General features: G+C 44.3%; 2 protein-coding genes across 2 annotated transcripts; one reads left to right on the forward strand and one right to left on the reverse strand.

Annotated features, from left to right (window-relative positions):
- Positions 1-2,517: 2,517 nt before the first annotated feature.
- On the reverse strand, positions 2,518-31,117 carry shisa9a (shisa family member 9a; the record flags this gene model as incomplete). Its single annotated transcript, XM_080834079.1, has 4 exons — positions 2,518-3,554; positions 7,862-7,990; positions 28,913-29,019; positions 30,597-31,117. 4 exons carry the CDS (start codon positions 31,115-31,117, stop codon positions 2,518-2,520), a joined length of 1,794 nt encoding a protein of 597 aa, XP_080690205.1.
- Positions 31,118-35,197: 4,080 nt separating this feature from the next.
- On the forward strand, positions 35,198-58,037 carry cpped1 (calcineurin-like phosphoesterase domain containing 1). The gene is made up of 4 exons (XM_080834723.1): positions 35,198-35,346; positions 40,147-40,365; positions 48,201-48,623; positions 57,316-58,037. Exons 1-4 carry the CDS (start codon positions 35,283-35,285, stop codon positions 57,537-57,539), a joined length of 930 nt encoding a protein of 309 aa, XP_080690849.1. The 5' UTR covers positions 35,198-35,282; the 3' UTR covers positions 57,540-58,037.
- The last annotated feature ends 2,911 nt before the right edge of the window (positions 58,038-60,948 follow it).

The following is a 60,948-nucleotide window of genomic DNA, read 5'->3' on the forward strand; positions in this document are numbered from 1 at the left end:
GTCCAAACAGAATGACAAAGAGTTGTATTGTTTTAGGCCAGAGCAGTGTGATCCTGGCTAAAACGAAGAAAATCCAAGAAAATACGTCACTCTTAACATATGTTTAGTTAGTTATACTTAGTTAGGTTGAGGTTGAGCTGAGCAGCCCCAGTTGCAAATGAACACTCCCTTTAACAGAAAGCATCAGAGAGGGAGCGAGAGGGAAGGAGAATGAGTTTGATTCGGCTAATTAGGAGGCTTGCACCTTCACTCTCCATTTGCCTCCCTCTAGCTGAGAAGAAACTTTGATTTCTGGCTGCGCTCGAAGGCCTCTCCAGAAATGTGCCCACTAGAGTGCCAACCCATGCCTGGCACCTGGTTTGAGGTGAATGGGCGCCAGCTGGGGTACCACCGTAGCCAACTTCCATTTCCAAGCCCGGGTCTTAATCAATCAGCCACTCCTTACCATTTATTCAGCCAGAACTTCTGCACAATGGGAAATAAAAGAGCCTCCATTTGCAGTGTTTTTGAGCAATAATCTGCCTCAGATCCAAATTGGAGGGCTTAATTTGATTGGCACGAAGTCGTCTAAACAAAACAATTAAACTAAACCCAGGATTAATTACTTTAATCAAAGAATTGTGTGATTATTACAGAAAAATTGAACACTAACCCTTAATTATGTTTGGGAGGGTAAAATCAAGATCTCTTTGGCAATTTCGATCCAGGTGTACTCCATTTATGCATTTCATTTCAGAGTGGAGCTTCTCAGCTACATGCTGCAGCAATCTAAAAAACACACTTGCCACAGTAAACAAGTATGACAAGTATAAACTTCTGTGGCAGAATGTTGTCAGAGCCAAATTTGACAAAATGACAAATGGCAGTAACAGCGTTACATTGCACCTTCTCCGTGTTTTTGAAGGCTGCCTGTTTGGAATGCACCACAGACCGAGGAATGTGGTCGCTCACAGCATTGTCATGAAGGCGGGGATGTCTTGGGAACACACAACGAATCTCATCCCAGACGCGTGTAATTCCAATTCCTGACAGGTCGAGCATTCCAGATTTTGCACTTTGCTGGACGCAGATGATTAAACTCTATTACGCAGTCAGTGGATTGAGCCTGTCGGTGAGGAACAGGGACACCGTGACCTGTGTGTGTTTTTTTTATCAGTTATCACAGTGAGACTTCCATTTAGCATGTGGGATAGTATTGAATGCTTTTCAAAACATCAATACACATATGCACACAAAGAGACAGAAGTTAAACACTGAAATGCGACTAAACTTTTAGAATGTACACTTATCGACAGACAATCTCTTCTCAGGTTCCTTCATTACAGTGGGAGGCAGCCTCTTCAGTTTCTCTCTCATTTGAATGATTGACAGGCTGAACAGTTAAAAAGAGTTACAAAAAATATCAAAACGGAACACACCACTACAACACACCTCGAAGCATGATATTATACTGTGTTGTATGCATTGATGGACCTGCTTAATGTAATTCTAAAACTATCTGGTCAGGGGAACCCACAAACTTATTTGGAAAAAAAAGAAGATAATTTTCTGGCTTGATACTTTCGCCTCTGTGTCTCCAGAATAGCAGGTTCCTCTTTGCCTAAATTAGGTTTTCGCAGCTCGGTTCGAAATGCTAAATCGAGACCAAATGAAAAATGACCTCCTGCACTGACATTAATCAGCTTTCTGTTGGGTGGGTCTAACAAAATGAATCAAAAGGAGGTCCGTCAGGGCAAGCATGGGTTGGGGGGGGGGGGGGGGGGGGGGGGGGGTTGCATGGAGAGAGAGGGGCGGTAGACAGGAAGAGAAAAACAAATGGCAAGGCAAGCAACCACAGTTTAGCTATACATAACCAGTGTCACTGAGCTTCTGCAGTCTTGGTCTGTGATCGTCTGTTGGACAGCAACATGGTAGCTACGAGAGAGGGACAGCCCAAACGTCCAGAGAGTGGAGCCGTGTGGGTCTGAGCGGTTGTATGCAGACCTGAGGTCACTGATACATCCTGGGGCCAGAAACCGGCCTCAGCCATCCACCCTCTGTCCTGGGCTCCCACCAGCATTTCAGTGTGTCTAGAGGCAGTGAACATTGTTGTCCATGCAAAGATTTCAGAGGACGTTGCCTCTGTTTAAAGGATTACACACACAGAGCATAATATGAATACGTAGCCCCATAAAACTGGCGAGAGAGGGATGCTATAGGTTACATCGAGTTCCATGGTCTTTCCTTACAGTTGGGTATGATGTCACAGTCCTTTGAGTTTTGCCATTTTTGCCATTTGCTCTGAAATGGTCCTATGGATTTCTATGTATTGCTTGTGTAAATTCTCTCCATACAGTCAATGGCAATCCAACTGAATCCGCTAATAATTCCTTTTTTGTGTTAATTATAAACTGACACTGTGGAATTGGATTCTAGTCGAGGTTATCTCACAGACAGTCTATACCCTGGGCAGAGACAAATGGCCCCTGGGAAATGCTTCTGTTCTTCCCTGCGAAGAACCACAAAGGTGCTCCTCTTTCATACGGTCACTTCTGTCTTGCTGTTGGTGACAAAGTAGGGCTGGGTCGGCAGGTAGTGGTGGCTCCGGGCCGTGTGCAGCTCGTTCGCCTGGTCCACTTGGCCTGACTTGCGGGGGCCGTAAGTCTTACGCCGACCCACCGTCTCTGTGCCATCCCAACCCTTCAACATGCCAGGAGCAGCGATGGTGTGTGAGCTGTAGGTCAGCGTGTGCATCCCCGATGCCCCGCCAGACCTCTGTCCTGACCTCATTCCTGTTCCCATTCCTGACCCCATGCCTCCTCCCATCCCTGAACCCATTCCTGGCCCCAGAGTTCCTCCCATCGCTGCTCCAATTCCTGCTCCTGCTGCCATTGCTGCTCCCATACCAGTCCCCATTCCTGGTCCTAATGTTCCACTCATTCCTGGACCCATTCCTGGACCCATTCCTGGACCCATTCCTGGACCCATTCCTGAGCCCATTCCTGACCTCATTCCTTGTCCTAAAGTACCTCCCATCCCAGACCCCATTCCTGGTCCTAATGTTCCTCCCATCCCATGGCCCATAACTGACCCCATTCCTGACCCCATCCCATGTCCCATTCCTGACCCCATTCCTGACCCCATGCCTGGTCCTAACGTTCCTCCCATCCCAGCACCCATTCCTGACCCCATTCCTGGCCCTAGTGTTCCTCCCATTACTGAACCCATTACTGACCCCATGCCTGACCCCATGCCTGACCCCATGCCTGGTCCTAATGTTCCCCCCATTCCTTGGCCCATCCCTGATCCCATTCCTGGTCCTCCTCCAGCTCCCATACCTCCTCCCATGCCCATTCCAGGCCCTTGCCCATGATGTCCTTGTCCTGTGCCATGTCCATGCACTTTGCTGCTCTTGGGCTTCTGTCCGTTCTGCTTGGGGCAGGGTATCTCAGTGATGTACTTGGCCGTGGGCTCGTGGTGCTCCATTCTAATGGGGTGAAGAGGCAGGCTTCCCTTCGTTGCCAGTTCGGACAAATGCCGGCGTTTGTTGTAGTAGTCACCGTTGGCTTTCTCCGCTGTCAGAGAAAGAGAAGAAACGAAAGGACATAATGAGAAACAACAAGAAATAGTCTAACATGCAATGGCAGATCAGAGCTGTGATAAGCAAAAAATAGGCAAAACTGAATATTTAAAAAAATCTTCATAGAAGCCCTAAGATCATGAAATGTCACTGTCCATCTCATTACGGGACTGACAGTGTTTATCAGAATGCGCTGTGAATTGTCCTCCCTCCTGTTGGAGTCTGGTCTAGGAGGCTTCAGCTGTGTAGTCAATGGCTACTCATCTTTCATGCTCAATGATCTGGCAGTTTACATCCACACTGCTTTAACCTGACCATTCCCTCTAACACACCAGTGTGACCTACTGCCCCACTATTCCCGGTGACATTTGTTTACTAAAATGTCTTTCCCTGACCTTTACTCTGTCAAGCTGCTAGGTTGCAGTGGCGTATGGGTCTGCTCACCCCGCGTGAGAAACAATGGGACACCCAACTCTTGTCTACATCTCTGAGAGCCACTGCCATTTTAGAGTTTTAATATCTCAGCAGACAGTGGCACATACATAACTCTGCCTGACAAACTGCTGCTTTCGCCTCGAGTCGCGTAAATGAGAGACATGCACAGTGTTACATGTGCTGCCCCTGCTTCCCTCTCTCTCTTCTCGCTGTCTTTCTTTCTCTCTCTCTCAATCTGTGTTATCGGGGCCGTTCATCTCCTCGTTTAACTGTTCATTCATCTCCCACTGAGAGGGGGGCCCAGGCTGTCGCCTTGGCGGCTAGCCTGGGGAATGTATCGTTTTACCAGGTGATTCATGTTCACGGCAGAGTCATCACTCCTCCGCCCGCAGCTCCACAGCGTCCTGGCGTGACTTTGATGAGGCCGTGTTTGATGGTCTGTTGCTTTTTTGCCCTGTCCTTGAAGATAAACTTTACACGCTCGCAAACTTTGCACCTCCACACAGCGCTAAATCTTATTTATCACAAGCTCGGGTGGAGAGGGGAGGAGACGAACGTGAGTCAGGTCAGGGGGGATGTGGAGAGTGGGGGGGGTGTGTGTGTGTGTGGGGGGGGGGGTGGTTGGTTGGTGCTGACTGAGAGGTGATGTTATATGCAGACATGTTTTCCGTCAGGAAAGGATTCACTTGGCCGACAGGTGAATCAATCCCCGGCTTAATGGTGTGTTGGCACGCGCCGCTACCACACCAGAGCGCTCGCTTTTCCAACAGACAGAATTCATATATGAGGGGTGATTGATAAGTCTGTGGCCTAAGGTAGAAGAAGATGAGTTCTGCAGCTGTCATTACATGCGCTTGCTGTTCAAGTCTTTGAGTGATTATGCAGAAAGTCTGAACTTAATAGCTTTTGTGGTATTTCTGTTTCAGGTAATTGAAAATGGCAAGTCAGCACTGTCTGAGAAAATGGACAAAACCATGCTTTTAGAAGGGGCATTCTCCTCTAGTGTTGCCACCATGTCCACATGGACTTCCTTGGGTAATAAGCCTTTTAGACCGAGGTAGCGATGAAGGGCTAGAATAAATAAATGATCTGACACAGAAACACCACAAATGTAATTAACCTTCAATCTTTCTGCATAATCACTCAAAGAGTTGAACTGCTCGTTCATGTTATGACCACAAACTTATCAATCGCCACCCCCGTATAAATCAACGGCACGCTGCATCACTGAGCAAATGACTTCACACTGGGTCAAAGTGAGCCGTGTCCACACCTAATCAACTCAATCTGAGGCACTTGTTGGGTCTTTTTTTCTCCCTGTATTCAGGTCGATGACTTCAGAAATAATTGGTCTAGGTTTTGGCTTCTATTTAAAGAGTGGTATCCAAATATCTTGAAGGGGGTTTGACGTTTCTGCTGCACCCCTTTATTAGTGAGTTCCACTTCTTCGTGTCTGAGGGGAAATCCAATAGTGTGACCTTAGAGATGCATTTGGGGACAGGGGAGATAAGTATTGACTGGCAGAAGTGTGGCTTATCTGCACCCCAGCTGCAGACCCTATACCTTTGGGGATCTTTGGGGGAAAGGCAATTACATAAAAAGGAGATGAAATAAAAACCTAAAGCAGAGGACTGGAGTGGTTTTCCACCCAGTGATCTTTTTTAGTGACTCACACACAATGAGAGGAAATTACAGTCCTGTAGGTCCACTTCTCAAGATGTTAGTTGTGTGTGTGTGTGTGTCTGTATGTGTGTGGTGGGAGTGGTGTGTATGTACGAATGTTGTGTGTTTGTGCTGAAAGGGAACCAGATTTTGTGTGTGATGTGCTTCTGTGTGTATGGGAGCGCGTCCAGTTTGCCTACATATATCAAGGATGGGGATGAGTTTTATGCCAACATTAAAGAGAAAAACTAGTCACACTTCACTTAAAGCCTCTATCCATAATGCATAGCATGTGCTTTTAAATACATTCATTATGGATTATGGCCTTGGCAATGACAATTTACCACTATTCATGAACTGTAAATAATTAATTACTCATTCGTACAATAAACACACACTTTCTATTCAGTTTTGCCCATACTTTAATTTCTTATTAATATTTCTGTTCCTTAATAAATAATAAATCACAAAACCTGTACATCTGTGTAATTCATTCCTGGAGTGTAGCAGTAATTATCCAGTGTGGAATTTTGATGAAAAAAAAACAACATAAAATGAGTGACGATCGTTCCCCGAGTTTCCTCATCAGTCCCTTGAGAGAGCCTCAGAAAGTTTTGTCTTAAATCTTCCGAGGATAATAAAAATGATGAGGTGTTGTTTTGAAAACACCCGCAGGTGCTCCTGCAGATTCCTCCTCTCCTGCATGAAGTTGTCAAGATGCATGCATATTTAATGAGAAGGCGCCCGGTGCGTTCGCTATTCAAATCCAGTGAAGGCCACGGCCAAACAGCGGTACAGTGCATACTGCAGATTACAGGTTTTCTAAAAAGCAAGATATGGTTTCTGTGAAGTTTAATGAAATGCAAGGCCAACTCTGCCTCCGTGCTTGTGGGGTACTTTTTTTCTAAAACACAATATATTCCTTTCTAAAGACAGCTTGATTGCCTGCTGCATCCAAACTAAACCGCATCAAACTTAATAGATAAAAATATAAATAAATAAGCGCCTCTGAAAGTGGCAACTCGCTGAAACTTCACATTCTACTTCTGCCATCTCAAACAGACAGATCTGCAATCTTCAAGGCCATATGCTATCAGCCTCACAAAATGGGCACTGCGAAAGTTGTGAGGGGGCCAGACTGGTACATGCATAATGCAGAGCGGCTCTTCTTAAAAACGCATTGTCTCTCTGTCAGAATCGGCACATTAACCGACAGGCTCTGTAGAGCTGGTTTAAGCAGTAAAGAAACACATTTCTAAGAACCGGATGGAATAGAAGAGAGAGAGAAAAAAAAATCACATCTGACGGGGGGTGGCAGATGAATAGGCTTCTCTCAGCAAAGAGAATCTCACTCAGCATGTGCTAACGGAGGCCACTGGCTCAATGCCTGCCTGTGCCCAAAACTCCAGCCTAAAGAGAATAATGAGTGATTATGGCAGGAGATTGCAGAGAATTGCATGGGATTGTGTTAAGTCATTCAGTCTTCTCTGACACTATGACAGTGGCTACAGTTTCTTGGCAGAAGACAACAGATTGAGGGGAAAAAAAAAAAAAATGATTGGGCACAAATAGCTCAATCTATATGCGTATGTGAAACACCATAAGACCATGAGCAGAAATCCTATTAAGAAAGACTATGCATATAGAAAGAGCATGTATGTGTGTGTGTGGATGTCTCTGTGTGTCTTTCTGTGTTTATGTAGCGTGTGTGTACGTGTGTGTGTGAGTTTGTGTGTGTGCATGTGCATGTGCATATGCGTGTGCGTGTGCGTGTGCGTGTGCATGTGCATGTGTGTGTGTGTGTGTGTGTGCGTGTGTGTGTGCGTGAGCGTGAGCGTGAGCATGAGTGCGTGTGTGTGTGCACTAGTGTTTAAAAGTGTGCCACAAACTATGGGAGTGCAACTGGGGTGTGACTATCAAACTTGGTCTACAGAACACTGAAGCGCAAAATAACCATTTCCAATTGTCCTGGTTCACGGTGTGCCAATCCTACCTCAAAAATAGAAAAATCTGGACCACCGAGGGTGGCCGTCTAAATGCAGAGCACGTCCCACCATGAGCGGACTGCTATTGGACGCTCACTGGGCCGTGGTTGTTTACTGTTGAGTTGCCCACACACACACACACACAAACACACACACACACACACACACACACATACACACGTGCGGCTACAGAGCAAGTGAGGAGCTGCGTGGTCCTTACCGACAGCTTTGAGGGAGGCGTATTTGTTGAGCTCCTTGCCAGGCTGCTGCTGCTCATACATGGGTGCTATGTGGCTCAGAACAGGGTAAGGGTGCTGCTGGGTCATATTGTTGTTGATCTGCCCGCCTTCTGGAAGAGAGCACAGACACAGGAGAGAAACAGTTAGCACACTGATATTCACACGCCTTTTTTTAAGGGCCGATCTAGTTTTGTTTTTGTGTGTTTGTTTGTTTGTGATTTTTGTGTGTGTGTAGTATTTGAGAAGAATGCTATGCAGATGGCTTCTGTCATACATTTCCACTTTCCAATAGCCAGACAGCGCTCCTTTCCCCATGAGACAGATTTTCTTTATTTAAAAAAAAAATACAATGAAATAGTGTAGTCATGAGCATCCGCGTCTCCTCCACAAAACTACTTGATCATTTTCAAAGTTGAAATTAACTTTGAGTGATTTGAAAGGGCTTTGTGTCTCAGTGGCAAGATTTGCTGGAAAACTTCCCTCTGACACACTACGCGGGGCTACAGACGCGATGCCTTTGTTGCGTGGAGACAGGCTTGTCTCATTTATTCACAGCTGGGGTAAATGTCACCCAGAAAAAGCCTTCCATTCCCTCCTGTTTCGTCTAGGCAGAGGGACAGGTGCAACACACTCTGTGTGTGTGTGTGTACTTGTGTGTGTGTGTGCATCTGTGTAAGTGTTCATTATATGTGTGGGCATGTGTGTCTGTCTGTGCGCAAGCAGGCACATGCCTGTCTGTATATATGTGTTTTTGACCATGCACAAGTGTGTGTGTGTGTGTGTGTGAGTGTGTGTGTATGTGTGTGTGTGTGTGAGAGAGTCTGTGTGTGTGTGTGTGTGTGTGTGTGTTTGTGTGTGTGTGAGAGAGAGAGAGAGTGATAGATAGATAGATAGATAGATAGATAGATAGATAGATAGATAGATATAAAGACAGTGTAAGAATGTCAGTGTGTGAATCTGTGTGAAAGAGAATGTGCTACATTACCCGAGTGTGCAAGAGAGACTGTAGGAATGTTCATGGATGAGAGTGCATGTGTAGAGTCTGTGTGCCCGCCTGTGTGTGTGTGTGTGTGTGTGTGTGTAAGCTGCCCAATCGATCCCTCCTGTGCCCCCTCGCCCTCGTCTCATGATGATGGCTTGTCAGCACAGAGTGACGATGAAAGCCCCCTAACCTGTGTGTCGTGGCTGTCGGCATGCCACCGCTGTTGAAAGTAATTAATTGCTCCATACTGATGCAAGGGGGTCACTGACACGCATTCGACTACAGAGAGAGACTGGAATCACCGTGCCACACACACACACACACACACATTTACTCCTGTCAGATGCCCAGACATTTGCTTTGCTGCGGTGCATTCAAAGATGTATAAACTAGGCCGCGCAATTTCAAAGAACACCTGAGACAACGAAAGCGGATTATGTGACCAGTCATTTAATTTTAGGTTTAGCTCAGTATCTTCCAAATGTCACTACACAAGGACTGAGCAGCCGGCTTCCTTTGAAACAGGGCAATGTCAGACAGAGACTATTCAGTGACATGGTAGTCTATAGTTACACACACTAACAGCCTACCCTATCCTCAGAGGCCACTGGCCTTTAAATAGATTGAAGGTGATTGAATCGTACTCAGACATTTATCATGCAGTCATGTGGCTGATGTGTGCTGTGAACAGATAAGGGGAAATGATGAAAAAAATGGGGTCAAAAATGAACTAAATCTTTCAAAAGTGGCACAGCTGAATACAGAACGGAATGCAACAGGAGAACCTTGTCTTCGGTTACTGCCAAAAAGCCGTCTCGTCCTTGGATCAAACCCTTTGTCAAGTTAGCGTGCATGCTGTTCATTTTACACGCCACAGACTTTCTCCATCCTACTCCCTTGAAAAATTGACAAAAATGTTTCATGCAAGTAGGTGTGAGCTCATGGCTTGCCTCTATTCATCAGGGTATTTTCGTGTTTGTTTTTGTTTGTGCAAGTCGCTGACTCATCGCCGGTGGGAAAAACCTTCTCCCATGTATTCAGGTGGAAGTTGTCTTAAGAAGCTCTCACCATCTTGCGCCTATCGCTTTAATCGCCGCGCTCATGCTTTGTGTTTGCTTCTCGGCAAGTGCGCCACAAAGCCTCGGAGCGGCTGCGTTAGCGGTCTCCCACGTGAGCCCGAGCGAACAAGAGCATTCAAAGATCGATGAGCTCCATTTCCAGCCCTCCTGCACGCACTGATGAAAGACAACACCACCTCAGCTCCTCAGTTCAAAAGACTGTTCAGTCTGATTCTGGTTTGGAAGTGCTAGCCCTGTTTTCCTTGGTTTCAAGCAGAGGCTCTAGATATGTACGCTTTATGTGTTTTGCATGTTTTGTCTCCAGTATGTCAGTGGGTTTACTAATCTAGAAGAATAATTCAGTACAACAACAACAAATACGGTGACTTAATGGTTTTTGTCTTACTTTAACACCATGCTGAAGATTGTCCTGATTATGTTAATGTAATAACACTGTTGTAATTGTGTAACAACACCAGGCACACATGAAAAAATGAGAGTTGATGAGAACAAAACAGTTTAAACCGAGAAGTTCAGAAATGTAATAATTGTGTAACAACACCAGGCACACGTGAAAATATTAGAGTTGATGAGAACAAAACAGTTTAAACCGCGAATTTAAGAAATGTAATTGTCAGTCTTGTCATGTTTCTCCACAACTCACAGTGAGAGTTTTGACCTTGACACCACTATGCCCACAGCATGTGTGTGTGTTAATTTGTGGATGGCAAGATTCTTTACAGAATGTTGAGGAGTGGGGTCAAGGTTCCTGGGCCCCCACGTCTGCCTCCTAGTGCCCCCCTCCTGTGCTCAGCCACACAGACCACCAACCCCCCACCACCTCCACCCCCAGCGGGGTCACCTTTCGCAGCTCACAGCGCCTTCAGCCTTCTCTAATGATTAGGCTGGGGAGAGAGCCCCCACATCACGGGAGGCCAGCGAGAGAGAAAGCTCTCGAACAGACTGAGGACACCGTGTATCGTGTATTTGGCGGGTGGGGGGCGGGTGCTGTGGTAGTGATGTGTAGGGGCAAAAATAGCTGTGCATTCGCAGAAAGGACACCGATGCTAGCCACCCGACACAGACTCTGGAGGAAGCGCCTCCATGCCGGCTTCGCACGTCTTTGACACTTGATTGATCGCTGAGAGCGCTGCCTGCAGGCATGGCTAACAACGGGAAGCTTTGTGAAAAAAAAAAAAAACATAAAAAACAAAATCAAAACAAGTTGGTGGGAGGGGTGGGGTATGGCAGAGGAAGAGAGAGAGAAAAGGAATAAAACAAACAATGACAGACGAACATAGACACTGGACATTTGGTATGAGGTCATTGAGGAAAGTCTCGGCAGGAGATATAGACATTCTAAAGATGTTTTCTCCCCTCCTTCCTCTGGCCCTGTGAACGTGTGACAGCGCAGGATTGTGTTGCAAACACTGTTGTCCTCATTATCCACACCATATGCTCATCTGTTCATTGTTTCTCATTAGCTGCCGCCCGAGCCTCTTTCTTCTCAGAAGCAGCCAGTGAGAATGAGACTTTGCAGGGGGCCTCACCACAATACTCACATTTTAACCTCCCTTCACACACAATTATCCTAAAATGAGATGCTAAGAACAACCTTCATGTCTGAGTGTTTTGATATTGTCTTTCACACAACCCAAAAGACAATATCAAAACACTCAGACATGAAGGTTGTTCTTAGCATCTCATTTTAGGATAATTGTATCTGTGGCAACAAGCTTCCTTCCAGACGAACGTTCTTTGTTCAAAATACAAAAAGAAACTCGTCTGCGGTGGCAGGATGTGTGAAAAGAGAAGGAAATCCACACCAATCTCAGCTGAACAGCTGCTTAATTCCCGGGTGAGTGAGTGGGACATTAATCTTTATCTCAAATCCCACGGCCAAACATCAGCTTGTTTGGCCATCAATATGGAAGCAGCTCAGTGGAGCGCTGAAGGACAGTTGATAAAACCGCCTGTCAGTCTCCCAAGGAAGAGAAAGCCCATGGGATCAAGGCAATCAACTATCTTAGAGCGAATCAAAGTCTATTTTCTATTGGCTTGTTTATAGTCCTTCAATGGATAATTGGTTGATATTGGACAGCTATTGGCTGTTGGTTATATAGACCTTTCAGAAAATCCAGTCTAGAGCATTGATCCAAAAGCTAACACATACGTTGCCACCTCCACTATTGTTTTAAGAGTATTTTCAGTACTAGGCTGAAATTGAATTACCGCCTCTTGCCTGTCTATTTCCCAGGTCCTTTTACCGGTGAGTGCCCTTGTTTCGCTGGACAAAAAAGAGTGTTCTCCAACTCTGCTAAGAGAGGAGCCAGGACAGCACCAGCTGGCACCAGCCTCTGTGTTGGCGGCCCTCATTCTCCAGGCCTCTCTTCTTCAGGCTCTCTGTGGGAGTGTGCAGCAGGTGTGTGGGTGTGAGGAGGGGGGGATGGGATGGGATGGGATGGGAACGGGAGGATGGGAGCTCGGATGGTGAGCAGCCGCTGCTCATATCCACTCAGCAGGCTTCGCAACACTCCACTGACAACCTCATCATTCAGTGGTACGAATGTATACGTGCCTCAGTAAACACTGGAATGGACAAAAAAGTGGGGCCATCCATCACACGGATGGGCTGAGTCGCGGCTCGACTTCTACTCGCCCGTGTCTGTAGGTACAAGCAAAGTGACTGTGCGTGGTTTCATCTCGGGGCGCCGGCCCGGCGAGCCTCTGCGAGGAGATGAGTCAGGGAGTGATCTGTAAATGTTCTTGGCCAGGGGAGAAGGGATTTGCTCCTTCAGTCTCCCCAAGTTGCTCAAGGAGTGACATTTTATTCGACGAGTAACACGAGTTCTTACGTAAGGCGCTCTAAGACATCCAGGGCTTCTTCTTCTGTGAAGCACAAACTCGAGCTCAAGGCCGAGGAGCAGTTAGGAGCTACAGCAGAAAACCTCATTTAAAATGTACATTTGATGTTCCTTGTTAGGGAAGTCACTCCATGATTTCAGTATCTAGTGCTTCACAAAAAAACATGACTTGCGATTCTGTTGCTATTCTGTTCTGTCTATTCTATCATTTAAACAAAACTTTACACAAATTTAATTGCCAAGGATTTAGGACTTTAATCATTTTGACCAAAGGGAGAGGAAAATACTCAAAAGCAGATTGTTTATTTTCCTCTGTAATTGTCAGGAATGGATAGAGAAATACGGTGGATTACCAGACTACAATTACTCTCGAATGGGCTCATTGGGGCAGATTATTGCTCTGCCTGACAGCAGTCGAGCCACAGCTGACTAAGCCAGAGCAGGCCCCAGAATGACTAGGAATGACGGAGGCTGCACAGTTCAGTGAAGTCGCTGTTGGCCTTGTCACAAACAAAACAATTATGTGTCAACAACTAAATGCGTTCCGCACCATAGCGGTAAGTCACTCTGACGCGCCCAGCACCCATTTTGCAAAAGGGGAAACAGGGGTAATGTGCTGATTGGGAAGCGGGAATGGGATAGAGGGCTGGGGCTCTCTTTTACTCCACGCACGCTGATTTACAAAGCCGTCGCTTCCGTTATCGGTGCCATCCATCACAAACACAGCGGCAGAGTAACGACAGACGCAGACCGGCGTGGAGTCTTTATCCTTGTGTCCCTCCGTCGTGCTGAGACTGTACCAGGCAAGGCTCCGGCTCAGGCATCAAAAGACAGACAGACAGACAAAAACAAGATTGCAAGTCTCCTCTCGTTTTCAATAAACACATGAATAAATAAGTAAGTAGCAAGTAGATTATACGAAGAGGGGCTTATCAACACACATACATACTTGCGCACAAAAAGAAAAACATATGCATCTGCTCATTCCATTTGCCTGTCAATCAAGCACAGCCCCATCCATCTGTTATCCGTTCTTGGTTTCGTTGCCGATTTTCCCAGTGCCACCAAATTGCTGTGATTTTGTTTCATTTTTCTTTCCTCCTTTCTCACAAAGCAATTTCTTGTCAGTCTTGCTTCCTATCGGGTCCAGTTTGGGCAATCGGCAGTGTGGATCATCAGGTTAGATAAAGCAAGGTTAGCCCAAAGCACACAGACGGACAGGCGAGCCAACACAAAGCCATGAGATACCTCTCTGCGGCGCATTAAAAATGCACGAGTGTATTTGGGTAGCGGCGCATCCCAGAGGACGGGTGCTATGAGAAGGGCACGGGGGCGCACCAGTGATTTCCACTTGAAATAGGTTGGTGGGGGTGGGGGTGGTGGTGGTGGTGGTGGTGGTAGTGGTGGTGGTGGTGGGGGGGTTCAGCCTCAATGCAGTGGAGTCATTGCAGAGTTTATGAGCCCACTGATGTCCCTACACTTGACACAGGAAAGCTGCAGAAAACTAGGGGCTATAGACTGTTTATTTTCAGTCGTCTGTAGGCAAAACAAGGCAAGGTTATTTATAAAGCACAGTTCATACACGTCGGTATTTACAAATAAGCAAATAAAACAACATAAAAAAATAAAATTTTAGGACTAAAAACGAAGCTTAATGTTTGAAGAGGAGAGTTTTTTATTTGTATCACAAGAGTACCACAAGCATGACAGTGAACCACCAAGAACCACACTTCTTCAAATTCTGAAACTTTTCTGACAAACGCCCCCACAGTCAACACTACAACAGGACCCCTATCACACAGTACCTGTGCTGTACCATTGGAGAAGAGTGCAGAAGAGAGAGAGAGAGAGAGACAGAGACAGAGACAGAGAAACAGAGCGAGAGAGAAAGAGAGTTATGTTGCAATAGATCTCGAAGATTTCTATGGAATCCCTGCCAATCTTACACTGAAGGACATTCATTTGTCTGGGTAGAATGGCACATCTGCACCCCTTTAGGTGAGCTCTCTGGCTCCTTGGTCAATAAAAGTCAATCCTCTGATCAATAACACCTGAAAAGGCTACTTTAGGTGACATGTCCTGCTGTGCTGCTCATCAAATATGTTAAATGATAAAAAGCAAAGACTGCAAGGAATTCATAACATTTCTCAACGGGAGTCTGCCTTCCTGCAGGGAAATGTTGCGAAACACTTCGAAGGGCTTCCTTCATAAGAAGCCACCCCAGTCAGGTTATTGAATCTTCTACGTCAAAGCGTAGGCTTTGGGAAATGGATTTCCATTTTACAATTGAATGAAGAGAAAGTTCTGCTATTTTGCTTCCATAGCGGCTAAAATGGGTGGCAAAAATAATTGCTGGTGCTATTGATATTCCGAGAGACGTTTCAAAAATAAAAAGGGAGTGAAGATTACAACGTCTAATTACAACTGTAGGTGGCATTCATGGCTCTCCCTGCATGTTTACTCAAAACATGTTTATGGTTCGCGTGAAACACCTACAGATCACTATAATGATATGGATGACATTTGTGGACTACAGTACAACGCAGTGAGCCGGCTGAGAGGTCTGAGAGTTTATGCAGTGTCTTAGCAACCGTAACTCTGAGTAACAGCGCTCCAAGGCGAAGGACGCCCTTCTGCTTGCTGAAAATGCTGATGCCAAGTAAGGCCTGTGTCTCTTCAGGAGAAGAGGAGCTGGGGAGGGAGGGAAGGAGAGAGGGAGGGAGGGAGGAAAAGGAGGAAATCCCATATGGAACCTCTTATCCCCCTGAGCAAAGTGCCTATAGCAGAGCCTCAGAGCTGGGCAGCTCACTTCTCTCCTCAGCCCAGCGGCGGTGGGGGAAATCAACAGAAGGCACGCTGAGACTCCATCAATGCAGGAGAGAGAGAGAGAGAGAGAGAGAGAGAGAGAGATGGAAGGAGAGATAGAGAGAGAGAGAGAGAGTGAAGGAAGGATGGAAGGAGAGAGAAAGAGACAGAAAAGGAAAGATGGAAGGAGAGGGAGAGAGAGGCGGAAAGATGAAAGGAGAGAGAAAGAGAGACAGAAAAGGAAAGATGCAAGGAGAGAGAAAGTTGGGGAGAGAGGGAGAGGGAATTAATGAGAGACAGAAATAGAGAGAGAGAGAGAGATAAGGAGAGCAGAGAGAAAGAAGGAGTAATGGATGAAGAGAGACAGATATTGGAAGAAGGAAAGAAGGAGAGAGATAGATATTGAAAGAGAGAAAGAAAGAAAGTGAGGGAGACATGGAAATCGTGTTCCACTATCACTGCAATCACAGCCATCAGTGGCCATACTGTTTTGTAGGTGGGAATTTTCAAATGTAATCAAAAAACTAATATGCCTACCTTCTAGGTTGGTGTGTTGGCACATTTGTGACACAGCTAGTTATTTATAAAAATACAGGTCTCTCTTGTACACTGATACATAAAAGATTTATTTTTTAAATGCATTACATTGACACATGGAAATCAAGCCTAATGAGTCTAGTCCAAAATGCTCAAGTCATAACTTGGAAGAGTAACCTCAACAGAAAACTAGATAGATTTTACAGACACACTAACACATGCAACCTTCTGCACACACACACACACACATTTACTGAAGCATTTAGAATGGTTAATTATGAAATCCATCCCTGTTAACACCTGTTATGCAATTAATGCCAATCATTGCCTCCAGAGAAAATTTCCCATTGCTGCTAAACCCAATTTACGTGGCAAGTCTCCCACCACAACTCATTATCATTTCCAACCCCATGCCCTCTTCCTGCTGCTCCAAATGAGTTTGAAGTATGAACACAAAGCCACACTAAAAAAAAACACTCACACACACATACACACACACACACACACACACACACACACACACACACACACACACACACACACACACACACACACATACATACACATTCATACACATACACTTGCGGCACACACACACACACACACACACACACACACACACACACACACACACACATACATACACACACACACACAGACACACAAACACACACACAGTTGCACGTTCTCAAGCGTGACACTCATCCCCTTATCATGCAGGAGGGGGTCTTGGTGTTTGCATATGTGTATCGTTCTCTGTGGCTTTCGGTTTGTTTGGTTACCTGATTCCGCCGTTAATATTAATGTCATGTAAATGTTTGAGTTGTTCACTGCTGACGGTCTTGGCTTGGACATTTTTCAATCCCTTACGGCTTCGGGGAGGATATGTTCAGTTACTGTTACATACCAAAGGGACTCTGTATGTTCAAGTGAACCAGTGGAAGCCCATAGACCGTGGCTGCGAGAAAAACTACTTTGAAGCAATCTCTATCGGCTGAGAAATGTCCCTTGCAATTACAGACTGAGATGGATTGGTGAGAGAGGTGAAGCGTCCGTCAGGAAATTCAGTAAGGGGAAATTAATATTCGTGTGGACCCCTTCCTTCAAGATGATTATGTTCATCTGTCACTAATAATGACGGGGAATTTTGTTGTCCACATGTACTGAGGAGGCAAGAAGCCAAGAAACAGGAATCATTTGCAATCTCTGTTGTGCCAAATGATAAACGGTCCGAGGTGCTAAAGTGTGTGTCTGGAAATACATTAATCTGTCATTTCCTTCATTGCAGAGGGCTACACGCCATGAATTATGCATTCGCTTCGAGCCAGAGGAGTGTTGATCTGAGAATTGGGCTATTTGTGTCCTCAGTGATGCCTATGCCCACAACCAGACAGCAGGAGGAAAAGGTTTTGGGGTGGGGGGGGGTGGGGCCTTGGAGAAGGATGCAGGCAATGACACTGATTACAATCAATACATACATAAACGAAATCAATAAACAAGAGAAAGAGAAAATCAAATGCATGACTCAAAAAACAATACCCACAAGACACATCTCCCGGGTGTATTGTTGCTGCTGATTCATAATAAGTGGAAGGCATACAAAGCACTCTGCAGAAATTAGCACATTTGTATTTGACATGAAATATTCGATTTCCACAGGCAATGGAAAGGTGTTTTTTTAAGAGAGGGGGGAGGGAAAGATGGAGGAGAGAGAGAGGAAAGGGAGGGGGAGAAGAAAACTTTTCTGAGATCTTTCCCCCCGGCAGCCTGACAAGCTGAAGGATCAATACGCTTTTGGACAGCCTATCGCTACCCCCCCTTCCCTCAGCTCAGAAATAGGCACTTCTCACTGCTCAACCCCCCCCCCCCCCCAACACACACACACACACACACACCATCTCCAGCAGAGAGGACACTTCCTGAGGGCTTCAGCTTGTGCCTCTCTCTCACTGGAGGAGCTTCCAGACAGACAGAAGCCACGCCAATAAATCGAGATGCTTCCTGTTCAGGAAATCCACCAAGCCCGAGAAAAAAAAGGACTTGATGTGCCGCAGATTTCTCATGTTAAGTATTTTATCATTTTCTCTCTGACTAGATGCCAGGGGGGTTTGTTTTGCCTCTGAATGGTTCTAAAGAACAAGAACAGTGTTTTCTACCTTGTCACAGCCAGTTTTTCCACAGTGAATCTGAATCTGTCATCTGCCGACTACATGTATGATCCTGATGGATATGCAAATGTGGTGATTCAATTAAATGTATTATCGAAAAAATCGGCTATGTGACATGCCTGTGGCACATGTCTATCAGAGAATTTCTAGTGGCTTGCTGCTAGTTTTTCCGAAATGCCTGATATTTTGACAGCCATCTTTGTATACTGTAAACAAAATTCATGAGGCAATGCAGCACGACCAGCGCTCACTGTCCAGGAGGATTCTACAACGGTGTATTTCCATAATGCATAAGCATCACCCAATGCTGTACCAGTCTTTACCAGGAAAAAAACAACTGTCACCCCCCCCCCCCCCCCCCCCCCCCCCCATCCTATCACTGATAATTTCACGCAGGCCTGCTGCACGCCACAGAGAAAAACTTGCCAACCCAATGGAGCCTGTTGCATCAAATGGCTGAGTGTGTGGGCAACACAAATTAGTTTCCCACTGTCTAGACCTTTGGTGGTCCGAGACCCTCAGGTAACACTTTTCCCCAGTCTTACATTTATTTTGTGGTACCAGGGGCATGAAGTACCTCAGCCAATCGCTGTAAAGCTTAAGCCTGTGATGTCACTCACATGCGTGAGGACAGATGCATTCCAATGCAAACTGTTGTAAATCCACTCCTAACAAAGGCCACATAGAGAAAACGGTATAACGTGTAAAGTGGGAATAGATAATCAAAGCAGTGCAGGTGGCACAGTGGTTTGCATATTTGCCTAGTAAGTAGTTAGTTTATTCCAGGTTTATTCCTGAACAATGCTATGTGGCAGCGAGTCTCTGAGTGTGGTGGCTTTTAATGGCCTGCCCTGCACACAGGAATTTATTAAACTCAATTTACATGGGGCACTTTAAGGGGATTAAGGTGCCCCTACTGTGTGCAGAATAGCTTTATGCTGTATTGTTAGACTTTATTTTTGTTAATGTATCCAATATAATACAAACTTCCCTGTTCATAGCAGTATGCCTCTGTCTTTAGAATGAACACAAAGCTATAAATGGTAAAAGTATAATCTGGGGTATGAGGATGGAGAGAAATGGCCTCTTTTTTTCATGGCACATTGTGTTCCTGGATCGACACACAAGATGCTCCTGGAACTCCCGGGAGGCTCCCAGGGACAACATACATACAACATACATGTCATCCTTCAAAAAAATGTAATGATACATGTCGTTCCAGGAACATGGCATTGTTGAGGATTGAGAACCTTTAAAGGGATAAATATCTTATACAAAGGAAGAAAAATAGGATAGACGGCCCATTCCTGACGGAGAATGAATAAAGGGGAAAATGCCTATTGCTGGTAGATTCTTGACTTCCTTTTTTGGATATGGATAGAAACACTAATATGAATGGGGACGTTTTTATTACATTAACAAAAATAAGGTCTAACAAAACAGCATTAAAGCTATACTGCACAGATAGTGGCACCTTACTGTATACATAATCTCCTTGAAGTAACACATGTAAATTGAGTGAAAGAAGTTCCCATGTGAAGGCCATTAAAAGCCCTCATGCCTCACTTCCTGTTATTTATAGCATTGGCCAAGACTCAGACCTGGGTCAAGTACTTACTAGGCAAATACGCAAACCACTGTGCCACATTTTCATGGGATTTTGTGTTCCTGGAATGACACACTGGATGCTCCTGGAACTCCCGGGAAGCTCCCAGGAACAACATACATGTCTTTCCAAGAACATGGCATTGTTGAGGTCCCAGTACTTTCATACTGATGTTCCAGAGACTGTGAGTATTAATATTTAAAGGGATAAATATGTTATACAATGAGGAAAAATTGTATACACGACCCATTTCTGACTGAGAATGAATAGGGGGAAATTCCACTTGCTGGTGGATTCTTGACTTACTTTTTTGGATATGTGTAGAAAAAAACATTAATATAAATGGGGATGTTTTTATTACATCGGATAACAAAATTAAGGTCTTACAATACAGCATTAAAGCTATACTGCACAGATAGTGGCACCTTACTGTATACATACTCTCCTTTTCATGTAAATTCAGTTAAATAAGTTCCCATGTGAAGGCCATTAAAAGCCCATATGCCTCACTTCCTGTTTTTTGTTGGATTGGCCAAGACTCAGACCTGCAAACCACTGTGCCACCTGCACTGCTTTGATGATATATTCTCACTTTACACGTTATTCCGTTTTCTCTATGTTGTCTTTTGTTAGGAGTGGATTTACATCTAGTGACAGTTTGCATTGGAATTCATCTGTCCTCACTCATGTGTGTGACATCACAGGCTCAAGCTGTACAGTGATTGGCTGAGGTACCTTTAACCCTGGTACAAAAAAAAGCAGGACAAGGGAAACCTGAGGATTTCAGAGCAAACCTACATTCTTGGCAGCATTTTCCTTCACTCAAAGGCATGATTGGGGTCAGGGTTCAAGCAAAAGGTATGAACTAGTGATTTGTGGTGTTGTGCTAATGTTTTTTTTTTTTTTTTTTAACACAGTGCAGCGAATGCAAGGGTTCAATCTCAAACTGCTTTCGCGAGATCTCTCGGGCAATTACGGGTTGTGTGTCGAAAATAGCCTCCGAGCTGGCAGCGACCAGCAGGCCGCTCAGTGCCCACAAGACTGTGACGCACTTCACATGGCCACAATGTCCCTTTATCCAAGATGGCCGCCACCCAGGAGGCAGAGCGCGCCAAGCTGTCCCTTTGGGTTTGAAGGCAGAGCCAGTTCCTCCTCGATATACTCCCCAACCTGGGAGCGGGGTGGCCATGCTGGCCCCGTTACGGACCCCCGCAGGGGGGCCTTTCTCAGTGCACCATGGCAACCAGTGCGCCAACCACAGAGGCTGCCTCCCCGCCTGAAGGGGCAGGAGCCATGGCCCAATAGTCAGGGTGGGACGCTGCCTAGGGGGAGGGGGGAGGGGGGAGGGGGGAGGAGGGACCACCACACGAGCCTGGAGCTCAAAGATCTATAGCTACACGTGTAGATGTGTGTGTGTGTGTGTGTGTGTGTGTGTGTGTGTGTGTGTGTGTGTGTGTGTGTGTGTGTGTGTGTGTGTGTGTGTGTGTGTGTGTGTGTGTGTGTGTGTGTGTGTGTGTGTGTATGTGTGTGTGTGTGAAAGAGAGAGAGAGACAGAGAGAGAGAGGGGGAAAGGAAAGGATGGAAGGCGAGAGGAAGAGAGAGCAAATGTGTGCAAGTGAACAACAAACAACAAAGGGAAAGTGAGCGAGGCTCAATAAATTAACTTATAATGCTATCATCGAAGAGTAAGACTATAACAGGGGATTTTCTTTCTTTCTTAAAAAGGAAAAATATATTGAAAATAAAACTCTTGAAGAAGTAGGGGATTAAGAAGGATTTCTAAGAATCAGGATTTTCATACAAAGCTTAATGGACCCATAATCCCTCTTTGTGTCGTGTCCCCCTTTGCTGGAATTTGACTTTTACTAGATTGCATGAAGGTCAAGTCCTCCCATGGATTTAACAGACTTGTTAATATCAAGCGTTTATGTCAACAAACCTGAACTTAATCCCATAATAGAGCCGGATTTCCTTCAAGTTGTTAAACTTACTTGTTAAAATATTAAAGGGGATTTCTGGTAAAATAAGATCAAGTATGCAAAGGGACATGAAGTTGCTGAAGGGGTTACTGTCATTCCGAGTCTACAGAGTAGACCACGAGAGCAACAAGGTATTTAAATTTCAGTTTATGAAAACAGAACACAATGTTCGAAATAATGTTAACTCAATGTTGATATCTGTCAGGAAGGAAATGTAACAATAAAGCTAAAAACCTCCAGCTTCAAATAGGCCAGAAGAAATAAAACAGCTGTTAAGAGCTTGAAAGTAAATGACTATGGAAAATCAAATGGTGCTTAAAGAGCCGTCTCTTGTCAGTGGTCCTGAAGGTCTGATGTACTAACATGTTAGCTGCCATTTTAGGTGTTATTTAGTCCCAACCTGCACTTAAAATTGTGGCGTGGTATGTACAAACTGACCAGACTGTTGCATGTTGCGGGAGTGCACAAATACAAGATGTACTTTCCCTAGTTAAGCGTATGCATTAATGGGAGGGCCGTGGAAAAAGTGGGAATTCTGAGGAAATACATGGAAGGAAATGTGCACCAAAGGGCTGATTAGGTTTTCCGGCGTTTGTATGAAAATGGTGGGGAAGAGCACATCTGTTTTGCGGAAAAACAAATTCCTCCCAACAAAAACCAGGTGTTATCTAGATTGAGGATTGTATGTGTTCATTGGAAAAACTTCCAGAAGCAATGGAAGCAGTGCTCATTTGTACTATGCAATTTTCTCTTTCGTTCACCTTTTTATGTCTTGCCGTCTCTTGTTTTCATTGATTTCCCTTTGAGTAGCTGCTACACTATTGATTTTGCTTGTTATAGCTAGCCTATAGTATTTCTGAGTGGGGGTAGAATTAGGGGCCTGTAACACTTCTGTGTTTGTTGACCCCATTGGCTTGGATACCTTTGTTTTTTGTCAGTTGGGAGTTCCACTGAGCTTGCATTGTGCTTCCATTGTTTATTCCTTTAGGTTGCAATCGCGGCAAATTACAGTTAGAGGGCAGTGACATGTGTTTATGTATGCAATCAGCCACAGGTTTAGTACATAGTCAGGCTTTGGAAATAAATGGCAGATCTGATGGAAATTCAAATGATGCTTGCAGAGCCACGCACCCTCTAGTCGGACACTGCTTATGTTCATTACCATGGCAATGCAACAGTAAAACAAAGACCCTTCATCTTCAAATAGGCCAGTGTGTAATGTATGAATCAATCAAATAGTCAAAGTTTGGGAGTCAATGGCCAACCCGTGAGGAAATTGAAATGATGCATGCCGATGCATGTCTTTTTAGAATCCAGCTCAGAGCAATGAGAACATGGCTTTTACATATGGAACACTAAGTCAATAGTAAACGGCCATTTATAAAACACTGCTTCTTTAAGAGGTCTGGATTTATATGAAGAATTACACTGCTCAGGCACCCACAACCCCCCCCCCCCCCACACACACACACACACACACAGACATATTCACACACACAGACATACACAGACATACACACACACACACACAGACATACACATGCATGCGCACACACACACTGTCGGCACCAGTGTTCGCATGCATAATAACCTGTCAGAAATGAGATTTGATTCCCTGCCTGTAAATTAAGTGATTAATATTCTAGTGGAAGACAGGAGGGGAAAGGAGAGTCTTGGATAAGAAATGAGAAGACATTTCGCTACAACAGGTCCTCCTGGACTTTATTACAAAAGACTATCAGACATAATGGAGGTGACATACTGTCTTAGTTCTGAAATAGCAGATAATAGGGGAAAAAAGACCTGACTTCAACAAGGCAGTCTCTCTGATCAAACCATTACTGTAGTTTTACAGGCACTTATCAATGCAGACAAAAATAATGTTATATGGCATCCTTCTCTCACAGGTCCTGCTGCAACAAAGGCCTGTCGATTTCGGAGACCTGTGCAGAAACAATGGCCTCATAAACAAGCGCTAATGGATTTCTTGGGCTTCTGTGGGAAACCACATTAAGGCAATTAGGTCAGATAGCAGACTGGACGCGCTGAAAGAGAGACGTGCCGACTGGCGAGACGGAAGCATTTGAAACAGGATGTGACACACAGCGTGTAATGATAGTCAAGGTCACGCCGCGGTGGTAGAGGGGACAGTGGGCCCGCCGATGTTCATTTGTCACGTCAAAGACGGGTGGCATGGGAGGTGTATGTGGTATGTGCTGGGGGGGGGGGGGGGGGGGATTGGTGGAGTGATAGGGGACGGAATGGCTCGAAGAAGTTCAAATGAGCAATGAAGCGAATGCCAAACTTTATCTAGGTTTTACAGTCAAGGCCATTTGTGTGGCCTGGAAAAAAAGAAATACACGGTGCCTGGTCTCGCACTTTTTGTGCCGGCAATCTCTATTCACTCCCTGCTCTCCATATTCCCCCGGCGTGACTAGATTCAGTAGTCATGAATGTGTATTTCACTCACAGTAATGAGACACAGATGATGTTATCATTCCAAACAATGAGGTCTGATACTTAGATCCATTTTCTCAAATGTAGCTGAAACGGGTTTAGCAGACACAAGGGAGATATTCATGCCAAGCCTTTCTGCTTTTTTTTTCTGCCAGTGCTTCTCTGGGATACAGGCAATTAGTTATTAAGACCTTCCATGCTTCAAATCACCAGAAATGTTAAGAAAGATTATAACCTCAAGGAAGGTAATTACTTTAGCAAGGGGTAAGTTTTGAATACAGATAGGCTTGCTCATAACGGTCCTGGAGCGCCGAATGGATCTGGGTAATTAAACAGGCAGAGATGGAGCTGTATCGTTTATGCACAGTCCTCACAGACAAATGCAGGAGGGACTGACATGTTCAGTAGGTAAAATGACACTCATGCATGTTTATGTGTGTCACAGAAACACAGACATCATTGTTGCATTGTAATTGTGTTTGGATTCCTTTCGCTTGCTGAGTCAGACATTTTAACTGCATTTGTTGCAACTGCAATAAAGTCTGTTATTTTGATTGATGCCATGTGACAGATAATTGAGCATAGAGCAGTTTATCATTGTTCAATTCAATATATGATAAACAAGTTTCCTCTCCTATACGCACAGTCCATACATACCTGTTGCACCTGACAGCTTTTGTCTGATGCTGACACTGAAGTCCAATCATGTCTGTATTACCTTTCAGAAGCATGCTTTTTTATCAGCAACTGCTTTGGGAAAATTGAGGCCAAAAGAAAATGACAGAAAGCATGACTTAGAATTCTGTTGCCTGAGCTAGCCAACCATTTCTGTCAGGAACAAGCCCTCTGTCACACAAAAAAAATGGTCTGTCGTGTATAGCTATTACTGCACCAAAACTTAAGACATGACAGGAAAGCTAACGGCCTCTAAGGAAGGATAATCCCCTTAGTGCAATGTTCTCTCATTCTGATGGTACACACCAAGCACGGCTCAACCGCTTCCCTACATAGGACTTATACTCATTGCTGTGCTTTTACACAGCCTGAAATCATATTCAACACCAAATCTATGCAACTCGTGTTCATGTTATATACTGTATATATATATATATATATATAGACCTGCCAGGCTGCTGTTGTTGGTGTTGAGCTCTCTCCATTGTGGCTAATCTACCTATAGAGCCTGAATGATGAACAGCTGATGCGGTGTTGTGATTGATAAACAATTCCTCCAGAATTACACCAAGCTGGTGCTTGATGGTATTATTTGCGGGGTGTGCTATTAGGCGAGAGCGACAAGCTGACATGTGGAAGAGGCTGCTCTCAGGCCTCGAACTGAGGCGGTGGGAGCCCTAAGAGTCAAAGCCCCACAGGGCTCACAGTAGCAGCGGAGCAGCCAAGCAGTGGCCTGAATCTCACAGAAAACAATCATATTATGCCGAGCACAGAGGGTTATCCTCGAATGCGCCGCAAACCCCCCCGCCCGCCACCGCCACCCCCTCACCTCTCACCCACCCCTCCACTACCCTGTTCTCCGAGCCTTGGAGGGATTGCATTGGACGCCTCTCTGCTACTATGCATTCTCCATTCCGCTTTACTTTTGGCTCAGTGTGACACTGTAATGGAGTCTCTTGCTCCAGTGATCTGCGACTCTGCCCCCCTCCCCCACCCCCACCCAACAGCACGGTCTGTGTGCCCCGACGCCAGTTGATCACAACCAGGAAGGCCTCTGACCACTCGAGCAGTCATTTTCTTTAGTATTTAGCTGTTTATCTTCGAAACACTCACCCAAGCGACGCCGCAAAACAGGAGGAGTGGCATCATGTTGGCATCCGCCAAGTGGCTCTGATTCCACCACTTAACTTTTATTTGCGGAGGTGCCTCTTTTGTCCCTATGTTTTTTTCTTTCTCTTTTTTTTAGCACCATCTCCCTATGTCAATCACTCGAGGGCTGATTGAGTATGCTGACATTATAGGTGTGCCATCAAACACTTGGTCTGTCTTTGCATCACTCCTCTCGCCACTCATCCTCCTCTCTTGCTTTGAAGCCTGGGCCTTTTTTTCACAAGAGGGATTTTTCAAGCTCTTTAAGAATTCAAAACGTTGCACACCCGTCGTCGTGGTGACATGAAAGGCGGCGTCTGATCACCTCCTCTCAGGAGGGGCCCCACAGGTTCAGGGCCCCCGAGGCACAGGGGGGGCATACGCTAACGTGCCGCTTTTTTTAATGTGCGCAGCTAAAGAGGGTGGCTTGAGCGCAAAGCCAACGTGAGCGCATGCGTGTGTGCTAGCGCAGTGAGACCCAGTGTGTCAACACACGTCTCATTTTCAGGTGAAGGTGAGAGAGTGGATTAAATAAACAGTGCTGTGTGTTGTCAAGCTGGTAGGTGCTCTGATTTCATTTCAAGGTGTCTGTTTTAATGCCATAGCATACACTAGATAATGCAGTCCTACACCAGGGGGAATAATTGTATTTGTTACCTCTCAAGGACTTTATTGTGCTTGAACAGGCCTGACAGGTAGAATAAGACCAATAAGGCTTGCTCAAAAGAGCTAAACCTGTTCTTCTAGCTCTCAATCCAGGTAAATGTAATTATTTAAAGACAAACAAAGAATATGTGTTTGCTGTTCAGGCTCATCAGCTTTCATGATGAATTCACTAAATACTGCAAATCAGAACACTCTCAACCCAATTCTCTCTCACTACAGTATTTACCACCGTTCCTTACATTAATCATAGGTCCATCATTGTATTGCATGTCAAAAGAACAGTTTGACCCGTAACTGCCTTTTCTGTTCACTGTTCTCAAGACTAAGACTCAAGCTAAGCAGATATAACAAAGCAAGCAGATAAGGATGGAAATGAGGCATAAGGACAAGCCGCCTTCAGAGCAGAAGCAAACGGCACCATCTCCTGTCGTCCCCTGGAGACCCGCCTACCTGCTCCCTCAGTCCATGAAAATCATTATCCCCGGTGGCTGAGACCCAGACGCCGCGAGACCCGATCTTTAGGGGGGGGGGGGGATCAGGTTAGAGAGGTTAATAACATTCAGGATGATTACACCCGCGCCACCAGAAGAATAAGACCTGAGCGAGCAGACTCCATGACGCTAATAATCATAATTCTGATGTGGGGGCGACTGGAGGAAATATAGTGGCCTTTTCATTTCCACTGCAAGGAAATTTGCCAGCCTGGGTCTTGTGATGGCTGGGGGGAGGAAAGGTTGAGCCCACAGGGACGATTGCTTGTTTTTAGGTGCTTGGAAATACATGATGCACTTATGTGGTAAACGCTGCATTAGATAGATTCAAACTCAAAACACCGTTGAATAGTTCCCTGTGCACTGTAAGCCCTGTTGAGGGATGATGGGGGGAACAAGCGGGAAAAAAACAAAAGACTGCTATTGTCGTTCACTTAGCTTTTGGAGCGCAGTGCCGTCCTTGTGTGAGAGATTAAATAATCAAAGGCTCTGTTATTTTGCAAAGAAACAGGCACTTCTTCCAACACTGAGCGAGTGGCCAAGCCTACAATGGCCATGTCGGTGGAAAGACATAATCTTCCTATACAGCCATAAAAGGAGAAGGGGGAAAACTCCTCCACTAGCGGTTTCTCAGCACAGCACCAAAATGGATCCCTCAAAGCAAAATGGGCCTGCGATTTTCATTTTGTGTAAGTCCCTCCAAAAACACAACCCAGCGTCTGTTCTCACACAGGAGTTGTTGTATTTACTCAGGGCTCTGTGAATGAGGGATGGTATTTGAACATACTACAACCAGAAATCCTTTCCCTGAGGTTTTAAACCACTAGTGTCAAAGCAGTTCCGCAGAGGGGCCAAGATTACTGTATACAGGTTTCCTTTCAACTACGCATTACTTGAGCCACGTCCACTATACATAGTGCCTCTTTAACCAATGAGGGGGAGCTAATTAGTGATTTCAGCTGGTGGTGAGCTTGGCTGAGATACTCCACACATGTTCTTGGCTCCTGATACCACTGACATGAGTGTCTTAAACAACCACTATGAACATGGCTCCAGTTTCAGCCCACAACAACCACACCAAAAATAGACAGCATTCTAGGATTGGTATTTCCTGTTTCCTAAGCAGGGCATGAGTCATGTGAGGAGGACCCGCTTTAAGATGCTATTTTCAGATTATAACATGAGAGGCAAAAGCAAAGCAGTCTATCAAGTGGACCTCGTGGGTCACTTAGATGGATGATGGAAGATGCTCGCCATGTAGAAGTCTTTACTGTGAATGCTGTTGGTAGTTCTCCAAGAGCTGTCTGGTCTGTCTGTCCCCCAAATGAACAAATGCATAGTTCCATTAACCACAGCATTTGGAACAAGCATGCGGAAGCTTAATCGTCCATAATGGGCACAGGTCAAAAGGAGTCAGTTTGAGTTGACATGAAAAGAGAATGGTGTTGACCTTTTGACAGGGTTATATCAGGAGACCTTTGACCAAGTCTGCCTTCCACATGAAATGGCTTTTAGTTTGTGGTCCTTAGAGAAAATGGACAGATGAATTTGCAAAGCAATTCACAAGCATAAAATGACAGAGAAAGTAAACTTACGTAGGTTGCTAGCTCTTGCTTGCATGGTGTCGTAGTGCTGAGCATGCATTGCAATGGCCCCTTCATGTTCTGCAGAGCAGGCACTCTGCATGACGTTTGCTACGGCTCTGTTGGGAAAAGGAGTATGACAGATGATTCAGAATTCTGATGAATCTTTATGAATGACTTTGTTAAAATTCTGTTAGCTGTATGGTTAGTACCTTTTAATATTTTACTCTTGAAATTTAAAGAAAAACACCTAGATGTAAACAGGAAGCGAAGAAAGATGGTTTGCCCATGGTTTCTAAACCAAAGACCAGTGAACTTGTTTTCGATTGGGGTCGCTCTCCATGGTGCTACTTTTTCTACACAAAAGAGCATCAAAACATTAAGCCAAGATTCACCCAGTTCAACGAATCATTTTCAACATGAATCCAGTTTAGCGTAAGGGGTGTTGATTATCACGGATCTTTATTGGAAAATGAGTTGCCTAACCAGTCGAAGTGGTCACAGTGTGTTAGCTACTACGATACCACCAAAGTGCTCGGTGTCCTACAGATTAGAGTCCTACGCCCCCGCACGGCGAGTGAAGTGCGTGGTGGAGGCAGAGAGATGTGTGATGTGTGGAGAGGTGTAGATATATATTACGCAATTGCTGAGGCAAAGTCAACCGCTTCATGCTGTAAATGAAAACAAAAATGTTGACACGAGTGTCGGGATTGCCGGGTCTTTGCTCAGTAATCAGTCTCAGAGAAACTTTCTGGCTTCACATAAAGTGTTGAAAAAGTTTTTTAAAATAATAAAATATTGTATTGTATAGTTTTATTACAAATATGTATTAATATTAATACATCGATATTTTTGTAACGGCGACCCTTACAGTTACTGACGCTATGGTTTTCATTGGATTTTTGCTGGTTGTGTTTCTCATCATTTCTCACAAAGGTTGCTGACCCTGCTTTGATTATAATACATGAGAAGAGCGATTTCAACATTTAAACATATATATAGCTCTAACTTCCACTGTTTTGGACGTGGGTTGTCAAGGACCATAACGGATACAAATTATAGAACAAATTAACCTACATCACTTGGCTTCCATGTTACGTTATATCTTCTCTCCCCTTGTTCTTCAACAATAACTCTTATCTTTTGATACATCTTTCTAAAGCAAATAGTCTGCGTCCTTTCTGATGCATTTCTGGAATGTTAGGCTTGTAAACAATACACACAAATGGATAAACGTGTAACTCTTGAAGTTATATTTGTTTTGGTAGTTCTGTTGTACGCCATTTCGCTTTGAGAATAACAGGTTTTGAAATTAAACTCGACGTTTATCAGTAGCCTACTAAAGTGCAAAGTCCAGAATCCATAGGTTCTGAGCTTCCTTATAACACATGTCAGGAAACCGTTCTGATTTTCAATATATCCATTTATCCTCCTGTGCCGCAGGTAGACTACGCCTTACCAGGGGTTCAACACATTATCTGACAATATTTGTTATGTACCGTAAATCTACGATTACACTGTGAGAAAATCAGCATATGCCTGACTTTCAATGTCTTAGAAACACACACAAACTATCAGTTCGTTTGACTCGTCTCTTCGAGCCCTCGCTCTGTGCGTGAAGTGGACACATACTTAGCCCACCCTCCCCTTACCGAATGCAGGTTTACGCATGCACATTTCTTGAACTGAGACCTACCTAGACATGTTTTCTCTTTGAGGTCGATGTGCCTTTTCAAGCCCAAGTTTAGTAAATATCCCGACAAGAGCCATAATCGCAACCACTCCACATATGATATACACAATAAAGTTTGTACTGTCCTTGGTCCGATCCTGGCTTGGATTTGCCTTCTTATATGGAATTTGACCCGATGACATCCATTTCGGAGTGTCATAATTCGTGCAAGTGCTTTGATCCAAACGAGATTCTTTGAGGCCGCAACAAAATCGGAAGCCACAGGTGCCACAGCAGAACAAATAGTCGTTCGTTTCGCAAATGAACGGCGGGTCCCACTGACCCATCACATCGTAGTATCCGCGGCATCTATCCTCTGAATGCGGGGCTTCGGTAACGACGATCTCCTCATCTCTGGAGCCGTTAGATCCAGTTATCATTATAAAGCCCTCCATCTCCTGTCCTTGTGCGCCGTCCGCGGAGCACAGCAGTGCCATAACTTTGACCAACAAGTAGCCTAACAGAAAGACTGTCCATCTCATCATGTAGCTTCCCCTGAAATCTTCGATCGCAAAGCAAACGGTAAATAATGAGCAAATGGAGATCCGATATTGCTACAGGTCAAGACACATAAATCCAAACAGAAGACCACAGCCATGCGTTTCACTGTTGGTTTTCAACTAGTCCCCCTCGACAGGATTCTGCTGAAGGACTATTTATCTTCTCCGTGCTCCGTTAGAGTGCAATACCTTGGCGCGCGCATCCTTTGTGCGCGTAAAGAAGTATTCTTGGAGAAGTCTCTTTCAGTCCGTTCGGTGCGCCGCGACTACTTCATCCAACGCATTCTTCTATCGACTACTGTTCGGGTGTGTGGGCACAGTGTAAGCTACCAGATGGATGATGAGAAAATGTGCAGCTGAAAGGCGAATGGATACTGGGAGGGAGAAGCGAGAACTGGGAAAGTCCGCTAGAAGAGGAATGAGGGAGGGATTAGAGAGACACGGAATGAGTGAGAGGAGAGTGTGTGAGTATATGTGTGTGTACGTGTCTGTGACTAAAGACAGAGAGAGAGAGAGAGAGAGAGAGAGAGAGAGAGAGAGAGAGAGAGAGAGAGAGAGAGAGAGAGAGAGCAGCGTAACATTCGTTTTGATTTTGGAGACCAATTCAGGCACCACCCTCTCTTTGTTCAAAATGATGGCATGCTTTACTGCAACAATAAGAAAGTACGTTTAATATAAATCGTGCACGTTTTCGAAGTAATTGGAGGAACAAAGGTCTACTTTTCTTTCCCGAGTGTATAAAATATATGTTAATTTCATGTTTTTATTTCCTGAGGCGCAACTGAGTTTTTTGTATCCTGTTATTATTAGTTGTCACGTTCGTTTTGATTAATTATAATAATACTTCGAGAAGCGACATCACTGTCCATGCCTGCTTTGGCTTGTCAGGGATGAAGATGTTCAATCGGCAAGACTGTTAGCTTATTCGACTGCGGCACGGTGAAAACCATGGTGATGGACATAAATCACCGCAGTTTCATCACTCCCACCGAACATGAACGCCTACTTTTTTTGGCATCTGTCATAGCCTAGCAGAAGCTCTACTTAACTTGTGACGTTAATCCTCTATGAAACCTGCTTCTGATTGTATTAATTTCAATAGGAGTCATTCCTATTCATTGTATTTAAATGGTTGTCAAAAAACAAATGATCAATTTTTTCTTATACATTTTTTTTTTAACCAAACTGTTTTTGTGGATATGCGTCTTCTGCCTGGATGACCTCATCACTGCCTTAACATACTTTCATAATGATTAAAAAGGAGCTGCTTCCCACACATTAGTCACTGCCGTCCAGCAGCACATGTTAGTTGTTGTCGCAGATCTCTCAATGTTGTGCCACAGAGGCAATAACTGACCATCACTGATGTTCTCTAACTGCTCCCTGACTCATTGCATAGTGTGTCTAAAAATTGTACAATTAAGCTGCTGGTAATCTGAATAGTTATTTTTTTAATTATCCCTGATATTATGCAACTCAGACCCACTGTCAGCATCCCACACCCTCCTCCGACTGCAACCACCACAACCAGCAACAATTATTTTTTGGTGAAAATCCAGCTTCTACCAACACAAACAGTATTCCACGATTTCCTGCATGTCTTAGGCATAGGCTATGACAGAGATTGCTTTATCACAATGACAAATCCTTTCTTGCATGCTTACATATTCTGATGTATCTTACAACTGTACTTAAATGCATTGGTTGGGCCCTATATTGAGCACATATTCTGCCCACACTTCAAGCACTGTGCGGCTACGGTAGCCTGGTTAATATGGCAATATCCTTCCAACATATGCAACATAGAGTCAACTCTAAATAATGGATACATCTTTTCAAACAAATACAAACAGCTGCCAAAAGAGTCAGGGTTATACAGAGATGCAACTTGTTACAAAGTTGCAACCTGCAACTACAAATTGTTCACACAGACAGCCATGCCCAAAAGCATTGGTGTTAATTATTTCTTGATCCATGTTCCACTGCCCTATTCAAGTGCAGTGACTGGTGACTACCAACTAGCTGCCACTAGTGGAAATGTGCCTCTAGAAATCTGTATAAGGGCCATTCTACCGAATTCGTGTAATATGCAGTCCCTCAACAATAAAAACTATTTACAAAACAATTAGGTATTTAGGCATAGATATTTAATTAGAAAATGTTATGGTCTATATAAACCCAATGCATTACATGAGATAGTGATAAGCTAAATATATACAAAATCATCATTTATAGGGTACTTTCTATTGGGAAGTAGCTGTCCCCAACCCTGACATCTAAATTTCAATGCCTTTAAATAACACTTTTCAATTTTTTTAGATTTTTTTCAATGATTTAATTCCAAAGATCTTTATGATTGGGTTGAAACAGAACTTGGAATATTTAGATTTATTGTGGGTTTAATTTTTAAATCAATTTTCTATACTCAAAAAATCATGTCCCTAGTTTTCATGTCACTACCGAAACACAAGAGTTTTAGTCCATTGGCTGAGCATGTGTTTTAGCCACGACTCTGCATTTTTGACCATGCAGTGACACTGCATCTCTGACCCTCATGGTTGAATGGTAAGTAGCTAAATCCCATAGTTTTTATATAAATGTGTTCCAAAGTCTGAAAATCGACGTGTAACCTTAAGAATTGTCACTACCGAAACGCATGTTTTCTTCAATTAAGTAAACCTTTTTGGGTTTCATGGAAAATCTTATGTTTGTATGTGTGTTCACCTCTTCAAAGATGTGTTTGCATGCCGTGTGCTTGTTAGAATTCTTTATTTATGCTTAAAGTTAGCTAGAATTGTCACTACCGAAACAGTCACTACCGAAACACATGGTAGTGACCTGATGATTTCAGTAGTGACAAAATGAAATGGTAAGTAGTTCAATCCCATAATTTTTAAATAAATGTGTTGTGTGGACTAAAGGGCGGCCCAGAGCACCTTTTGGAAGATTTTGGGAGAGAAATGAACATCCATCCAACAGTGCAGTCACTACCGAAACACTGGATGTCACTACCGAAACAGTGCAGCACTACCGAAACACAGGATGTTTTGTAAAAAATTAAGTATATTGAGTAATCAACTAAAATGTTATGATACTGATTGGATTAATGTATGTTCAATTTCATCAATCAACAACTCTGGAATCAATATGATCAGTATTTTGCATTTTACAAAGAAATATTGCACTTAGATTTTGATGAATTGTATAAATTGAACTTGAACATTTGGTAAAAAATTCATTTTTATGGATTTCATTTTGAAAACCTTCAAGAAATATTTGTAAAAATACTCTTCAGAGAAGGGAAGGAAACACAATCTGAACAGGTCAATAATAATACTTTTTTTACTATAGTAAATGTGATGTTTCGGTAGTGACAATTTTTGGAAGAGGAAAAACATTCCAACACATTCTGAAAATACAATATAAAAATGGACTGTTCTTTTACTAGATAAGTGTACTTTAGATATGGTACATTATACATACGGACAAAGTTTTGGGAGTAAAACATACAAAAAATCAAAATATTTCTGACCTGTCTTTGCACCAATTCGGTAGAATGGCCCATAAAGGACACCCAGTGTAAGTGTTATAAACATAACCCAAACGTCTTTACACTCAAGGCAGCCCCAAGAGGCACATATGCTTGTGCGCAAGGGATGCTACTCAATAGGTATTGTAAAATAGGCTTCCTCTTTGCAGCCATGTTCACACTAAAATGAACTGTGTCTAATTGAAGCGTAGGCCTATTCGGCATACGCAAATAAAGTCCTCCTTGATGGCAAGGTATTTTTTGGTGCATAGCAAAGCCTAGTTAGAAAAATCACAATACCTTAACTACCAAAAACAGCCTGCTTTCTGACTTATTTGGCCATTTGTTGGCTGATAACGAAAATGTTGAAAGTTCAGAATGGGGTTACTGAGACTGACGGGAAAGCGCACAGGCGCTTGACCAAAAGTTAATACAGGACGTTGTATCGCAAACAGAGCGATGGATTAGCTGGACAGTCGTAACTAGTTGATCGCCGATGTAATCTATTGAAAATAGCGTTAGGTTAAAGTTCGCCAACCACAATGGCACGCCTGTAGTGGAAAGGTTAGACCGCACACGGTTTCATTAAAGGGTTGTCGTTATCAACGGGTACTTGACAGAATGGCTGCGGGCGAAGAAATATTTCTGAGAGCCAAAGAACGGACGTTTGTGGGATTGACAGAAGGTATCACGTTAGCTAGCTTATACAAGCCGGCCCGGCAGAGCTGCCTTTTGTTGTTGTAACATCCATTGACAGTGAAATTGATGTAACGTAAGCAATGTAAAACTGATAACTAACATTATCTTTCAGTTAATACCATGTCGAAGTCACTGCACTGTCGGCTACCGACATCAAGATATTCCGCTTCGCTTACTAGTTGCAGAGGACGACTGACCACAACTTACTCTGCTGTTAATTCGCAAGCTAACGTCAACATTACCTAACAAACTTTAAAGATCCTCTTGGCCGCCCATAGAATGCCGGGCAAACAGTAAATGGCGAGTTTGCAACGATGTACTAGCAATGACATTGAAATTAGAAGACTTACTAGCCGGAATGGCATCATTTTGTTGAAACGACACGAGTTTGTTCTGTAAATAGGCTGTTGTGGACTGCTGCTGATTTGATTGACAAAAGTGCACTTTTGTGCATCATGTAGCTTATGCCCATGGATTGCTGCGCTGCCATGAGTATCGTAGCATGCCATTCATCTGTATGACAACAAATATCTATTACCTTTAATGTCACGCAGTAAATTAATCAGTAAACTCATTGTACTAACATTCGAGCAACGGTTTGAGTGAAGTGAATGGAAGACTGTAATTGTAGAGCAACAGGCTACAAGAAACCAATCTAAAATTGATGGAATGTTTCATTTCAAATGAAATTTTGGAAACTGAAAACCTCTGCAGATTGCACTGTAGTGCTCGAGTCACAGATATGCCGTATCCTGCAGAAAGCTCAGCTTGAAATCAGTATTTGTGATATTTGTAAGTGTTGTTTGACTGCCTCAACCACCTCAGATATCGCTGTTTTTTGTCAATTCGACTCGGACTGCGGCCTCAGATAGCGCGTGCGTGAGCGCGTATTTGTCAGCTGTCATGGAAGCTTTGTCTGCTCGTTTCAGTTCATGTTTTTAAAGTTGTCTGAAAATAGTTTAGTGTTTGTCTTGAGGAGGAAACGTAGCCTGGATACTAGCCCGAACCCCGCCCACAAAATGTTTGGTCAGGGAAGTTCGGTCTGGCTCTATGCAGTCGGGGAGAGAGTATCAGAAGTCAGGATTCTGTCGTACCAATCAAATTGTCAGGGCAGGCTTTATACGATGATGGACAGATGACCAACCAACGCTTGAGTTGATTAGGTAGATAGATTAGAAATCGTTCCAAGATGGCGGCGTCTTGGGAGCCTGTTAATGGGACATATTTTATGTGATTTAAGCTATCTACACAACTTTTTTTATGTCTACATTGACTCTGTTAGTTGTGTATGTGCAACACGAATGTTGCCGAGGATTGTAGGTCTTAACTGAAGTGCTCTAGACCATTATTGATAGGTTATTGCTAACGCTTAGACAAAAAATCCATTGAAACACATAGTAGCTAGCTAGCCTTGCTGCTAATAAGTACGTGAGCAGGCATATCTCACAGATATTGACAGCGCATTCATTTTGAAAGCGGAACAGAGAAACGAGATCAAGGCATTTGTCGATCGAAAATATGTTTTTGCCGTCCTTCCTACGGGATCCAGTATAAGTTTTAATGTATCAGATGGTCATACTATGTTGCTCTGATTGGTTGTAGGTATCCAATTGAGCGAAGAGGCATTTTTTTTCCTGGTTTGTTGAAACACGCCCCATAATCACAGCCCAATAGGTCAGTATCAGACTCATATTCTGACTAGAATTATGAGTATGACATCGTCAGGCTAGAGGAAACGCACACTTGCACAAGTTTTAGAGGGCATTTCTAAGCATATTCCGAAGCCCCGATGAGTTTGTTCATGTTTCAGAAAATCAAAGTATCGGTAACATTTTCAGCGCTCATACCATGTTTCAAGTTTTTTTCATGTGCCTCAGCCCGCCGATTGGTCATTGGTAGCTCCAGCTTATTCTGGTAGCAAAGCCATTGGGTGGTTGGAGTAAAATCCTCCTGAAGAAGCCAATACAATTTAATAGAGCTGACCTCTTTAGAGGAAAAAAAGTGGTGAAGACAATGCAGCTATATCGCAACTAATTTCTTTGGATAGCTTAGTAGAGGTTGGTTATAATTGTTTTCAAATTTAATTTAATGAACAGACATTTAGTTTCATAACGACTCAATGATGGGAAGTATCATTCTATCAGGGTCGGACCTGGAACAAAATTTGGCCCTGGCAATATGCATCTGGACCGGCACAATTTGGACCTAACATAATTACCGCAATATCAGGCTATTTAGAACATAAGTTAAGCAAAATATATGAAATTGGCAGTTCCGCTGTTATTTCGGAACCATGGAGAGCGCTGTTTGTTGTACGTAGGGGGCATACCATTACCAAGTACCATTGGTATTTAAAGAACAAATCAAACTAGTTTGGTAGCTAGACTTTTAATTTCATCACTGCAGCTAATGTTAACGTTTTGCCGGCATCTGTAACGTTACTTTTGGAAAAGAATTTGCATTTTACAGCATCAGCCTCTTTTTTTATTCTCTCTCTCTAACCTTTTCCGCTCCACCTTTTCTCTTTTGGGGACTTTTATCCATTTGTATTTTCAATTGCTATCTTCATAAAAGCTTCCTTCTGTCTTGATTTGATTATTTCCCGCCTGACCTCTGACATTACACAGATGGACGGATCCGCTTGAAGGGTAGTATAGGTAGCCTGTGTAGGTAGTCTGTTTGACAGTGTGACCTCCAGTCAGATGGGCTGTTCCAAAAAGAAATGGGCTGCAGCTGACAGGTTAATACTTATAGCCTGTCCGAGCCTTGTTGCTATGCATTCATTTTAGTTTACACATCACAAAAGTTTACAGCTGATTTTCTCTTCAAATGACAACTCAATGTTCTGTTAAGATGATGACACCTTGACACATTTTTGCTAATTTCCTTTGATTGACTGCACCTAATTAAATAAATTACCACCTTTTTAACAGATGATTAGCTGTAGATTTATCAAATAATTGTTCATTTTTTGAACAACTGAACTCATTTTGTGGTAAATGTCCCAAATAAAGATATTGTTAACTAGGGGTGGAACTGGCAAAAAAAAAAATGTCTGTTGCTACATAGGGCTGGTTTTATATAGCAGCTTTCCATATTTAGAGAGATGTTTAAAAGGGTCTAAACAGTGTATCCAGATTCCCCTGCTTTCAAATAAAATGGATGTAATATATTTCTGCCCACTGGTTGACATTTTGGTGCTCATCCAAGTTTGCCATTGTAAAAAATGGAAAGCTAGACAAATGCTTAGCAAGCTCTGGTAGGTGTATACCCCTGCCACTGCTATGTCTTCTCAATCACTGATAAATTATGTTTCCATGAGTACGTTGTGTTCCCATAACCCTAATTGTTGCTCTGAACCCCATTACTAAAGTTTAAGGAAAGAAGAACTACTGAACAAAACATGAGTTTTTATCAGAATTAGGCAGGGCACTTTAAAAGGTGCTGAATAACAGAACTGTCCTGGGAGAAACAGGATGTCTGATCACCCTACTCTAACGAGGGAACACAACTTTACAAATAGAGAATCACTGGGAACACATTGTGAAAACCTCTAAAGACAGGGCCAAGGGCTTTATTTTTATTTGAGGCACAAATGGGGTACATGGTTGTTGCTTTAACAGTGATAAAATCGATGTAACAACATGAGTTTGCAGTTTGCACAACATAACAGAGGATGTTTTATTCTGACATTTTTTCTCTCGCGCAGGATTATGGAAGCCTACTGCTCTGCAACATCAATTCTCAAAATAGGTTAGAACTCTATGGCCAAATGACACTGCCAAAGGTTATCAAATAGATTGTTATTGTCAGTCATTTCAAACTGATTAATACAAATACCTAACTCTAAGGAGTTTCAGAACATTGAGGGACTACGAGTGAGTCCTGGATTCCTCTCATCAGGCTAGAGGAATACCTCGGCCTGTTTTTACTTGGTAAATGAGGAAACTCCAGTTTTAGCACAGCGTGTAGCACAACAAGGATTTACAAGTTTCTTGTACAGAAGTGTTTCTTTCATTTGTCTGCTCCATTCTGATCGGCGCAGACCAAAAGAGGAGAATTCCACTGAACCACAGACAGAATGCCTGATACAGCGCACATTGGAAAAAAGGCTTTCCTTTCATCCAATCCGCCGCTGCTAGTGAAATAGGCTCCTTAAATGATGATGGCAAAGAGCAAAGTCGAGAACTTGTAATGGCATTCCCAGTAGGAGGATTCACTCCTCTTTTCTTCTCTTCCTGCAGTTTTGATGTGCGAGGGGAAGAAATTACCATGAATCCAGCAGGGAAAAAGATACATAAAGATGCATGGGTAATGCCTTGTATGCCGAAGGAAGAAAGAGAACAGAAACAAAAGTAGCGTGGCTGAGCGGCTGGGTCATGGTGCGTTTGCCTGGTCCTCTGTGGCCTGTTTTTGTTGTTTGTGCTTGCACGGCCAGTGGAACCGAAGGCACTGTGTGAACTCTGAGGGAACGTTGGCGGAACATGTGTGTTTTTGCATACAGCAAGGGGGGAAACACATGCATGTCAGTGTGTTGTTGCGGTCCCTCTCACATCCCTCTTGTCACACGCTTGTCTGACAGATAACACCAGGTTGGCTTGTCCTCAATCAGACTCCCGACTTTGATGAAATATTTAGAGTGGTGTGATTTAGGGATGGGTTGCATAAGAGCGACGGGATTTCTGCACGGAGCACTTTGTTAGGCATATGTTGACTGTAGTGGGGAAAGCTACGATATATCAGGGAAACAACTGAGAAGGATTTCCCCTTGTTTTGCCCTCCGCAGATGCTGAGAGAGAGTGGCGTGGCCCCTTCTTCTTCATCGTGGGGGCTGACCCCCAGCTAGGCCTCATGAAGGCCTGGAGGACTGGGGACCGCAGCGGGGGAGGGGACGAGTGGGCAGAGGAAGTCCAGCTCACCAAGACGGCTGTCCAGGCCATCAACAAATTGAGCCCCAGGCCTCGCTTCACGATACTGTGTGGGGACCTCGTCCATGCAATGCCAGGTAAGATTACAAAATACCAGACCTTTGGAGGATGCTGATTGCTAGTTCACAGGTCTGATGTATTTCAAGCTTGTATGAACCATGCAGAACATTAACTGTTGAATTGGAAATGCTGCACAACTGGCTCTGTGGTACAATGCTTTTTCATGTTGTAAATGATTAAAAATATAAAAAAGAATATTACATGTTAGGGAATTTTCAAGTTACCCAATGTTTGTAATGTATTAGTGTCTGTCCTGGTGTAGATTATGACGTATGAATAATACATATATTATAAATAATATAATAAAATGCAGTAAATCCTCTAAGGAACTAATTTTACTAAATTTCAATGAATTATTAATTTGGATTAAAACAGAATGTTTTTTTCACAGAGCTCTCAGTAATGAAATTCTAAAATTTTAAAGTGATATTGTGTGTAAACTGGTGGTAATGATGTGGTCTCACAATCCATCCCACCTCTGATTGTGTTTTTTCGATGGCTTCGCTACATAGATTCAGTCTAAATTCTGTGAACATGTGCCACTGTTGAGTTCCTTTTGGCTATTTGCCGAGTCTTCCATCTTTGTGAACTCACTTACTCAAACTAAAGACTCAGGATTGGTCACAGGTTCCCTGAAATGGGGCTTTGTTTCTGCACTAAGGGGTAGTTGGATCCAGCTTATCTGGACCAAGTGACTGCCTTCCTCATCTATTCCTGTGTCTACTGGAGCCTGGAGAGATAGCATGCCATAAATGTCTTTTTAAATTTTGTCCATGATAGAGAATCTTCCTTTCACCTGAAGACATATTCTTCAAGTTCCACGTAGCCCAAAAAGAGAGACAAAAAGAAATAACCTGTCAGGCAACTCCTGAAGAACTGGAACATTGTCCCCTGAGCCCGTCCTCATTTATCCAGCTGTTCCAGGGCATCATAATCGTGTAGGCAACCCCGTTGCCAAAAAGACATCTGCAGAGTGATTTTCAAGTCTTTGCGCAAGAGCGAGCGAGTGATGGAATCTCTGGGTCTGCACTCTTCGCTGGCCTGTCATCCCTCATTATGGGCCGTGACTGTTTCCCGCCGTCTCCTCCGTGTCTTTTACAGCGGTAAAACAAGAGGGGGATGGCAAGTGCCACAGGGCGCCGCTGAGTGGTGGCTGAACGTTTCTCCCCCTCCGAACAATCTGATAACGATGTCAGGAGGGTGCCAGCACCTGTGGACTCAATAGACACACCAGACAACAGCGAGACACGGGAGAGCTTCGGGAGGACGGCGGCGGAAGTGCTGCTGGGAGTTCGCAGAGGTCAGTTTCCAGAGGGGCAATTTCAGTTGGCTTCTCCGGCAGGAGATGGGCTCGTCCTTGTAGCTTAGGTGCCAAAGACCTGGAGAAATCGAACCCCAGTGGCAAGATGGGCTCGCGGATTACAGCCATCGTGCAGTGTGACCGCATTCTGCATGTCAGCTTGATGTCTTTCGCTGTACCTGGCCCCACACTACATGCTGGTGTTTCTCTCCCTCTGTTGATTTGCTAAGCTGGCGTACCATTTTCTTTGTGTGGTTCTGGTCTGAGAGGCCCTGCTGGGGACAGGGGTTGTCATGGCGCATGACATGTGCCATTGTTTTTAATTTGTGTAAACTTTAGACCCTGTGGGTAGAAGCCCAGTCAGACAGGGTGCTAGTGTCCTAACGTAATGCCACACAGCTTAGTAGTCGGAGCGCCGTCACTCCTGTCTAGTAGCGATCACAACATCTGCTGAGAATGTAGCATCGTGGGTATTTTGTGTATTTTGGATTAAACCATGAGCACTGAGGGGCCATACGAGCTCGATAGAGTGTGTGTGTGTGTGTGTGTGTGTGCCCGTGCCCTGCTTGTGGGCGTGTGTGCTTCCAGTAGTGCATTTGAAGCTGCGAGTGTGTTGTAATAGCTGACGTCTTGTGTGTATATCATTTACAGAAACAGAAGCAGTTTTTTCAGCTGTAACAACAATGTGTCAAATTCAATCCATATATTATTTCTCAGAAATCTTATCTAGAATATCGTTCGCATATCGCAGATGTTGATGAGGGAAACACATCCACTTGGTAAGCATAAACAAATATATTCATCCATTTTCCATACGTGTTTGCTTAATGGGAAAGCAGGACAGACACCCTGGGGTGTCATTCCTTCTCTGATTGAGCGTTTTGCCTTCGGTGCTGCTCCGTGCTGAAGGGAGTAATTTATAGGTTGCGGGCGGCGACAAAGCGTCCTGTAAAAGCACAGCGCTGCTTTTTTTCCAGGAGGTTCTGAGACCTTTAAACGGCCCAGTGTCAGCTCTCATTACTGTCAGGCCAGAGCGGCGGGCACAGAGTGCCAAACGCATTACACGCCAGGTCCGTCACACTCAAACACACACACACACACAGATTCACTCATCCACTCACACACACATGCTGTCCCACACATATCTGCATGGACGTCTTACGTGTTAAATGCCTCCCTTATATCACAAATACACACAAGCTCGCTTACACACACACATACACACACACACACACACACACACACACACACACACACACACACACACACAGAGCTCCGGGCTCCGGGCTCCTTGCACCTAAACACCCGTATCATCAGCCCTTCCCCTGACATTTCCCCTAAACTGTTTGTTTTGAGGAAGCGTGGATCTTGGCCCTGAGGAAGTTGTCTGTCATTTGTTTGGCACAGAGCAGAGAGACAGTCTGTGTCTCTAGCGTTTGGATCTCTGTCTGTGTGTGTCACTCTTTGTCCTTGTCCCCACCTCTCCATCAGTGTGTGTGTGTGTGTGTGTCTGTTTGTGAATGTCTGTGTGTGTGTGTGTGTGTGTGTGTGTGTGTGTGTGTGTGTGTGTGTCTGGTTTCTTGCTCTTTTTTTACTTATGTCTGGGACTCTCTCTCTCTCTTCATATCTGTCTCGCTCCCTCTCTCTACTCTGTTTTGCGCTCTCTCTCAGCCACCCACTTACCTCCCCTTCTATCAAGCCTGCACAGTACACACTCTTCTATCAAGCCTGCACAGTACACACCCTTCTATCAAGCCTGCACAGTACACACTCTTCTATCAAGCCTGCGCAGTACACACTCTTCTGTTCTGCTGGGACTTCCCAAGCTTGTCGATACAGCCTTCCTAATCATCAAAGATGCATATAGATTTTTTTCTTTCTGTACATCATTTATTTTGTGCAAAACAAAACTATCGTCTCTTTCGACAAAGCCGGGACTTATATTAAAATGGATTTACAGCAATTTGCCTGACAGATACCAAAGTCCTGTCATGCCTCGTCCCCTGGCCGTCCTCAGCGTGAATGTGTGAAGGGTTGGGAAAGGAGCCCTTGGTGTGAAAAGGCGGGTAATAATTGGGTCATGAGGGACACAGTGTGATGGCATCCCACTCTCCAGCCCTGAGCCGTCAGATCGATGTTTAGAATCTCTCATCGCCTCGTTTACCCACGTCCTGAAAGACTTAACGGAAACGTATCAGGGCTAGCGGTGTGTCTGTGTGTCCCCTTCCCCTGTACCTCACTCCCACCCCACACACACACACCCGACACACACACCCCATGCACCCTCATCCCACAAGCGGTAATTGACAGACCGCTCGTTGGCGACGCGGGACAGGAGAATCCCCCCTGAGAGGCCTGAAGTCTGGGGGACACTTTCACGGCCGATGATGATGATGTGGTGGTGGCAGCAGGAGGGGTGTGTGTTGTGTGTGTGTGTGTGTGTGTGTGTGTGTGTGTGTGTGTGTGTCTGTGTGTCTCTGTGTCTGTGAGTGTGTATCTGTGTGTGTGTGTTTGTGAGTGTGTGTGTGTGTGTGTGTGTGTGGAGGAGGAGGAGAGGGTGATTAAATTAATAACGCAGTGGACCTGATGCTCTACTAATGAGGCCCTACAAAGAGATTGCCTCAGATGCTGATGGGGCTTTAGTGTGTGTGTGTGCCAAAATGCCAAAAAGGACGTTTGATTAGCCCTCCAAAAAACAAATAATTTGCATATCTGCTTTTGTGCTTTACGTCCACAGGAAGCCAAACCAATACAACATAGGAGACAACACAACTACTTGTAGATTTATTTCTAAATAAGAAGATCAACATACCTAAACAATACAAAATAGCTGGAATGGTAGGCTTACACAGCATACGTAGCCTCTATCAACCAAAATCCGAAGTATTTCCAAACAGGGCTTTTTAGATAGTGTGCAGGGCTGTGACCTCTCTGCCATCGTTACAACAGAGTTTTTTAACTCATTTTAGCTTGGCCTACATTTACATTTTCAATCAGTGAAGGTGACGTTATGTGACTCCTGTCCGTAATGCAGTGCATTCAGTGCTGCAGTCCAGGCATTAACTTGGCACACAGATAGCGACAGTAGTACTGCTTTTTATCCGAATGTTGTTCGTTTTACGATTCGATTATATAATCTAATTTAGAAAATGTGTTGACAGCCTAGTGTATGTGTGTGTGTGTGTGTGTGTGTGTGTGTGTTTGTGTGTGTGTGTGTGTGTGTGTGTGTGTTTTGATGAAGATGGCTTTGCATGTTTATGTAAAAACAGAGATTTGTGTGGTAGCTTCAGGATGTGGATGAAGTGGTGTTTGTGTGTGTGTGCGTGTGTGTGTGTGTGTGTGTGTGTGTTTGTGTGGATGAAACATGCTTGAGTGTCTGTTTGTGTGTGTTTTCCTGGGTAAGTGCGTGTGTGTAAGTGTTTCTCTATGTGTCTCCTGTCACTTGAAGGAGATGAGAAGGTTCTTCACCGACTTCCCATCCCTGGCGCCTGATGTGTTTGCGCTTCAGTGCCCGTTGAGAGGCTATGAAAGAGAGAAAAGTGCTCAGTGGTGCATTGACTGAGAGGACTACGGGGAAATCAGCTGGGAGAAAGGCACCCCCTCTGTGTGCTTATCTGAAAGGGATGTGGATCGGCCCAGTTTTTTAATGGGCTGCTATGGGCTTTGGTGCCGCCAACGAGACCTGTTGTTTTTGCTGTTGCTGCTGCTGTTGTTGTTGAGGGAGAACAGGCTGTACCCCAGCCCTGGCAAACAGGAGGAGGGGGGGGGCTCTCCCTTCACTGGTCAGACAGGAAATCACACGTGGATGCTCGTCAGGTTGTGAGGCCAGCCTTCAGTCTGTCAGCTAAGATGATTCACTTACTAACACATCTGGGGAATATAGTCATGGGGTGTCATTCGGTAGCAGAACTGCTCCAGGATCAGGCTGTTGCTCTCACTGCCTCGGCTTCACTCATTATTAATTGAAAGGCAGCATTGATCCTTGGTCAGCCGATATACCTCAGTCTTGCTTGGTTGCTCCTCTTGAAGTTTCAGGCTTGAGTTCTATAAATGGGTGCATTTCAATTCTGCTCCATCCTAATAATTGCCAGTGGAGGATAATGGCAAATAACATGTCATATACAGTTACTTAGAACAGTGACTCTTCAACCCCTTTTGTGTATAATAAAGTAGAGATCTCCTGTATGTAGCCCTCCCACGCTATCAGCCCAGTGTTTTATCAGTCTGCAGCGGCCCTGCCAGCCTAATTAACTACTGGGTAGGCAAAATTGACATAGAGGTAATGTTAGGAGGCCCGGCCTCCAGAGAGTATTCAGACTCTTCCTGAGCGCAAAAGCTCATTGCTTTGAAGTCATGATTGGGTGTATTCACGTGTAGCCCACAGTCTAATTAGTACCGACTGAAATATGTATGTATGAAAAGTATGACAAAAACAGTGTAGAATGCCGTATTTTCACAGGCCCTTCACATTAATCTTTGTGTGAGTGTTCCATTATACCATCTTGAGCTCTCGTATAATAAGCAATGTTTACAGTACCTGGCAGACAGCCATTTCCGTGTGTGTGTGTGTGTGTGTGTGTGTGTGGGTGTGTGTGTGCGTGTGTTTCTGTGTATATATACATGTGCCTGCAAGTGTGTGTGTTTCTGTTTCTGTGTATGTTTGCGACTGCAACTGATGATTTCCAGGAAGCCTCGGCAGGGTGTGTTCTCTCCGTGATCACCCGCATCCTCAAGTGCTCTTATCGCTCTGTCGTTCTGGTCTCCTCCGTTGAATCTACCCCGGCAACATGAGCAAGGCGCCCCGCCTGTCGCCCCGCCTGTCGCCCCGCCTGTCGCCCCGCCTGTCGCCATGCCTGTCGCCCAGGCCTCGTTCTGCGGTTCAAAATACCACGAGCTGCGGTTCACTTGGGCCCAAGGGAGATGCACAAAGATTGTGTTTGCTCGCTGTTGTTATATTTACATAAGTAGAATAGGGTTTTTCTTTGAAAGTGGCGCCTCGGCTGTCTCCTGCTTTGTCTTTGATGGTGGAGTTGACCTGTGGTAAATATAGTATATTTATGCAGGCAAATGCGTGGTGAGACCACAAATAAATAAACAAATAGACTCTGTAGGCTTCTTGTTGGCAGCTGGAAGCAAATTGATTGTTGTGATGTTTAATTCGCTTGTCCTCTGCGTTTGTAATTTGATAGTTATTATATTTAATTGGATTCCTTTCTTGTTTGTGTTTATTTATAAAAATGCTCTCTGTGAAGCGCATGGGGTCCACAGCAAGGTGTTCTCGCTGAAAATGGATGCAAGGCGTCCCGGGAGGAGCAGGTAGAGCACGAGACCAAAATGGCAGATGTTCTGTCACAGCAAATTTATAGATGATCCTCCCACGGCGCCCGCTGGGACTCAAACTTGTCGATAAAATTAGCCAAGTGATGTTTTAGCATCGGCCCAGATGCAGAGGTGTGTGTGTGCTTAGAAAGCAGCAGCCCTAGTGCGCGCACGGCTTGAGCCCTGATTGCAGCGCTCATTAAGTGAGCCACTGACAGCGGTTGTGTTTTTCAATGTCGAAGGTGAAATGGCTGAAATGATGTCCCTACGCTCCAGAAACTGGTCTTTCCACTCTCCTAGTGTGTGAGCTGTGGTACGTGAGGTGAAAACCTTCAGAGTTTGCTGTGCACCATGCCCTTTCCTTCTTCGTAATAACTACTTATTATTCATAATATCATGTATGTGTGAGGCAGATGGCAGGAATAGAACAACTATTTACTTTGGCAGTATGTGCGCTTAATTAACACCTTTGTTTAACAATTAACATTAGTCATCATTTTCAGTGTTTTGAAAGATTTATTTCAGTTTTTTTTTTTTATTATCATGCTTAATTACCTATAAACCTGTCATGTCCTAAATCAAAGACACACACACATACCAGGAACCCTCTCTCTCTGACACTCCCACGGTGTAAGCTGGAACACGTGTGATTACCCCTTGCTCTGCTAGGCTTTGCATGTGTCAATCACTGCGGCATCAAAGATGAGGCAGCCAGTCTCTGTGAAGGTAGGGGAAACGAGGTATGGTCCACTGCTGACTCCTATATTCCTATATCAAAGGAGGGAAAAAAAAGTCTTTGAGTGCAAGGTTCATGTACGCTGTTAAACCGTGAAATACATCACAGAGGTTAAACCACACGTGAAAGGTTAAACAGGATAGCCCTCAGGCATCTAGAAACATCCAGCGCTATCTCCCTGCTGTCGCTCATGTGTCTTTGATTTCTGGGCTCTTTGTTCAAGCCTCTGCTGTCCATTAAAGGTACAGTCCATGATTCTGGCATGAGGTTTTTGATATTTGAGCTCCTCAGTCAATCAAATTATACCCCTCCCTTTTGTGCTCCTGAAGCAACATGTTGACTGGCTGGCAAGGTGCATGGCTTGGTCTGAAGGACAAGAGTCTTTTGAGCGCACATTCTAGACTGACAACTTGAGGAACATGAGGAGAACGCTGAATGTGACAAAGTCTAATGGGTTTTGATCAAGGACTTTCCACTGGGTTTCTCTTCTGCTCCAGGTACACCGTTTCGAGCGGGACAGGAGCGGGACCTGAAAAACGCCCTGCGGGAAACCGACCCCGGCATCCCGCTGGTGTTTGTCAGCGGCAACCACGACCTGGGCAACGCGCCCACGCCTGAAACGGTGGCCGAGTACTGCTGCGAGTGGGGCGACGACTACTTCGACTTCTGGGTGGGCGGCATGCGTTGCCTAGTGCTCAACTCGCAGCTCTTCTTCGACGCCACGGGCTGCCCGAGCCTCCGCGACGCCCAGGAGGCCTGGCTGGAGGAACAGCTTCAGAGCGAGGCCCGCCAGCCCTCGCGCCACCTCCTGGTCTTCCAGCACATTCCTCTCTACCTGCGGCGGCCCGACGAGGAGGACGACTACTTCAACCTGCAGACAGCCGTCAGGGAGAGCCTCATCAAGAGGTTCAAGAAAGCAGGTAGGGCCACAAACATTCCTTCTCAAATTCTTTCTCTCTATTTGTGGTCATTTGAATGCATCTGTATGTACTCTGTCAAGGCCATGGAGAGAGACAGGTAAGGACAAGAAAAAGAGAGTGGGTGTGGAATCGAGAAAATAGTCTTCTTGTGGAACATACCTGTTTTGCCACAAACTCAACCTTATCCATGATCTAAAGAATCAGAATCAGAAAGGTTTTTACTGCCAAGTATGTTTACACCTAGCAAGAATTTTCTGTGGTACATTGGTGCAAACAATAAACTTACCCAATAAACAATACACATATTAAGTACTTTTTCAAACATTACATAGGAAAAACAATATATAAAGCAGACCACTACCATGAAAACACATACGGTGTGCAAGCTTCATGAGTTAATGCTATTCCATAAAGAGAAGAAAACCTTAGAAGCTTATAAGAAAATAAGAGCTTCTTAAGCTCGTAAATTCACTCTACAATATGTTGTTACTGATATTGTTTAGGCCTCAGCTCTTCGCCTTTCTTGCAGAATCTGTACCGCTCCTTTCGTTTCGGCACACGTGGACCTGTCCCAAATGGGAACCTTTTGATCATTGCCACACTTCACAAGCCTGTTCCAGTGTGTTCTCGCACGCGCATCTTCAAAGCCTCACTCGCACCCTTCCTCTTTCAGGGAGCGGGAGTGAGCGTGACTGCAACACTCTCCTCTTCTTGGAAATCTTCACCAAAGAAGTGAAGAAGGAGAGCCTCATGGGGCAGATGCTCATAGCTTAATCCCAGATCCACTAGCACGTCCATCAGGAAGCTTGCTTTAGAATGCTAATAATATACATGTTTGGCTTGATAGCTGCCCGAGGGATGTCTTGAGCAGAGATCGTGTGAGCGACGTCCGCTGACATGGCCTAAATGGAGGAGGTGGTGGGACGCTGAGCTGTGTGTGATGTAGGGGAGAAATAAGGCTGGTTTAAATCTCCTGGAGTGCAGAAGTAGGGTGAGTGACTGCTGTCAATCATCCCCATGGGCTCCTACCAAACTTTGTTTGGACAACATCAGTTTGTGGATGTTGTATTAAATCTAACTAGCCAGCAGGAAATAAATGGAAGTCCACAAACTGGGTAGAAAATCGTGTTGCTCTTTACTAGCAGAATCTCTCGTCATTAGTCAGGCTCTCGCAATACAGGCAACCTTTGGTCTTTTACAAGTGCACTATGGAAAACATAGTAACTCGCAAACGTACTGTTTAAACTAACTGAATTATCAAAACAGCAGTATTAATGAAACAATCAAATCACATCAAATAAAGCAATTATGCATATTTAAATACATTGAAACAAATTCCTTTTGGCAACACTTAAATTAACTTCAGTTGTCAGATAATTAACTGAACGTCCTTCAAATGTAAACTATAAACATAAAGTTACAACAGTGGAAGCCCTTCAGTGCGTGACTCTCCAAACACTCCACTCCAAAACCACTGATTGACCATGGGGGTTTGTTTTAGGCCCAATCATAACATTGCGTCTACACCTATATCTTTGCCCACTGTACCCCCTGGAAAGGCTTTAGTACATCAGCACCTTGGCATGGACTGGCCTGAAGGGCTCCTGCTGAGCATGAGACTATTGCCTTCATGTTAATGAGCTGCTGATTACCGTCACATCAAACATACAGGCCTACATTGTAGTCTTAGAATGTATAGGCCCTGGGTCTTTATATCGTGCATGTAGCTTTTGAATAATGCCAACAGAACTTGGAACGTGATGTGATGGGTGGTGAAGGGGAGATTTTTGTGGCAAGGCATGGGCTGTCAACGTGATCTCTCCATTACCACACAGACCCCTCTTCTCTCTCTTTATCTCTATCTCTCTCTCCCCTGCTCTTGCTCATCCATACACATGTTCACATGCTCCGCTATCAATCACTGACTACTGCGATATGGAAAGTATGCTCGGCAAAGCATCAATTATTGATCAAAAGCCGCATCCACTGGTGTTTAATTTAGCGAGACGCAACGTATATACATGCGCACACCGTGAACACACACACACACTCACTCTCTCTCTCTCTCTCTCACACAAACAAACACACTCTCTCTCTCACAAACACACGCATGCACATATGCGTTTACCCTGTCCTTAACCCCCACCATCTCTAATGAGTTTTTCCCCCCATTCTCTAAGGGTGAGGTGTTGGGGGGGGGGGGGGTGTTTCTTGGCCCCTTGGCTCCAGTGGAGATGAAAGGTGTTGCGTGTGTGAGAGCTTGAGCTCAGGACTTCTACTGAGATCTGATCTGTCTGTCTCTCTCCTCCACCTCCTCACATCCTCACATCCTCAGGGCCTTTAAACTTATGCTGATAACATGCCTGCACCAGCACGTTTTCGTATCTTTGGTCCCCCAAATCCATGTGACAAGGATCAAGGGGCCTCCGTTCTTTTTTCCATGTAATATATATATATATATATATATATATATATATATATCTTTTAAACCAAGTGTGTTTTCAGATCAAACTAACCTGTGAAAGTGTACAGTGTCCTAGTTCTTGAGCTTCTTCCTCTCTTTCTCTCGATATCAATGTGGGTGTGTGTGCCTGTTACAGTAGGCGTGTGTGTGTGTGTGTGTGTGTGTGTGTGTGTGTGTGTTTTGAAGCATTTTAGACGCATGCGTGCATGTTTGTGTGACACCTCCAACTCTGCACTTTAGTTTTGGTTACAGCTTTACTGTTTCAATTTCATGGCAGATTTCATGATGGCCAGAGGAGCTGTCAAAATCACACAAAGGGAAAAAAAGAGAGTGAGAGAGAGAAAGAGATATGGAGAGTCAGGGACAGAGAGCAAGAGAGAGAAAGACAGAAAGAGAGAGAAAAGGGGGGAATTTGTGGGACAAAATAAGCTGGTTTCCTCATTCATCTCCAGAGGGCTTCAGTAGAAACAGGAGAACATGGCCTCCCGGCGAGGCAGCGCCAGCAAACTCATTTCCCCCCAGTCTCCCAGAAAAGCCTCAGATCTAATATAATGCAGCAAATTTTATTCCTATGATTTAAGCCATATTTTCTACAGAGCGACCTAGGCTGAGAGACTCTCATATATTCTGAAGCGTTGTGTGTCTCCCCCACCCCCGTCCCCCCCACCCTGGGTTAGGTGCTGATTGTGATGGCTCTGTGCTAACACTGGGCACACCACAGGGCCTGTCATTCAGAATCATTAAGGTGATGCATTGCCCCCAGTGGCTCTGATAGTGAATCCTTTATAATCTTTTATCAAGCCCCACGTCATGGCTTGATTAAAAGAAATCCAAAGGATATATTTGAATTGGAGACACACACACAAAAGCTTGCATGCAGTCATGATCTCTCACACATATGTATACACACGCATACATGCCATAAATGCATACTCTGACTCCTTTCTCCCTACCCATTTGTCCATCCAGATTATGAAAATACTCATGAAATGACGCCCTTGAGGACATGTGGGCATGCTGGGTAGAAAATATCTACTAGAAAACAAAGCCTTTCACAGAACAAAAGAAGCGTGTGAACAGAACAGGAAAAGGGCGAAAGCTAGAAAAACAAGAAAAAAAAGACAGTCCTGCTAAAATGATTTAAAAAAATAAAAAAGGTGTGATGTGGTCTTTTCAAGTTTTCAATAAATTCATTCTGGGGGAAGAAATATACAATGGGCCGTAAAAAAAAGTACATTCTGTCCTCTGTCCTCTGTCCACGTTTATTTTTCACATTCCCTCTTTCTCCATTGTAAGAACCTAACTCAGTGTTCTCTCACTCGTGTTCCCGTGAAGAGGCCATGAGCATTCATACGGTGAGTCACTGGTGCTCCACTGGTAGAACCTCTCTTAAACTCTTTCTTTTTACCTAATCAATGACATAAAAGTCCGCTTTCATTAATTAGTTATCCTAATCATATTCTTAAACTCGTGTCTCTATCAGCTTTTCTTGAGTTTGATGTTTAAGTCCTTTTTTTGATAAATATGTAAGAAGTGTGAGAGGATTGATGTTATTATCCCCTCCTGTGTATACTTTAATGTTACTGTACACCATTTTGTCTGCATATAACCTTAAGGAGGAGCTATCTCTTTGTACCAGCCCTAAGAAGGCGATGATACAGTTAGACTTTATGACGTTGTATAGTGCCCCTCGACATATCTCCACAAACATTTAACTGTATTATGTATTATACAGTCAACTGCGGTATATGCCTTTAATGATAAATTAACTTGTTTACTTGTCAGTTGGTTTAATCTGGGACCAATCTCTACGGTTAGAATTCCTCTGGAGTCGTCTTGAGAGAGGAATAATTTAACACCTGTACCTCAGCATGTAAGGCCACGCTCTTCAAAGGGCATTTCAAATTCCCCCACGCCCTCTGGCGCAAACTTGTTCTTCACTAATTAACAACGATAAGCTAAGTGTACTCTCGCCACTATCTCAAGTGGCCTTGGGCTTTAATTCGCAGCCAGCTCATGTAAATCGGCGTAGGCCTCAGTCGACGAGGGGAGCATTTGTCATCTGCCGAGACTCGCAGATAAGCCGTCATGAACCGCATTGTTTTACCAAGGGAATGACGAATGGTAGCGCGCCATAGACTGGCGATGGAGACGATAATGTGATTGAGTGTGTGTTGAGTCTCGCATTGTTGGGAGCTCGCCAAGTGTCCTCGGGCATTCATATGTTCACAGGCTTTCTGGGGTCACGGGGCCTTATCAGGGGTGGTCATTAGTGCGTCGCGAGTTCATTTTCATGTGTTTTTTATGCATAGCTGTACACACACAAAATCCCATGTCTTTGAGGCTTTGTAGAAGATGTGCATACGGAGAGCATTATGCAGGTCATTCAAACCGTGTGCAACAATTTGCAATGATTGACTTTTCCGTGTCTAATTTGGCCAGACTTCTAGGTGTCTGTATGAACACACATAGTCTTCCACATCCATGCACTTCGTTCAAGCACCAGGGATGGATAGAGAGTAATAAACGTGTGATATATGAGACGCATAATCTGTGTGTGTCGCTCAGAAGCTCATTCTCTCCCCTGTCATGCAAATTATCTGAGGGCAGGGCACAATCTGTGATTAATTACTCGCTATGGTTTAATGACATCTTCACCACGTACACACACTCTCTCTCACACACACACACACACACACACACAGAGGCACACACACTCTTAATATCCCCATAATGTAAGCCTCATGTTCAATTTTGAGTTGTTTTGAGAGAGAGAGAGAGAGAGAGAGAGAGAGAGAGAGAGAGGGCTCAGGGATTTGCGTCGCCCAAATCTGGCAGCACTGCCTCTTGTTTGCATAACGGTGTCAGAAACACTGGAGCTGTTTCAGCGCTCCCTCCAAAAAATCTGTGACTGGGACCTGGCCTACCTCACGCAGTTAGGCTTAAACCCGTTTTCATCACTTTGTCATCGCAATCATAAATATTTTTCCGGATTTGATCACTTCCCCAGGCAAACTTTGCCTCGCTCAGCTGTGATGCATTTTTTTCCAATATTCTTATTTCACTGCAGTAATGGATTCAGTCATCTAGCTGGCAGTTAAATTGTCTTCTCTCTCCGAAAGACGCATCCAAGAGGTATGAAATTATAAGCAGGGAGACTGGCTTGCTCTTGTGCTCTGTATCTGCGGTGCTCAGCAGATTGGGTAAGCCTACATAATGCAGAAGCAACAACAAAGAAATCACCAGCACTTAACAAGCGGAGGAGGGCCGAGTGAAAAAAAACAGAGGCCCCGTATGAAACTGAATTCAGCTTTGTCATTGTCTCTTTGTTGCAGGAGAAGAGTAGATTATGTGAATTCTGATTGGATCCAGGTTCTTTCATTGCCATGGATACCAAATTGATGCCTGACCACCTAACCATTGTACAATCAGCAGAGGAGAAAGTAATATCGGCCGTGACTGTCGTGCAGTGTGTTTTTAAAGTTGTTTTGTTCTTATTAGTTTGCTTTGAAAAGGAGTCCCTTTCATGTGCTTTTTCGAGTGCTTTTGTGGAGATGCACAAAACCCCAAATTGTTTAACAATCTGTCCTTTTACTCACGCATTCGCTTTTTTTTTTTTTTTTTTTACTTTTCTGTGCATGAGAGTTGGCTGTTTACTAAACCTTGGTTACCAAAATGAACAGTAAATAAACAGTAAACAGACAATTAGCATTGATTCACTTCACTATCAAAATACACAGTTAAAGGTGATTGAAGGTGAGGGAGACACTGCCAGTTCTTGTCAGATATGTGTGTGTGTGTGTGTGTGTGTGTGTGTGTGTGTGCGTGTGCGTGTGCGTGTGCGTGTGCGTGTGGTCATTTGACCCTGTCTGAGGATGTGCAGGAATGTTGCCTAATTGCTAAAGTGTACTTGCCTGGTTTATTCAAAGCGTGCAGTCATTAGCTGCGCGCTGCATGCCTAATTATCCGATGTGGTGGTGCCGTGCAGAGGTAGTCCTCCGAGTAAACGACTTGTTTAAGAAGTACTTTGATTTTCTGGCCCCCTCTGCTGTTACACATCTGACTTCTCTCAATAATTGGGCTGTCTTTTTTTCCCATCCTCCACTTATGTCGTGCTTCAGTTGTTGATTTAAAAAAAAAATATCTTTCCTAAGGGGTGGTTGAGAGGTGATGATACTGTGGAGTTGCTTAAAAATGTGCATAAAATCATAGTGGTTCCCTTTGAAATAGTTGTTAATGCGATTATGCTTCGTCCTCCTGTGATTAGATAGTAATCCCCGGCTGCCTTGGCTCTGTTTGTTTGTTCTTGTCTAATTGTGGAACTATTGTGTAATTCCTTGAGGGTCAAGGTATCCGTGGTTAAATGCAACTACAAGGCTGACTTGCACATCCCCCTTCTCCACGGTGCTGTTGGATGGGCACATCTTAGGACATCTGAGGACTCCCTGATGAACAATTTCAGGAATTGTGAATTTTATAATTGTATGATAAATTGAGTTAAAAAAAAGTGTAATGTAAAGTGGTTTCAAAATGGAGTGGTTATGAACATTTCTGCCCTACAGTGGTCTGGTGTCTGCGCAAGAAGGCAGAAGCTCAACATCATTGGTAGCAGCCTCTGAACTGAGAATTTATTTCTCAGGGTTACAAGTCTTTACCTGTGAAAAATGAATAGAAACAGATTTCCCTGTGACTTTGACATTTTAATTACTATTGCATCCAAAAAATTGCTCTGAGTGCCTTTTTTTTGGGGTCCGTCCGTGAGCATCTCTCGTATAAAATGTAATGTGTCCCTCTTCCTCGGGGCATCACTCTTAATCAGGCCTTCCTTCTTGGAGGACCTTCTGTTGTGTGCTGTTTCAGAAGGAGGATTTTAGGTGGCATTAAAGATGTCTGTGTGGGGAAACTCCAGTCACCCTACAGTCTATTTCAGTCAGGGGCCCTGTGCGTACGAGTGAGATAATGTAAGATATTTTCACATCTCCGTGACAGCGTAATAGCTTAAATATGAATGCCTGTTGTTAGCCCCCCCCCCCCCCACTCCTAAAAGTGGGTTTCGCTCTCAGGCTCGAGGCTGGCTGTGTGGGCTGTGTGGAGGTGATCCGCCAGGAGCCTTGAATGAGCGGAACAATGGAGCCGTTCCCATGCCTTTTTGCTCAGAGACTGTGAGAACTCATTTTCACTTCTCGTTCCGTGCGACTTGTTGTTTGGCCGGCCACAGTTGTGCAATCATTTTTGCCCATCCTTGGACTCCTTAACAGCAACAAAGAGAAGGGAGGAGAAAAAAAGAGAGCGACAGAATAGTGCTCGAGGGGAAAGAGAGAGTGAGTGGAAGCCATTTCAATAATTACATCCATCACAGTGGAGAGTGAGAAAACAAAGATTCATGTGAGACGTGACAGAGTAAGCACTTACTCACACGTATACACACACACACCCACACACACAAATAAATACAATTAAATGAGAATTAAAAAAAAAACAAGGCCAAACCTATTCCTACTGCCACACATGGATCCTGAGTGATACCATTCATGCACAAAGAAAACTCATTTGAATTAGTTGGTTACAGTTGGGATGCACAGGATGATTTACATAACCTTTCCTTGCCACCCATTATAGCGGAATTACTTACAGTGCAGGATTGTTGCCTTTTTTTTTAAGTGGCATCCTATTTGGGACTTCTGAATTAAAAATGGCTTGGCACATTTGTCAGAATTCTGTCATATTGAGCTGCCGGCTGCCTCAGTACTTTCCTTATGATGGATAGTGGCTTCTTGGAAGCACAACAGCCTCCAATATACAAGTGTCCCTCATCACGTTTCCCATTGTGTGTTTTGACACGGCTTTGATTCTGATCACCAACCCACCCACTCAGTCCAAACTGTCTACAGTTTTTGTCCATATTATACAAATTTGAATTACAATGAGGGGTCATTCAAAATTGATGTCTACCGAAGATGGAATATGCTTCGACCTCTCGAGCACAGAGAACTGTTTAATATTGTAATATAAAAGTGTGTGTGTATATGTGTGTGCGAGAGAATATGCTCACACTGGCCCATTTCAATAGCATGTCAGCCTCCACACACACACTCCTCCTGAAAAGAGCACAGTCTCCCTCAGCAGCACTGACCCAAATGACAGTGTGAAGAACACGGCGCGTCAAGCCCGATCTGCCTAATGACAGTGTTATATCTTTTCTCCCCTCTTTCCCCTTGTTGTGTCAAGGCGTGAAGGCCGTCTTCTCCGGCCACTACCATCGCAACGCCGGGGGGTGCTTCGATGGCCTGGACATGGTGGTGAGCTCGGCCATTGGCTGCCAGCTGGGGGAGGACGCCCATGGAGTGAGGGTGGTGGTGGTGACCGCCGATCGGGTCGTCCATCGATACCACACTCTGGACCAGCTGAACGACAGGGGCATGGATGAGGATCTGAAGCAACTACTGGCCTGATCTACCTGAAGAGGACTGGAGAAAGCTCCATTTTATAGAAGCTCAGGGACCAAAAGAATTAACCCTAGTTACCTGAGTGGTTATTTTTATATCTTTGGTTTGACAGGATTAAGGAAGGCCTAGGATAATTGATTTGTTCTTTTTCAGTTTTTATTTTCTCTCTTTACCTCAGATTTTCTCTGAACAAATGTGGGTATTTCATGGGCTCCTCAATCTAAAAGGTTAGCATGACCGTATTCTTTGTTAACCTCATATACTCTATACTGCCATGAACAGACATCAAACTATTTGAGCGCTTGAGCGAAGAACATATAAACATATGACACTATAGCCCCAGAGTTAGTTAGGCTAGATATTCACTGAGAACAAACCTTTTTGGTTTTTGTTTTGTTTTTGTAATATAATTGCCAGTGTGTCATTTGAATGCACTGACTGTTTTTCGAGTTGGACGAGTTCACCCCTCGAGCATCTCTCTGCCCGCTCCACTCATCAGACCATAACAGGCAGGAACAGGAATGGGGGGGGGGGGGGGGGTACATCTCCATGGAAACCATTGAGAAACACAGCCGTGATGCAATGACCAGGGCTGAGAGGCATGTTTGGTGGGTGGATTATCAAAGACACTCGCGCTGATCTCATTTCACACGTTTAGTTTTGGCCTCCCTTTTCAGAGGCACTGTATTTCCATTGGGTGGGGGTAGGGGGTGGGGGGTTGGGGGGCCAACTGTGATGACAGTGATGTGGCGAGGAAATATCCAAGTGCTCGTCAGTCTCCCCTCCTGTGACGTGACGTTTCAAGTCTTATTTTCCTCATGGCTTCATTTAGGCTGATATGACTCAGTGTTGTCACACATTAGGACCGAACCATTTTATCCTTTACATATGGACTATTTCCTGTCCAAAGTCACCCTAAACAACGTACAGTTCTTCATGTGAGTTTCATCCTGGATAAATCTGTATTTTTAATTACTAATTTAATTACCAAACAATGGCATTATTATAGCTTGGATTTTTTTTTTTTTTTGAATGACCAAATGCAAGCATCTACTGTGTGAATTTCATTTGAACTTTATAAAGAAGTAATAAATATTATTACAAAAATGTTGTGTTGCACCAGTTGAATAAAGTCGACTACTGAGCATTTGTTTGCAGTTAGAGAGAACCATAGGGTATTTTAACAGACCCTTTTGAAGCGGGCTACAGCTATTTTTGAACCATCCATCACCATCTTCATCTGCGGATGATTATCACATCAGGCCCTGATGTTTCCACCCGTTTGCCTGTGACGCAGAGGAGTGTTAGCCTGTAGTGCTCTTTCAGGTTTCTGAACCCAGGAGCCCGGCGGATCACACTCAAATCCTCCCCAGTGGCCCCCGGATGAGAGCCAGCTGTTGCTGGATCGATGTGAGCTGCTCTTACCGCAGCTCTTCGCGGCTACTGATGCCCTGTCAGTGGACGTCATTTGCGGGTGTAACACTTTCAGCTGCTGAGGCTGCCACTTGCTTTGCCCAGATCGCCAGGAGAGGGGAGAGTGGGGGGCGCTGTGTGTGTGTGTGTGTGTGTGGGGTGGCTGACAATGTGTCACATGGGGCTTGCCTGTAAGTGCTGAAAAACTGATTCAGAGAACAGGCTGTCCCATCGCCACCACCACCACGTCCCCTCGTTTCACCACATTCAGTCTCAGGGGCGCCATGTCTGACATTAGTGCCTTTCCTGGTTGAGGAGAGTGAGTGAGTGAGAGAGCAAGAGCAAGACATCAACAGGGACAATTTAGCCAGTTTGTTCCTCGAGCTCGGCTAGTCTGCTGGGTGTTCCAGCCCTCTTTTGAGCTTGCCAAGCTGACACAATTTGAACATTTCACATCATCCACTTGGCACGCTTCGGTAACCAGATGTCCTCAGAGTTCGTTGTGGAAAAGGAGGTAAATAAGAGGGGAATGTTAGGCTGGGGCCCGTTGGAAGGGCGGAATTGGTTTACAGAAGGTTGGGCAGGAGTAAAATAAATAGAATTAGACGATCTTCTGCATGACTGGTCTCGTCTAGTTTGCTCAATACTCTCGGCTGTATTGATGGGCTTTTTTTTATGACGGCCTTTGGGAGAGAGTCTCTATTGAAAAATCTATCACCAGTATCTGTATCTCGGTTGTTGTGAACACAAATTGACCCAATTAAATTATACGGTGTTCAGCTTCAATGATTGAAGGTTTAACTCAAAGCTCCTGTCAAAGACACTGGCACAAGAAGTTCCAATTTGTGCTCCCCGCACAGAAACGGAACTGAGTCTCACTTCCCTCTCACACCCACAGGACCACATTGAGGAAACAAAACAAACCAAAACTATTATAAAGCTATTATAAGGCTATCAAACACATGTCTGCTGTTGCATACCCTTTGTCATCATAATGCATTATTAGAATTGGTTGGAGCATAAAGACCCATATGAGGAAAGTATGAGGACTGAACTTATGAGTACTTTGGTAACTTTGGAGAACTTCTCTAAAATCATTAGAACTATCATCAGACTGGTTCAAGAACTGTGAATCCCAGTGCATTCATCACAGACAACAATCCCACCGCCCACTCACAACTCCCACCAGAGAAGGAGGGTTCTGGAAATTGTCTTTGGGCTCTTATCTATCAGGGTCATCACTATCACTATCAGGGTCTTCTTCATTATTATTTTGTCCAAGATTGAGATGTTTGTCAGGCTCTTCTAACCAACATAGTTATTCCACATAGGATGAACAAAGCCTTGTCTGCTGGAAAACAAATACACAACACAAATGCTTGACATAAGAAAGTGCCCTTCCTGACTAGTCAGTGGGTATAAGAGAAAGTGACACCTATTCATGATACTTATCTAAGCAGGCGAAAGGCTTCAACTCCTCAGTCTCCCAAACCAATAAATGAAAAGCAAAAACAGTGTCATTCCTTCTCTGTAAATGTTTGCTGTAACAACCTACAGCCAAGAGAACTGTTCAAAAGAGCAAACACATAACCTTAGTCCCGTGGCAAGGGAGTCAAATGCACTGGCATAAATGATAATTCAAACAGAATGAACAACCAACTGGGTTGTAACAGTGCATGACGAAAAGACACCCTTTAAACCAATTTGGACTGTAGCTTCAATGGTTGCTCTGGTTACCCCTATGGATTGCATACTGCCTTCCCCACTGTTAACAGTGCTGTAATTAGGAAGTAAATAATGATGAGTCTGGCACTCTGACTCATAATGGCTCATGACGTCAGGAGCAGGTCTAAAGTAAGAGCCAGTTGGTGAATGGTTTGAATGGTGTTTAGCTCACACACACATGCGTAAATACACACTCACACCTACACAATAGTTCTCATACGACCGGAACACGTATATGTGTCTCGTTCAGAGGGCAGAGGTATTGGCTGTGCACTTA

The sequence above is a fragment of the Sprattus sprattus genome (genome assembly GCF_963457725.1).
Source record: "Sprattus sprattus genome assembly, chromosome: 3".
Classification (NCBI taxonomy): Eukaryota; Metazoa; Chordata; class Actinopteri; order Clupeiformes; family Clupeidae; genus Sprattus; species Sprattus sprattus.

Bases quoted from the DNA above. Each gene is read 5' to 3' on its own strand.
- cpped1 (XM_080834723.1), top strand. From the start codon at position 35,283: ATGGCTGCGGGCGAAGAAATATTTCTGAGAGCCAAAGAACGGACGTTT. The intron at 35,347-40,146 runs GTATCACGTTAG...TGCCCTCCGCAG, and splicing joins GTTTGTGGGATTGACAGAAG to ATGCTGAGAGAGAGTGGCGT. The intron at 40,366-48,200 runs GTAAGATTACAA...CTTCTGCTCCAG, and splicing joins CCTCGTCCATGCAATGCCAG to GTACACCGTTTCGAGCGGGA.